This window comes from Emydura macquarii, unplaced genomic scaffold, assembly GCF_026122565.2.
Source record: "Emydura macquarii macquarii isolate MOO-44397 ecotype Brisbane River unplaced genomic scaffold, CSIRO-AGI_Emac_v2 contig_67, whole genome shotgun sequence".
NCBI lineage: Eukaryota > Metazoa > Chordata > Testudines > Chelidae > Emydura > Emydura macquarii.
Window position 1 is genome coordinate 557,959 of NW_027130204.1, and position 70,138 is coordinate 628,096.

The 70,138-nt window shown below is 47.9% G+C and overlaps 2 protein-coding genes across 6 annotated transcripts; both read left to right on the top strand.

The window, feature by feature from the left end:
• Positions 1-3,103: 3,103 nt before the first annotated feature.
• Positions 3,104-26,409, top strand: NOLC1 (nucleolar and coiled-body phosphoprotein 1). The gene is made up of 14 exons (XM_067535402.1): positions 3,104-3,271; positions 4,961-5,016; positions 7,675-7,805; positions 11,421-11,551; positions 13,729-13,885; positions 16,763-16,866; positions 17,638-17,791; positions 18,724-18,891; positions 19,669-19,758; positions 20,942-21,103; positions 22,142-22,720; positions 23,076-23,188; positions 23,541-23,621; positions 23,939-26,409. The coding sequence occupies exons 1-14, from the start codon at positions 3,161-3,163 to the stop codon at positions 24,095-24,097; spliced, it is 2,196 nt and encodes a 731-aa protein (XP_067391503.1). The 5' UTR covers positions 3,104-3,160; the 3' UTR covers positions 24,098-26,409.
• Positions 26,410-28,520: 2,111 nt separating this feature from the next.
• LOC137144968 (2-hydroxyacylsphingosine 1-beta-galactosyltransferase-like) lies at positions 28,521-54,597 on the top strand. 5 transcript variants are annotated; one of them, XM_067535838.1, is made up of 7 exons: positions 28,521-28,636; positions 39,870-39,927; positions 41,699-42,543; positions 45,955-46,094; positions 46,206-46,282; positions 46,670-46,889; positions 54,421-54,597. In XM_067535838.1, exons 3-7 carry the CDS (start codon positions 41,701-41,703, stop codon positions 54,590-54,592), a joined length of 1,452 nt encoding a protein of 483 aa, XP_067391939.1. In that variant the 5' UTR covers positions 28,521-28,636; positions 39,870-39,927; positions 41,699-41,700; the 3' UTR covers positions 54,593-54,597. The 5 variants fall into 5 exon arrangements, with proteins under 5 accessions (XP_067391939.1, XP_067391627.1, XP_067391700.1 ...); XM_067535526.1 differs by lacking the exon at positions 54,421-54,597 and adding an exon at positions 48,633-50,616 and having other exon boundaries at positions 28,559-28,636; XM_067535599.1 differs by lacking the exons at positions 28,521-28,636; positions 54,421-54,597 and adding exons at positions 28,926-29,091; positions 48,633-50,616.
• Positions 54,598-70,138: the final 15,541 nt, after the last annotated feature.

A 70,138-nucleotide genomic window follows, 5' to 3' on the forward strand; every position in this document is an offset into this window, starting at 1 on the left:
GCACCTGTGGATTTGGCAGGTCTGAGCCTCTGCACTCTGGGCATGGCAGTTCTGAGCCCTGGCACATCTGGGCCTGGCAGTTCTGAGCCTCAGTGTTGGGAAAAATAAATGGGATTCTATGGGAGACAACTAAGCCTCCCACCAACAATTGAAAAAGGTAAGTGTCTAGGTCCCCCTTCCGCATCTGTCATCGGAGTAGCTAAGTGGATAAATATCAAAGGCTCAAAATACAGTGAAAAAAGGAACAATTTATTTAGGGGATATACAACAAACAAAGGGTCACTTGGGAATTTAACAAAGTGGAGCTGAACTCCAGGTCCTTTCCCAAATTAAAACCAAAACTCCCCAGACCCAAAGTCAAAGTGATGTACTGATGGGCTTTATTCTCCCTCCTAGGGTGCTGATCACGACCTTCCAGGACGATGAGATTCCAATGATGGATTCTGGAACAGCTACAGGTAAGTAAGCTGGTCTTCTGTGCGGGGGCTATTCGTGATGTTATACTAGAGGCTCCTCTTCTTCTCTCTACCGCTCCTACCTATGACATCACCTTGCTGCCTCAAGGACGGACAGCCCTGAACTGTCCGACTTGCCACAATTTATAGAGTCCTGTTGCCAGGCAGATTACGACTCCTTCCAGCCTTTTCTTTTCCCGCCTTTACCCAAAAAGGGTGGGAACAACTGGCGAAGAAGATCTCCAAGATGGAGTCTCAGTTGTCTTTCTCATCTATTCAAAATGGTGATTACCCTACTCCATTTTATTAATTAACACAGATGATCACCAAATGGAGGATTTTTTATCAATAATGAATAGAATCATAGAATCATGGAATATTAGGGTTGGAAGGGACCTCAGGAGGTCATCTCGTCCAACCCCCTGCTCAAAGCAGGACTAACCTCAGCTAAATCATAGGGAACATAAATACAAGGGTATTCTTTACCCAACACCGGCACTACTGGGCTTGGCAGTTCAGACCCCGGCACCTCTGATCTTGGTACTACATAGCCCTGGCACCTCTGTGCATGGCAGTTCAGAACCCTGGCACCTCTGGGCCTGGCAGTTCACAGCCTTGGCACCTCTGGGCCTGGCAGTTTAGAGCACTATGCATTGCCAGAGTGGGAATCTAGCAGGATTAGAGCAGCTACACCATCTCCCTCCCACTTTCAGCCTGCCTAGACAGGACATGGGGATGCTTGCTCCTTCTCTTCCCCCTCTGACAGAGACAAGAGAAATGCAGGAAATCCCCAGTGCCTCCCATCAGGAGAGTGGGTAGAACAAGGGGTTCCTTCTCTGAGCAATTTTAGCAGGGGAGAAGCACACTCCAGCCCAGAGAAGGGAAAAGAAAAGGGACTGAGAAAAAAGGAGACTAGGGCTACAGGAGAGGTTTAGAGGACTGGCATAAAATGTCCCATATTTTTGTCTTGTTTCAGGGATCCATGTCTCCCATTGCAGCGCTGGAAGCCATGCTGGCATGATATAGAAGTGGCAGTAGCTTTGAAGGCCTGGCACTCCCTCTGCTGGCTGGCAACACTTGAGAAAGAAGCAAAGCTGCATTGAGGCTGCAAACCGAGCAGAAGGAAAAGGAAAGACTCACTAAGCCAGGAAAAAAGAATGATAAAAGGCAGTGACTAGACACGTACATTGTGAGTGTACATACTCCTGGCATCTCATTCACAGCTAGTCAGTGGTGAGAAGCTACTATTAAGGGGAAGTACAGATTAGCAGCACGGGCATCATCTCCTCTCCCTGGCCTTTGAGATGAAATACCACAGCATGATCTGAGCTGAACTCAGAGGCCAGTGCTATAGGAACCCTGGGCACGAGACTCCACATGCTCTAGCCTTCATGGGCTCCTCATTAATGCTCAGACACCAGAGAAACAGGATTTTACTAGAGTTGGTAGAAACGAAGGCAGCAAACCCCCTAGATTCAATTACAACAAGAGTCTGCCCAACAGTTCCTAACTCAGGTCCTGGAGACAGTAGAGGTGTCCGGTGTACTGAGAAATTTCAGTCTGGTTCGTTGCCCTACATAGATAAGAAACCCACACAGGAATCCGGGCAGTCTCCAAAGTTTTATTCTGCAGAAGGTCAGTCACATAGCCACAGGCGGCCAGTGAACAAAAGACCCTGAAAATAAATGTTACTACATTTTTATACAAGCATAAAAACAGAAAACAGCCATGCGCAGTAGCTTAACTTACACAGGCGTACTTGGCAACCTATAAGACTACAAGAAGAAGATAAGGCTATATGGCAAGAGGTGATTTGGTCTCTACACTAATTCTTTGTTTTAATTTTTGCTGATACATTACTTTGTCTGCCAGCTGGAACTATCCAGCTCTTGCAAAGAAATTCTACTTTAGCTGATAACAGGGGCCTTCTGCAATCCTGGGTTACTTGCGGACAGCTAGGCAAAATGGAGTTACTTAGGCTAACTGAAAAAATCATTGCTTACACGGGGTAACCATGTCTCGTTGCAATACTGCCACAGAAACCAGCCAACCATGCCAACTTGCCAGTGTAACCCGCATCCTCTCAGCAAGGAGCTCTGTCTCCCTATAGTGGAGGCTGATGAGCCTGTTACAGCTGCCAGCAGCCACTCAGTGGCACAGCCTTACAGGCAGGCAGCTGCACTGTATCCGCCTGGGGCCCTGCTCGTTCAGGATGGCAGGATCAGGTCCCCAGCAATGAGCCAGCAGCCAAACCTTCAGGCACTTCTGTGACAAAGAAGACTTCCAAAAGGCCCCACCAGCCTCTCCAGTTCAACCACCCCAGGCTACAAATCCGTGCCTGGGATGGGCCTGGTGCAGTTGGAGGGGACCCCAGAGACACGCCCTAGCAGCTGTTGGAGGAAGGGACGTTACTCTGAACCTCTCTGTTTCTCTGTCCTCTTGCAAGGGGCCCCTCTTCGTGCCCACCCCAGGCTCTGCCCTGTACTGCTTCATCGCCCCAGAGACTGATGCCCCGGCCACGGCCCCAGCGCGGCTTGGTGCAGTGCAGCCACTGGTTCGCAAGGTGGCGCTCAGGAACTCTTCGGGATGCCCTGCCTATAACAAGATGGCGGACACACGCACTCCCTCCCCGCCTCGTTTGACCTATTACCCCATGACGCCTTGCGCTTGCGTCCCTGGGCCCCGTGGCGCGGCGTGGAAGTATCATGGCGGAGCCGCGCGTGGTGCCCAGCGACCTGTTCCCGCTTGTGTTCGCCTTCCTGCGCGACAACCACTTCGAGGGGGCGGCGCGAGCCTTCGGCAAGGCGGCCGGAGTGGTGAGGGGGCCATGCGGGGGAGGGGAGTTGTGCGGGGGGACCCTGAAGTGAGGAGATCCTGAGGCGGGAGGGGGAGCTGTGCAGGGGTGGGAATTCTGGGCTCTTCGTGGGGGGAAGACTGAGGGAGGGGAGGTTGTACTAGGGCGCATGTGTGCAGGGGAGGGACTCTGGAGGGATGGGGGGTTTATATGGGGGGACCGTGAAGGCTGTTCGGGGGGAGGGGCGGCCAGAGAAGGGGGTTGTGTGTTCAAATGGAGTGTTTGAGGAGCCAAACACCACGTGTCGTTGTAAAATCCTGGGCCAAGTTGCTATACTTTCCTCGTCTGTTACGCTGAGATAACAGTATTTACCTTCCTCTCAGGGCAGCTGCATACATCAATTCATTAATACTTCAAAAGTTCTATATAAACGAAGTGCTGTATGTGGGTCACATTAGTATTGGGCAAACAGCACATGGAGTCTCTGCATAATGCATGGAACCTCTCTGAAGTGGAAACAAATGGCCATAGGTCATTGCAAAATTGGGAGGACTCCCCCAGCTTTCTGTAGATCTCACTGTTCTCTCTCTATTTTTTCCTGTCTCTTCACAATTAGATACCAATAGTGATAACTCTTCTGGAATGCTTTTTATTATCTAATCTGTATGTTAAGTAGATATTTCCCCTTCCCATTAGGCTTCATTGTTGCAAGACCTTAGTATATGCATAACTCTACACACTAAAAAAACGAGAGTTCTGTAGCACTTTAAAGACTAACAGATTTAATTTCTGCAGGCAGAAGCTTTCGTGGGCTGTAACCCACTTCGTCAGATGTAAGGAATAGAAATCAGATTGGGGGTATAGATATACATCTAAGGTTAAGGAACAACAGTGGGGAAGTTAGGTATAAACAGAGTCCATTCAGTTAGAGTAGTTCCAGAGGGGTAGCTGTGTTAGTCTGTATACAGCAAAAAAAACATGAGTTCTGTAGTACTTTAGTTGTTTTTGCTGTATACAGACTAACACTGGAACTCTGCACACTGAGTTGTCCCATTAACATTAATGGTATCTAGTCAGTGCACAAAGTTAAAAATAAGGCTATGTATACACTACACAGTTCTGCTAGCACAGCTTTGTTGGGCTGGTCAGGGGCATGAAGAAGCGTGATCACTGACAGGCAGCTATGCTGGCAGAAATCTCTGATGTAGACACAGCTATTTTAGCGAAGCTTACTCTTACTGATATAGCTTGTTTCACATCTGGGGGATGGATTTACTATGCTGGTACAAAGCAGTTTTGTCACTATAAGTTGCATCCACATTAGGAGAACTTTGCTAGTATAGTTTACCAGATAAGGGCTTCTAGTGCGGACATGGCTGATGTGTCTGCAGAATCATAGCCTGAGATTTTAACAAATCTATAGGCGATGGAATCTTGAATAATTTAGGACACAAATGGTCTCATTTTTAAGATGCTGCCGAGGCTTCTTAACGCTCTAGCTTCTAATGCTAATGAAAGTGTTTTATGAGCAACACACTCCACTTACTGAGTCTACCACCTCTGCACCTGTTGTACATCAGGAAGGTGTGAATGCCGAAGCAGTTGCCTCTGAGGCAGAGTTTTCCATTCCACCAACAGTATAGGAACCACTCCTTAGACAAGTCCATGTGGTTTGTCAGTGCTAATGTTCCTGTTTGTTTCTGGTTTACAGACAGACCAAGACCCTAATGCTGCTTCTCTCCTGGATGTCTTCAACTACTGGCTCAAGTAAGCGTCTTCCCTCCTGGAATATAAATTGAGAGGGACTTAGCCTGTCTGTATCTGGGACATTTCTTCTGGTTACTTTATATTGCAAACTGAGAGTGAGAGCTCCCAATAAACATCTCTGAGACTTCCCAAAGGTGCTCCAGCAAAACCAAACTTCTGGTATGTCTGATATTTCTGCAGGAAAGATATAAACAATAAGATATAAACAATAAGTTCCCAGCCATCTTTATCCATCATAAAGAAGGACTGTTTTTAAAAAGTATTTGCAGGGCACTTCTAATCTGCCTTCTCCCAACAGAGTTCCAGGCTGCCATTTCAGCAGCAGCGTATGGCCCTTTCAGCCACTTTTAACTCTATTTCAAGTGAAATTATTCCATACTTAGAGTATGACTTAATTGGAGGGTTACCCCCAGTTAGATAAGCAGCTCCTGGCTTAAAGAATCTCCGAACCTGGAAAAGAGATTTTTCTGTGTAGATAGGAATGGTAAGGCGCACACTCAACTAAGAAACCATGTTAACTGTGCAATGAAAACATACCCTTAGTTTTCATAGAAGAATGTGCGTTAAAGCTGGCTACAAAACAGCCACTGAAATGGCAGGTGATCTTGTCAGGATAGTCTGGGGGGTGGGAAAAATGAACCAGATAGTCCAGAAACCTTAAAAGGATTAGAGTTAAAATTAAGGTATTAGAACATTTTCCCTCTTTCTTTAGTAGGGGTTACTATGTGGTAGATATACACTTTCCATGAACCTCACAAAACTGTTCTTTTAGAATTGTAAAATGAGCCACGCTCCAAGCTAAGCCAATTGTGACCATTAAGAAGTTATTGGAGAACTTCTTAGGTACTTAGACCCTACATCTTCAGCCTCATGACATACCTGAGGCACATGCCAGCAACCTGCTGATCCACACCCAGCTATGATACATTGCTGTAAAAGTACTACGTAAGCCATGTTGGTTGGTCTAGAGTCCAAATCTGATAATTACAGCTATGACACCCAAATGCTTACACCATAGTCCTGCACTGCTCTCTGCCCCAAGTCAGTTACTCCTCACCAGAGCTCATTGCTGTCTGAGAAAAGAATGTATTCAGTGAGGGTAGGGTGAGCTTATCAGGGACTGAACAACTGAAAGTGCTGGAAAGATGCAAGGGGGACCAAGGGCAATTTGAAACAGAAACGTGTTGCTGCGAGCTGGAAATGTCTGCCAAGGGAGTGGCCTCAGTTGCTGTGTTCAGGAAGGGATGCAGAGGATAGTGATTATGCTCAAGGCACCTGCCAATGCTTCTGAGGGCTATGTGTCTTGAGCTTAGGAGCCCACCACCCGGTCTCACACATGAACCCCAGAATGACAATCCTCCAAGCATCTCTGGGGTATGAGTAGTTTATGTTGATTTAAACAAGAATGAGATCAAGCAGCACTTGAATCTGCCATCCCAAATACAGAGAGCGGAAATATCCTGGAGCCTCTGTTTGATAAACTCCTGAGGAGATAAGCATTCTACTTTTCTCATTTTTTCACAGATGCTATTGTTTTTTCTCTACCTAGCTTCTACCTATTCACTTCCCTCACATTCTTTTAAAGCCCAAGGCACTTATTTCCAGATCCAGGGTCTCTTGAACAAAAAGATCCCTTATTTTGTGTTGAATAAATCTATTTAGTTGGCAGGTTCACCCCGATGTAGAGGAGACTGGTATGCAAATGACTTGAACCTTGCTGTTGTGGCCTTATGTATTATTCCATTGTAAGAATCCCCATTTTTATTATCTAGCTAAGGCCTTCAACTGAAAAACAAAGTTGAAAGTTAATTGCACATATATTAATTGCACATAAATTAAAGCTTAAAATTAGGGTAACTATCAGAAAATAGGGAAATGAAGAATCAATAACTAAAAATATGCATAATTCAGTGATTGCATTTATACTAAAAAATGCAAAGTATAATTTATGGCTTTAATTTATTAGCCTTTGGTGTAATCATCAACACCTTCAATTGCATCTTTAATGAGCATTAAAGCCATTAATATAAAATAATAATAATTGAAAACCACAGTCTTTAATAGCCATATAAGTTAATAAAATCCTTTAAATTATTGTATGTGAAATGTTTGTCTGGTTACTTTAACTGGAGGACAGCCCTACCATAGCTGTAGAAGAACTAAGTTTATCTGTTGTATAAAGAGAACTCTTATTGCTGCAGACAGAGTAGGCCTTGAATCCTCACTGGGTGGTTGTGGTCACTTTGTGTATTGTTGTATACAATTGCTATGAAAACAGTCCTTTCCTGTACCTGCAAGCATCTGAACACCCTGCCCATAAAAATATAAAAATCATGGAACTAACATGACATTGGCAAATTATCACGTTATTACTCTGCTTGTAGTATCCCTTCCCCCAGCCCCTGCACAGTCTCGTCGATTCAGATAGTAAGCTGGTCAGGAGTGTGTCTTACTCTGTACCGTGCCCAGCACAATGATGCCACAGTTCTGGTTGGGGCCTTCAGGTGCTATTGTAATACAAATAACAGACAGAAACATGGGAGCATCCAGTGTTCTTGAGGGATAAGCTGCTTTGCTTTGTAGTAGAACAGGTGAAATGCTAGGAAGCTTTCCGGAACTGGGAGAAATTATTTTGAACTGAGTCTTTCTCCTCCCCAGATCCCCTGATGCTAAGAAACGGAAGGCAGTTCCCAATGGACCCCCTGCAAAGAAGGCCAAGAAAGAATCTTCCTCGAGTAGTGATGAGAGCTCCAGTGAAGAAGAGGAGAAAGTCACAGCCAAGAAACCAGGTGTGGTTTGCAAAAGGCCTTTGGGCTGGGCAAGTGACACATAGTTTAACTTGGGAAAAGTTGTTCTTAGGCTAGATTCAGAGCTTTGCAGCTCGTGTTTGGGTCTTTGAACAGCATGGATCATGAACTGCATGATCTTGGTTGTGGTAGACTCTGTACCTATCCACTATCATTTGCACTTTTCACTTTACATACTCATACTCAATGTTTTTTTTCCAGTCTGTCTGTAAGTAAAGCACTAAATTTGCTGTGAGTATAAATCAGGATTTGTAGTATTATCTGCACATTGGCTGAGGCTGGATGGGTGCTTTGAGCTGTAATGTTTTCCTGTGAGCTGTTGGGTAGTATGGACTTATCGGATACCAGAGCTGATTACCTATCTTGGGACTTTCTATAGCACCCATCGTTGTAGTACCTAGGTAAAATTAGACCCCTGACTGCTCCAATGAGTTCTTCCTGGTGCTTGGTCATGGTAGAGCAATCCAAATCATGCTTTAAATCACCACTTGATCTTTGAAAATGTATATAAATCAGGTTGAGACTTTGTAAAACTAATTGGAAAATTTGTGCTATTGCAATTTTAGTCAGAAATGTATAATGAACTAAATTATAAACATTTTTAAATGCCTTTTAAAAGGGTCTTTTATATGAACTGCTGTAGGCAAAACACAAAATACTGAAAATAAAAACCCTGATCTTGCAAACACTAACTTTACCCACATGAACTTTCTCAGGACTACTCATGCTTAAGTTAAACATGTGCATGAATATTTGTGGAATTGGATATTAAAAATTGTAACCCTTAGTGGCCTGAAATTTGTCCCCTCAAAACAAAATAGCTTTGTTAATGAAAAGTTTAGATTTCTAGTACACTAACAGAGTTACTGTGAACTTATACACAATCCTGAATTTTCAAAAATAGCTTATTTATGCTCCTGTGCTCATATTTAGGCACCTAAATGACACAGGAACACAAGTCCTGTTAACTTCAAACCCTGATGGAAGCAAATAGTAAAGCATTTCACTTGAGGAGGTTTAATGTGTGGGAAGGTGGTGTGGTTTGAGATACCGCATGGACTGTTTGCTTATCAATTTTGAGTTGGTGTTCTCACAGTAGGGATATTAATGAGTCCCTGGGCTTGTCTTTTGCAGCATAGATGAGCATTCAGTATGAAAATTCTTATTAGAAAACCTGTGGGCTGGACAAGTGACACAAATTAACTTGGAAAAGTTGTTCTAGGCTGGATTCAGAGCTGGTGCTTTTCAGTTGATGTTTGGGTCTTTGAACAACAGTCATGAACTGCATGATCTCGGTTCTGGTAGAATCTGTTCCCGTTAACCAACATTTGCACTTTTCACTTTACATTTTCATGCAAAATCTGAAATGTTATTAACAACTAGAAAACTAATTAAAGAAATAAATACAAACCATCAGCTTTAGAAATATCACAAAATGGGAAGAAAGTGAAGAACTAGCATTATATAAATAATAAAATTTGATTTAAATTAAAATCATAATTAAGAATTTTTTATTTTAAGTTTTATTTTCCACTTTGGTGGTGGAATACCAGTTCTTCACCACCCTGAACCTCAGTGCGTTTTGACATGCTAATTCCCATCAGTCTTTTCCCTCCCCTGCCAGTGTTCCTACCTGTGCTTCCCTCAAGTCCATTTTGTGCCTGTTGTTGGTTGCATGTGTGTTCTCCCAGTGTGTATGCTGTCCCAGCTCTATACAGATAACTGAGACACCAAACCGCAATTGGATTATTCAGTAAGACCTGAGATCCATGTCAGTAACTAAGGCACCCAGCTAGGTTTATTGTAGACAAAGCACGGTTCTAGTATCCCGCAGACTCTACAGGACCACTAACACGTGTATGCTTGTTACAATGAACCAGCTCAATAAACGGCAGGACTTTTTGTTCAGCCAAGGGGGAAATGGAGACACTCCCTTTGAGACCCTTTTTTATACACTGATTCAAATTGATATTCCCCCTCTAACGTGTAGTTGCCACCCTCTGATGTGGCAAGTTGCCACTCTTTACCTTGTACCGGATGGTTTGGTGAAAACATCTCTATTTATTATGTTGTCATTCTGAGGGGTCAGTATGCCCTCGTTATCTTTGAGGTATTGGGAAGTTCTGGTATCTATTTGGAATGTGCTTGCGTGAGTGCTCTGTGCCTAGGGCTTCTTTAGGAATTGTGCATTTGCCAGTTTCTGTGAACTTAACAGGCAGGCTCACAGCCTGACTCCTGCTAACTTTGCTTTCTAATGGCAGGGCTTGACTGCTTCTTTAGCTCAGGCCTCAGGTCTCATGGCCTGGCCTGTTTATACTAGGCCTCATGTCTCAGGCTCTCCCTTTCTATTACAGTGCCTAGCTTTCCAGAATTATGGGGTGAGAGGGAGAAGTCACCTGGTGCTTAAAGTATGCTGCCTTGCTCTGCTGCTGTACAGAGGGTGCAATTCAGCCCTGGCTTTAGTTGTTGCAAGTTAATTGAAGTGAAGAGAAATGTTCCTGCTTATGCTAGAGCAGAGCTGGACTTAGTGACTGCAGTGAGGCCCCTCAGGGAAGGGATTAAATGATCTGAAAATAAAAAATAAACAAAAAAAAAAACCCTCTCAAAAGGGGACGATTGAGCCACTGAACAGCCAGTCAGGAAGTGCTTAGCATAAGTTCATGCTTTAGCCTCCATTGATCAGGGTTCTCTTTGTATTCATCTGCCTCAAGACCTCCAGGTGAACAGAAGGAAGCTGGGGGTCAGTTAAAGTCATTGGGTGCTAGGGAAATACAAAACATTGGTGTCTGCTCAGATGTTTATTCTGTCGAGGATGTGAGGCTTCCCCTTCTCTCAACGTCCTGTATCCCCTCCAGGCCCCTCATGGTTCAGCCCCTCACTTGTACCATGTGGAGTGCTCTGCTTTTCAGCTTTGCCTGGTGGTGTTCCCATATTCTGTCCAGCCCACAGGATGCTCACATTGGCTGCTGCCACCAACAGATTCACAGGAAGTGAAGAGCAGATAGCAAACTCATAGGAGTCAGGGAGGAAGGGCTGAGGCAACAGGAAACTGAGCTGAAACTTAATTTGGCCCTTCCCAATCCTGAATCTGAACAAGGCTTTGAGCTTCTAAAGAACGTTAGGAACCTGATCTCTAGCTAGACAGTTTACACACGGTACCAGCAGAGGAAGAAAGCACTGGCCAGGAAGGAGTGGATTTGGCTAACACAGGTTAAGCCAGTGGGCCTGGTAGCTCCTTTAGTGCCCAGCAGTGCAGTGAAGCAGTGCCCAGCACAGCAGTGCAGTGAAGCAGTTTTTTCTTTGGAAACCCATCATTGAAAAGCAGCTCTCTTGGGTTTTAAGTGATATGATAAAAATATGTGGATCCTGTAATGAGCACTCACAGCAGAGAGCACATCCTTCTCAGAGGCACAGCTGTTCGGTTGCTTGTGTGCATAGGAAGAAATGAGTGGTTTCTGTATCTTGGCTACTCACTGTGGAGGCCTCTACTGCACTCTGTGGGAAGCTGAAAAGGACATGACACATTTCTCTTTTCTTGCACTATATGTTCGAGGCTGAGAATGAGTTTCTCATCAGTGTCTGCTCTCCTCAATACAGCAGCTAAGCCAGCGCCTGTGCCGAAGGTGATCGCAAAGGCAGCAGCTCCTGCTAAGGAAGCAAAGAGCAGCAGCGAGGACTCCAGCGATGATTCGGACTCTGCTGGCTGCTGCTTCTCCTCCTCCTCACAGGTCTGCTTTTCCTTCCTGTCCTTTCCAAAGCATGTTCTACAGCGATGAGAGAATATTAAATGTCACCAACACTGTGTGGGGACTGGAACCACTCTTGGGCCTGGGGATTGGCTACATAGAGAGCATGGGTTGTGGATCACTTATTCTATTTATCAGGCCTTAATCCAGACTTGGAGCGATTCTACTAGCACATTAAGTTCTTTGAGGCAGTGGACATGCGTTCTTAGCTCTGTAAAACACTCAGCATGTGACTGGAGCTGTACAAATAAGTCAATCCTGTAACATGCCTTCTGCCTGTTGGACTGGTTCTAATGAAAGCAGAGACATCTCTGTGGTGCATTTCCCATCTAGCGTTACAGTCTGCTTCTCTCCCATGAGACTGAGACAGGCTGCTGTGGCCTGCTCCTTCTAACCTGAAGGGAAGACTGCATTTGTTTACACTGCCTCCAGAGTAAGCAGTGTATAAAATACTCAGGACAATGGGGTTATATCCCTAATCATAGAATATTAGAGTTGGAAGGGACCTCAGGAGGTCATCTAGTCCAACCCCCTGCTCAAAGCAGGACTAACCTCAGCTATATCATCCCAGCCAGGGCTTTGTCAAGCCTCAGCTTAAAAACCTCTAAAGATGGAGATTCCACCACCTCCCTAGGTAACCCATTCCAGTGCTTCACCACCCTCTAGTGAAAAACTTTTTCCTTATGTCCAACCTAGACCTCCCCAACTGCAACTTGAGACCGTTGCTCCTTGTTCTGTCATCTGCCACCACCGAGAACAGCCTAGCCCCATCCTCCCTGGAACCCCCTTTCAGATAGTTAAAGGCTGCTATCAAATTCCCCCTCATTCTTCTCTTTTGCAGACTAAACAAGCCCAGTTTCCTTAGCCTCTCCTCATAAGTCTTGTGCTCCAGCCCCCTAATCATTTTTGTTGCCCTCCGCTATATTCTCTCCAACTTGTCTACATCCTTTTTGTAGTGGGGGGCCCAAAACTGGACACAGTACTCTAAATGCGGCCTTATCAATGCCGAATAGAGGGGAATAATCATTTCCCGCGACCTGCTGGCAATGCTCCTCCTAATGCAGTCCAATATGCTATTAGCCTTCTTGACAGCCAGGGCACACGGCTGACTCATATCCAGCTTTTTATCCACTGTTACTCCCAGGTCCTTTTCTGCAGAACTGCTGCCTAACTCGTCAGTCCCCAGTCTATAGCTGTGCATGGGATTCTTCCTTCCTAAGTGGAGGACTCTGCACTTTTCTTTGTTGAACCTCATTAGATTTCTTTTGGCCCAATCCTCCAGTTTGTTTAGGTCCTTCTGTATCCTATCCCTACCTTCCTAATCACCCTCTGAAATGAAATAGTAGCATGTCACCTGTGCGGACAGAGAGTCGTCTTATTTCCTCCCTTTTCCCTGCACCCTGACACTGCCACACTGAGAATTAAAACCTGGAGCTATGCTCTTCATGAGCAAGACACGGAGCAGAGGTAGCAATACACAACTAAGGCTGAGGACAAGGGCCAAAGTGCCCAACTGGCACTGTTGAACCCTCAGACTAGTGCTTTCCTGTAGGTCAGGGGAACACCAGGCAGCTACCAACCCCAAATCCATGCCTGTTTGATGGCTCTGGATTGGGGTCTGAAAAATCACATGTATGGAAAATAACCAGGGTGGATGCCAATGTGCCATGGGCCAGCTAGGATAATCAGCCATATGCTGGGATTTTCAGACCCCAACTTGGAGCCACCCCTTTCTGGTGTCCCCCTTCCCTCTGGGTTAGTCACTAATCTGAAGCTTAACGCACTGGTTGGGCACCCTGACTCTGCTGTCGTTGCCCTCAAGTCTCCTTTGGGTACCTCTTCTCACTACATGGGAGAAACACCATCCCAGATAATCATTCCAGTTTGAAAGTATCAGGATGCACGGAAAAGTGTCTCCTGCTATCAAAGCTTAGGGAAGTTCCTGTATGTTTGGGGTTAGACTCCTAAGATGACAGAGTATCAGCTCTCCAGAGTAAGGACTCCCAACTCAAGGTTGTCTAACATTTGACTGGCAGCCCATACAGACAGCCTGTACAGAGTGGGTGTCCCAGCTGGACTGTTGTCCTGTGTCTCACTCCTTAGTCCCTTTAGCCCTCTTTGACTAGGAAGGTCTCTAATTAGTTTTTCTCTCTTGTTAGGAGGTAACCAAACCCCAGGCCAAGCCAGCTGCCACCAAAGCCCAGTTCCAGAAGAAAGCTAAGAGCTCCTCCAGCTCAGACTCCAGCAGCTCAGAGGATGAAAGACCAAAGAAACAGTCGCTGAAGGCAGTAGCAGCTAAAACAGCAGCTAAACCAGGTACCCATCTCTACTGCATTGTGAGCAAATTGTGTGTGAACAGGAAACCTGCAGGGAAGAACCTGGAGTCTAGGTCCACCAAGAGCCCTGGTAGAGAAGATACCAGCCTAGCACATCCCCTCAGGTGATCCAGTCCAACTTGCTATTTGGCTAAGATCACTGATGATGGAGCCCTGGGGCTGCACTGGTAGCATATATTAGGCTTTGATTTCTGAAAATCCAGATATAAATCTGATCACAGGTGAATTGAATTTGATCCTAAATGGATTGTTACGTATTATGGCCTAGCTAGATCCAATGGTTGTCACCTATCTCTGACTAATTGCTTGGGCCATGTGGTTTTTGCTGATGCCTTCCACTCTCTGAGGCAGCACTAACTTAAGTTAAACTTAAGCCCCTATCTATAGTTATAGTACTTGGAATTAGTGATTTCACAGTAACTTCCCCCAACTTGTACTAGATTAGTAGGGTTTTCCAAAAAGTTAACTGTAAGAAGCATTTTTTTGTTAAAAGTTGACAACAAGTCTCTCTAAGATAATTAGGGTGTGCAGAATCCAAATATGGTTGTTCCCAAGCTGTATGTTGTGTATAAAGGCCTCAATAAAGAGAACAAAGTAACACATGGATATTACTTAAAGTGATCTTCATTTCCTTTTAGGTTAGGATCAACATATTTCTGTTGGCTCTTAATGAGTTGTAGGATGTAATAAAAGTGATTAAATATGCACAACCTTTTTATAAAGCTACTGAATTTCAGTTTATTTGCAAGAGATGCTAGAAATATTTTCATACATTATGCAACCATGAAAAGGCTTGTTTACATGGCTCTTATAACTTGAGCATTAGCACCTTAAAACAAAAGTATACAAGATGACATAACTATTAGAAATACAACACATAATCTCAAAACTCCTGTTTTTAAAACAAGTGAAATATTTTCACGATGAAACATTTGAATTCACACATTAAAGTTGTACAGGCTATGTAGAATGCAAGCAGCTGCATTATCCTCACTGAAATTGAAATCTTTGTGGCCAGAGTGTGGGAAAGCATCTCACTGAATCTTCAGTGCAACATGTACTTGTGACAGAAATATGTCATCTTGGGGATGGCCATCTCATCATCTTGGCAAGAATCCATCATTTGTGAAATGGGTACATACTTGTACTCGGTTGGAACTAAGAATGTTTGTCTTTCAGCAGCAGACTGATCAGGCAATGAAATTAAATAAATCCCCAGTGTGAGCATGGAGTTTTCCATTAAATGATGATCTACAGTTGATGTATGAGTGTGGAATTTCAATGCCAATTTTATTTGCAAGATTGTGGTAATGATGCCAAACCCTGGCCTTGATTGGCTTCATGCTGAAGCTCATTTTGAAGCCAAAGTGTTGCTGTGTTAGTAATTTTGGGGCCTTCACTTTTTTTCATCATAGATCTCATAAATGGGATGTAACAAGTCAGGTAGTACTTGCCTTCAGGAGCTATGAGGTCACTTACTCTGACTAAAAAACATTCATTTTGTGGTCAAATCCAGCTGCTTTCATTATCTGTTTGCTCATCTTGAATGTAATTACAGAGATGAGTTTGTTTACAGTACACTTCTTGACAAAACATACAGCATCTCCAGTCCATGAGTGTCACAGAATGGGAACTAGACTGTCTTTTACTGGGATCACTGTTGCTTGCCACATGTGATGTCTGTTGTACATACTCTTGTTTTCTGTAACCTGGATTTTTCCTTTGTCAGTGTATTGGGCATAGCAATTTCTGTCACGACTGATACTCTGTTCTGAATGAAAGATGGACTCATTCTATCAATGGCCTCTCTGTATTTGATAACTTGTCATTTCTTTCTAATAGTTGTTGCCTCCCTTATTCTGTGCAGTCCTTGTTCATGCGTGTCTTCTTTACTTGATTCTTGGCAAATAATGCAGAAATTGTAGGAAACTGACATGGGGCTCTTGAGACTTACTACAACTGTAATCAATATAGGTATCCTAAACCACCAATCATCTAACTACTGTTGCTCTCTTTATTTGTAATAAAAAAACTGATCGTCTTCACTTCTATATTAACTCTGCTCTAACTTCAAAGCATTATGTATAATAAAGCAAGTACTAAGCATGCAAGAAAATGAGAAAATTATTTCACGTTACAGGAAAAATAACTTCTGTTACGATTAGCTTATTTCTAGTAGTAGAGAAACAAGTTGGGTGAGGTACTATCTTTTCTTAGATCAATATTACGTCACCCTCGTGTGTCTCATATTCTCGGACCAACGTGTCTACAACGAGACTACATACAACTTATTTCTTATATGATATAATGGTAACTAAATGCTATAAAAATTGAATATTAGGGAGCAATAGGTGTTAAAAACATATATCTTCTCATTTTTGTACTTAAGAGACTGGAAAAGAATTATGCCAAACTGATTTCTTTTGCTCGCATGTTCATGCGCATGCTGTTGGTATAGCAAACATTTCTGTTGAATTTTGGTGGCAATATTTATTTGCAAGTGTGTGTCTAAATATCAAAATTCAATTTAGTAACAACCATTTCTGAAATCAGCAGGTTCACATTGTTAGAAAAAGGTGTTACCAACTTATAATAAAAAATGCCTCTAGACCCCTTTATAGAGAATTGAGTCTGAGATTTCCTTTTGGTCTATAGTGAAAAAAGCAGTCTGCAGAGAGACTATTTAGAGCTGCCCTAATAAACAGGAGAATAAGTGGCTGCCCAGGAGAGGGCTGGAGAGCCTTGCATTGTGCAGAGAGGGGAGTGGTGCTCTCAAGGACATTTTTTGCATTGAATGTGATTACCATTCCCTACCCCTCATGTTTTCTAATCCCTTTCTGTACCTTATCTCCAACAGGAAGTAAAGCTGCCCAAGTGACCCTCAAAGCGGCCAATGGCAAAGCAGAAAGCAGCAGTAGCAGTAGTGAAGATTCTGACAAGGAAAAGGCTGCACCAGCAAAGGTAAAAGTGACACGCCTGCATGACTCCATTGGTGTGACAGAAATCTAAGACAGAGTCTCTCCATCCGCAATCTAAGGATTGTGAGACGTGTAAAGTAACTGCAAAGCAGTTGAGTCCACACCCATGCAGTCCTTGTAGTTTTTTGCCACATCATGGTGGCGCTGTGTTTCTTAAGAGCCCCACCAACTGTCTTTTCCCCTACTGCTGGGTTATCTCTTCCTCCCATTCCTCTCCCCTGAGTCAGGATTCCCTTTATGACTTCTGTATGTTGCACCCTCCTTATCGGTTGCTTTCCTGTTGCCAAATGTGTAACTCCTCCAGCCTTACAAATTCCTATATATTGCTTTTGCAGTCCCGCTAGGGAATGTGTTAGAGCAGCTTCCCTGAAAGAGAGCTCTTAGAGTGAGGTATCTGGGAGAAGATTTTAACATCTCAGTAGTCCTGATCAGTGAGTGGTGGTGTCCCGTCTCCCCCTTTCTCCAGCTGCTAATATTCTATCTCACCTCTTCTCAGAGAGAATCTTCCACTTAGAAATTTAATGTGTGGTAAGAAATCTGTAGGCTTTGATGATGAATAAGCCTGTGATGTGCTCCTGACATTTGAGAAAGTTTCCTAGTTCCTGGCTCTATCCTGGAAATCTGCTGCCCAGTGAACAGGGCATAGAGGTGAAGAGAGAGTTTTCAATGCTGAGTGGGGGTGGTGTCTGAGCAGTGTCACTCAAAGCTCAGTCTCTTTAATGAGGCTTTTTTTGTCTGTCTTCCTTGCAATAAGGCTGTTCCCAAGAAAACAGCACGGCCCAAACCGGCAGCCAACCTGGGGCTCCCCGGTAAACTCAAAGTCTCTGCCAAAGAGAGTTCCAGCAGTGAGGACTCTTCTGATAGCTCGGAGGATGAAAAGCCAGCCTCAAAATCAAAGCCAAAGCCCGGTGAGTACTAAAAACCATTGCTGTCACTGTGGAGAGGAGATGTTCTGCCACTGCTAGCCCTAGAGAGGTTTAGCTCCCCAGCTCTGCTTGGTATGACCCAGAAGGCTGAGTGGTAGTGGCAAGCACAGGACTGCAGGAGCTTTCTTTTAGCTGTGCCCAGGTGAAACTCAAATCCAGACCTTCTCTTGAGGTGAAAACTATGCTGGTTGCATCTCTTATGTGGCCATTGTCTCTGAGCATCCTGATCTTCAGGGAACCATTAGAGACTGTTCTCATGCAAGATTCCCAGCCTGACTGGAGTTGGGAAGAAAATTCCCTTTGGGTAGATCAGTCTATAATTGTCCATTACATGGCTTCATGCACCTTCCTCTGAAGCATGTGGTGCTGGTCAGTGTCAGTCTGGATACTGAACTAGATGATCCCATTTTCTTGTCTAGTATGGCAGGTCCTAGGACTCCAGTAAAGGAAGAGTTGATCTAAACTGAGAGAGAAGCAATCTGTGAAATGTAGGTGGATTTCTTTACCCAGGGGGTAGTTGAGGCATAGAGTAAATGGATGAGAGCAGCAGTGAAAGTCTCTGGCCATACCAAAGAACAGTTCCTTGGCAGTCGTCTCTGGGTGGTCAGAGGGATCTGGCTGGGTGAGGTGGATTAGGCCACCCAAACCTAGAAGGGAGGAATGCCACGGGTGAGACCCGTGCTTCTGGAGGAGTCAGGAGAGGCAGTATGGGTGTGGTCATATCCACTCACACCTTGCTGAGCAGAGCCCTTGTTGATTATAACGGCAAGGGCAGTGAGTAGGAAAAAGCAGCATAAACCGCTTGTTTTGTATTGTCGCTTGGCTAAAACAGGGAAGTCCAGCATAATGTATTTGTCAGTGTGCAGGGCTGGTGTCTTGCGTGTGGTACTCCTGCTGATCCATTCTCTTTGTAGGTCCATACAGTGCCGTGCCACCCCCTAAAGTCACAGAGCCAAGAAAGGACAAAGCAAAGCCCTCTCTTGTAAAGACTCCAGGGAAAAAAGCTGAGAGCAGTGATTCCTCAGACAGCAGCTCGGATAGCAGTGATGAAGTGGAGCAGGTGCCCAAGAAGGGAATGGCAGGTGTGTTGTTGGGAGAGGGAGGGTAGGAAGGGGCTGAATTAGACTGGACAGGAAGTGCTTGACTGTAGCCCACACAGTTCCTGGCCACATGGTGGCTTCTGAAATTACCCAACATCTCCAGGCAGCTATTATCTGTCCCAAAACAGGACCCAGGAGCTGAGCTTGACTTCCAGACTGTGCTCAGCCCCATCTCTGATTTGGACCCAATAGGTCACATAAGTCTGACTGATTCCATTGACTTCAGTGGAGTTAGGTGCGGGATGAGTCAGGCCCATTATTGAAGTTGGCAGAGGCCTTGCTTTGGGTTTATGTATTATGTGAATGAAAATCCCTCCTCTCTCTGACCCCCTGAGTGTGTTGAGTAGGAGAGCATGTGCTCATGTGGGGCATTGCATTCACAGCCCATGAGTGGGCTATAAGTAGGCCTGCTCTGTTGTATGCCATGAGAGGGGACAAGGAGCCCTGCATCTGCCTGCTCCAGGTGGTAAGGAATCCCATGGGCTGGGAATCTGGAGTCCTGAGTTCTTTGCAACACTGCCCATGGGTGAATCACTTTTCTCTCTTCTGTCCAAGAGGCCAATACTTGCCCTCCTTGGTAAAGCTCGTGGAGATCCTTGGATGAAAATCACTGTGTGAGTGTGGAAGATTCACTTAAAAAAAAAAAAAAAAGTCCTGTAGCACCTTAAAGACTAACAAATTTCTGCGGGCATAAGCTTTCATGGGCTGCAACCCACTTCGTCAGATGCATGAGATTCACTGTAATTCTTTCTCTTGCAGCCAAAGCAAGTCTGGCTAAAATAAACCCTGCCCCAAGGCCCACAGTTGTGACCATCAAAAAGGGTGGACCCAGTTCAGACAGTGACTCAGGTGAGTGAGGGAGCAGGGACTTGATCTTTTGTTGCAATGACTGCACCTGTCTCCTTTCAGCCCCCAATGTCACTCAGCAGTGACCCAACCTCCTCTTTGCCAAGGTCCTTAGGGAGTGTAAGTCTGAGCTCCCCTGCAGTATTCACGGCAAGATAAAGAGATGCCTCTGTGAAAACTGCAGCCTCCTGTATTGACTTGGTGGGAAGCACCAGTGAGTGGCACAGACAAGAACAGTGACTAGTCCAAGAAGGTCTGCAGATTGCAGGGTGGTGGTAGTGGGTATTCCCTAACAAGTATCTATGGCAGGATAAGGAGTTTTTTTGATCCATTTCTGGACTGTTCAGCTTCAGGTCATCCATAACAGAGTCATGACTGGCTTCACGAGTAAGTCCCCTAGGTGAAATATATCCCCCTTGTGTCATGTCCAAGGTGGGGAGAAAGGGGAACCTTTTTAAAATAAATCTCCAGTCCCATTTTGACCACTGCTAAAACAGAGGCTGGAGTGTGGAATAGAAAACTAAAATGATGCCTTCCCCACTTCACTCCAGTCTCTTCCCCTTTTCTTTTTGTTGCTGATTCCCTTCTCTCACTTTCATTCTGTTCTTTGATCTCCACTACACATTTTTCCTTTTCTCTCCATTATTTCTTTCCTGGTTCTCTCCTCCCTCATTGCTCTTTCCTTAGTGAGGCCAATGTCCTCTTCCATCCCCTAGTTTCTACAGCTCTCCCTGTCCACTCAGCCCCCTCTCACTGCATACACTCTTATGCAGGGTTTTTCAGAGTTTGGCCTAGCCCTTGCAGCTATTCCTCATTCTCCTGGCAAAGAAGAAAAAGTGGAGATCTTTAGGGCACATTCCCAGCCCTTGGTCCTCCAGCTCCTGTTGCCCCCATTCCCTGGGACACGGGGCAGGAACATGGGCAGGGCTACATCGTATGGTGCTCTCTTGGGCATTCAGAGAGTACTTATTAGACTTATCTGGCCACCCTGCAAGTCCTGGCCTCACTCTCTTTACGATCGTAGTCTTGTGAGTGCCAACAATCCAGTGGCAGTGGTGCCTCCCTAAAGTGTGAGGCCTAGGCCACAGCTTTGCCTAAAACAACCAATGACTGGGGTCCCTAGTAGACTCACTAGGTGATGGGCCCTTGAAGTGCATTAACGTGTGGATGTGCTTCTCTTGCCTAGATTCCAGCTCCGGGGAAGAGAAGGCAGTGACCAAGCTCCATGCCAAATCATCTGCAGCAAAGGGTCCTGCCAAGCCGGCAAAGGGTCCTGCCAAGCCGGCAAAGGGTCCTGCCAAGCCAGGACAAGCAAAAAGAGGCTCCAGCTCCTCCTCAGACAGCTCAGGTATCAAGACAGGAGGGAATGAGAATCTCACTCCCACCACTACTGAGCAAGCATGAGTGCTGAGCCTGACCTGGGTCTGTATTCCTAGCCATGGTACCAAAGATAAGGAGGTACAGGGATACTCTCATATAACAGACCTGATATTTGCTGACCAATTCCTGATGGAAAATGCTGAGCATGCAGAACTGGCCCTAGCAAAGTGCCAGTTCTCTTGGGCACAAAGTGTGGGGGAAACAAGTACCTGACCCACTAATTCTTCATCACTCACAACTCCTGCAGCTCTGCCCCATAGCTGAAATATAAGGTGCTGGTGAGCTGCCCAGCATGTTCATTGATTGGAGGAAAAGTCACTTTGGGACTGAACTTCATTTCCCAGTGGGGAGAACACGGAGGAAGGAGGAGGACAGTTCTATCCCTAACCCATTTCCCTAGTAACCACTGTCCAGGGTAGCACTTGTAAACCACCCTAGAGAGCTGCAGTGCTGTTTGAAAGCAGCTAGTGCAGTATGCTGCCTTTAAACTTTAAAGCACCCTCTCTGTGGGGGGAACAAGATTGTTGTTACCATCATTTGATTATGGTGCTAGTTCCCAAGCCTCTTCAGCCATGTTGCTAGGGACCAGAAGTCACCATTGTTTGGCGGCATGTGTGTGATGTGAGTCTGGGTTCAGTCCAGTTCTTAGTGGACAGGCATGTGACACAAACATGCACTGTGCTTATCTCCGTGGTGGCAGTTTCAGCAGAAGCAAAGCATCATCTGGGACATGGCGGCTCTTCCAAGTCAGAGCTGAGATGTGCTTATAGGGAGGAGGTAGCAGCTGCACATGCTACACCTGCTCTCAGCGGAGCCTGTAAGTCTCTAAGGCTGCTATTCTGTACCTTTCGCTGAGTACCAAGCAAAACAGGTTTTGCTTAGGTAGTGGTGTGGAAGGGACTTCGGTGACTGCTCCTGCTTGTCTAGTTTGGTCAGGTTGAATGAGTCTGTTCAGCACTTGGCAATTCTCACTGGAATCTTTTTGTATTGGAAACTTCCCTCCTAGATTCAGACAGCTCTGGGGATGAGGCCCCTGCGAAGCCTGTGGCCAAGAAGCTGCCTGCTGTGGCAAAGAAAGGCCAGAGCAGCTCTGACTCAGATAGCAGCTCCAGCAGCTCTGAGGAGGAAAAGAAAGCCCCTCCAGCTAAGCCAGCCAGCAAGACAGCTAAGCCGGGGTCCAAACCCTGCACCCTGGGCCCCAAAGCCAGTAGCTCTGATTCTGACAGCTCAAGCAGTGAGGAGGAGCAGAGCAAACCATCAGTGAAACCAGCCACCAAATCACCAGGAGGCATTAAAGATGCTGCAGGGAAGAAAGCAGCAGCCACTAGCAGCAGCAGCAGCTCGTCTGACAGTTCCGATGATGATGATGAGAAGACCAGAACAGCAAGGACTCCAGTCACTGGGTTGAAACCAGGGAAAGGGGCAGAGAACAACTCCAGCTTGGTGAAACAGAAACCAAATGCTTCATCCACACCTGCAGCCAAATCACCGGCTACGAAGCCAGAGTCTAAGCCAGGTGGTGGCAGTGAGAGCAGCTCTGAGAGCAGCTCTGAGAGCTCCAGTGAGAAGGGAAAAGCAAATGGAGGTAATTGTTGCTGGTCAGGAAAGGTGTCTGTCGGGCAGTGGGTATTGGAGGGCAGAGCATGTATGAACCTTCTTCCAGAAGTGGTTTCCTAAACAAAACTGTACATGTAATCTGTAATCAGCAACCACCTCACACGCTAGAAGAGGGGTAAGGAACTCCTGGGCATCCAGCGCTGCTTCTCTAGATTGGCCATTAATGGAGTGTCTGTCACTCTTTCTGCACCACCAGAAAGCAGATGCTCAGGTTCCCAGCATACCTCAGTCTGGCTTGTGTCCCAGTGAAGAGAGACACTGCTTTTCTTCCCCAAGTGGAGGCTGTTCTCACTGAAGTTTGACTACTTTTGTGCTTTTAGCAGGCTCCGTTAAGAAGAAGCGGAAGAGCGAAGATGACCAGGATTTGGAGACACCAGACAGTAAGAAGATTAAGAACAAGGCCAGAACGCCACACTCCTTTCCCAAGATGAAGCAGGTGAGTAAGGGGAAAACCTGTTGAGTGGGAGGGAGACTCGCTCTTGTCTCCCAGTCCCACCAATCTGTATGGCTTTCCCTGGTGGTAGAGGCTGCAGGAGATAGTTTCCCCCTCCTCTGTCAGCCTAAGTGCCCCTTATGTGGTGCCCTGCGCATCATAGCCTGAGCATCTTTCTGGCTGATCAGGGCTGCATAGACGCCCTCTGGAGCCCCTCCATACTGCCCTTACTGTGTGGTGGGAAGGATCACAAACTTATGGGGTCTGGAAAACTGGACCAGGGAGCAAATAGGTTCCCCCCAGGCTAGTGTTCTGTGTGTACCAACTTCAGGTGACCTATGTTTTTCTCTAACAGCCAGCTGTTCCTTTCCGAAGAGTAAGAGAGGAAGAGATTGAGGTGGATTCCCGTGTAGCTGACAACTCATTCAATGCAAAGGTAGGGACATGTCCAGCCAGAGTGATGGACTTGTATGTTTTGTCTCTAGAGCACAAGTCATCTGGAAAAGGTTTTTCATGGTGCTTGTGGGGAGCCCTCCAGTCTGAGCCTCTCCCACCAGGAGTCTACTGGGAAGTACATGAGCACTGACTGGAGGAGCTCCTAGCCATTCCAGCAGAGGAGCTGTGGGAGCACTGGGTGAAGAACTCCTTTAGCTCTTTGAAGTTGTTTCTGGGCGGTATACAAAGCAGGGCATAGTGTGTTTGCCATGTTGGCTGTTGAATGCTGACCTGGCTCCCCTCTTCCTTATCTCTCAGAAAGGAGCTGCAGGCGACTGGGGAGAAAAAGCCCACAACGTCCTGAAATTCACCAAAGGCAAATCCTTTCGCCATGAGAAGACAAAGAAAAAAAGAGGCAGTTACTGTGGAGGCTCTATTTCTACCCAGGTCAATTCCATCAAGTTTGAAAGTGACTGAGCTGCAGTTGGCTTGGGAGTCCATACCCCACCCGTCCCCCAAAGCCAGCTGGATGGGCACGTGAACAGAATGGACATAGTGGGCACCAGTCCTGCCTGGAACTTAATGCCCCTGGTCCTCTGTGGGGGAAGGTAGCCCCTGTCATAGGATGTGGGAGAGCTGCTGGATGCTCCCACATTATTTCTGATTAATCTGGCAAAGCGCCTGAAAAGAGCCTTCTTAGAGCTGGCGACACCAGATCCCACTGGGTGACCTAATTTTGTACAATTTTATTGTAAAAGGCTGGTGGTGCCCTGGGGGTTCAGGTTCCCGCCCATTTTGTAAAGCAAAGAAAATTTATATTTTCCATGAATCCGTTCCTTTCTTTTCCAGCCCGTATAACTTTTGAGACCTGTGAAATTTAAAGCACTGTACCTTGTTTGTGGCTAGGCCCAAGTGATTTGCAGTTACAGCACCCCCAACTTTACAAAGCATGGCTCCAGAAGGGACCAATCGGCAGAGTTTCTTCTACTTCCCTCTCTCTTAAGGCCCCCTCTTGCAGTGACCTACTCTCCCCCCAGGGCAGACCCTGTTGGTGCCATTAAGCAGGTAGCTAGAGAAGCAAAGTGCTTTTCAGCCCATGGCATGTTACCTCCAACATGGGTAGTTCAAGATTCAGGTTGGTAGGCTTCCCTCTCCCTCCTGCAGCTTTGGTGCTGATGTTGGAAGCTCAAAGTCCTGCAACTCTGGGGGAGTTTCAGATTCACAGGGCAAGCAGCAGGCCAAGGGAGATGTGGGGACACTCCTGGCTGCTTGATGGCTCTGGGGTTTGGAAAGTCCTTTGGCCCAATGGAAAAGTTAGAGGCAGGACAGATAAAGCCCCATCCTTGCCCAGCTCTCCGCTCCCTTAACTCTGTTTTCTGTGGGATGTTCTGATAGCAGTAACTGCCCAGGTCCTCTCTAGGAATCTGACTCACCAACACATGCTTTGTCCTAGCCATGTGCAATGCAGCTTGTGGAGGTTGAGATGAATGTAACACAATCTTCCTTAAAGTGCTCCCCCTGGCTGGATCAGTTGTCCTCTCTGTGCTACGTCCTGTCTGTGGAGCCTCTTTGCAGAGGTAAAATGACTGTTGCCTTCAGTGTTTTGTTGTCTGTCTGAAAGTCCAAAATGGAGACAACATGTGGAAGTTAGTCCAGGCTTCAAGTATAAGCCAGGCACTTTGCTGCTTGGGACCCTGCTCTCCATGCAAGTTCTACAGCTTGCAACCCAGCCTGGTCTCCAGCATGGTTGAGAGCCAAAGACACAGATGACCCAGGACCTGACCATCCTCTTTTGCTCCTGTCAGGATGGAACCCCACATATCTTAAGGACAGCTCTGCTTTCCAAGAGGGGCCCCACAGGTACAGGCGGCCAGGTCTGTGTGAGAAGCAATGCCAGATAATTGAGGGTTGGAGGTGACTAACAAGCCACCCCTACAACTTGTTGGAAGGAGCATCTCAGCACCTCGCCTTCATGCTTGCACAAGAAGCCTCATCACTGGCTTCTTTCCATGCAGCAATGCACATGCACAGGAACCCACAGCTGTTATGTAGAGTTTGAGGGTAGAGGCCAAGGGAGGGTGGGAAGAGAATACCCTCTGCCTCCTTTGGCAAACTTTTGGAGCTGAGTCCTAGCTGTGACCTGTCAAGTACCCTCCTCTGTCTTCCTTGCCTGACGTGAATGACTGACCTGTCAACATTTTAGAGTTTTAACTTGGGGGGTGGGGGGTTGATGTGTGAGCGCACAGGTGTCTCCTACAATAAAGAAGCCTATGTTTGTAAGTTGTGTGCATTTCATTGATAGGTTTCAACACTTAGAGTGGGGCAGGAAAAGGAGGGAGGAGCTATTTAGCTGGCCAGAAGTGCACCAGCATGTCCTAGGTGTGCTCCATAGGCCTAACTGCATTCACCTAGGTTAGGTGGTGTTTAGTCAGCCTCTGATATGCTGCTCTTATGTAGAGGTGGTGGTGGGCAATATGAGATAAGGGATGGTTAGTGCAGCTGGGAGCTAACCCCCTTCCCAAGGGAACTAAAGAAAATGGGTGAGAGGAGGAGAAACCTCAGCCTTTATCAAGGACAGAAGGGTAGGAAGAATAGAAAGGGGTAGGTGTGTGCCATGTGCAGGAATAGGAACAGCTGTAATGAGTGGACAAGTGGTGAATGGAATGAGAAGCCCCTGTATTGGTATTACCAGAGTGCTGGGAATCCCATTTATGGACCTGGATCCCATGGTGCTAGGGGCTGTACGAACAGAACAAAGGCAGCTTCTATTCCCCCTCACCCGCCACTTTGCCTGCTGTCTGAACACACAGGCCAGGGAGAGAAGTTTTTAAACCAGCTTTAATTCAAGAAACTGACCAAGATCTTGTGCACTATGGGTTTGTTTCAATGCTTTCTTGCTGCACTACAGGAAGTTGCGTTCTGTCCTGCTGGCAGGGTGGCGGTGATGTTCCCTGTAAACTGTGGACATGTGTGACAATTTTCAATACACTGGGCATGTTACAAACTATGCTGCTCACAACTTCCTCTGTCCCCAGGGTGAGGGCTGGGTGGCTGCTGGAAGCCAAAGCAAGAGTGGGAGCCTGAGGGGCTGAAGCAGGTAGAAACCTTGTGGTCAAGCTGGGGCCAGGAGTAGCAACCTGTGGTGAGATAGACATAAACCAGAGACCCCCTTACTAGCCTGGAGTCACCCCCACTGCTGAGTCTCCTTCATTCCCCTTACTCCACCTCCTATCCCTGACATGCTGACTGTCCCCCACTCTCCCTGCAGCACAGCCACCCTCTGTCCCAGCCTTTCCCCACACTCCATGCAGAACAGCCAGCCATGGGGTGCAGAGTCAGTCTGGCAGCATGGTGGCTGTAGTGCTTGGCAGCTCTGTCGTGGAAGCATTGGGAGGCCTCCCACCTGCCTTTGCCCTTCCTCCTGGGTTAGCTGTGTGCAGTCCAGGTTGGGGCAGGAGAGCAAGTCCCAATGGTGGGAGCAGGGCAGCCAGTGCCCCGGATCCCAGGGAACCCCTGCAGTGACACCTCCCTGCCCTTCCCCCCCGCCCCCCCCATCACTCCACAGCCAAGGTGGATGGATGAGGGCCTGCACACCAGTCTTCCTGCAGTACAGGGCCAGGGTCCAATATTCCCTGTGAACTGAATGCACAATACCTTGTCTACTTTTGTCCAGTCACATTTGCCATTGTTGAGTTCTTCAGCATAAGTACAGATGTTTTCTTCTCAGGGCAGGTGCATACTTGTAGCCAGGCTACAGAGTGAGTGAGCGAGTCCAGTGTCAGACAATGTTGGGTGGCAAGGTTAAAGGAGTTGGCAAGCCCTTTTGGGGTAACATGCTTCTAGGGCCCTTTCCCTTTGAAACTGCACATGGTTCAGTCCTCTCACATCATTAGGGGAGCTGGTCCAGTACCACCAGCTGGAGTGCCAGCAGCACATGGCATGTACCTCGGTGCTTGGAGATCAATACCTGGCCAAAGGGTTGGTTGCCTCAAGTCGAACACCTGTAAGACAGCCTTGAGGCAGAAGAGAAGAGGGAAGGACTAACCTCTAACACATCTCTGAGGGTACAGCAATTTCCTGGACAAACCTTATTGAACTAAGTCTCAGTATCCTGGGAGCTCATTGTATTAAAAATGCAAATATTGGTGTTTGTGGGAGATTGTGTGTAACTTGATGAGGTGCCATGACTAATGTAAGCCTTGGAAAGTGTTATGATCTGCAAAGGACTCTATTAAAGAAGACTGAACAGTTAGGAAATACTTGGGAAGAGGGGAATGTAAATACCCTCCTCTGGACCTGATCTTTTAAAGCTTCACCCTGAGGCCCGGACCTTTGTCTATGACCTTTTTGCTGAGATCAAAAGGCCCAAACTGCATAAAGGAGCAACTTGCAGATTTATGTGTTCAGAGCAAAAAGAGTTATGAATTGGTAGTGATGAGAAGACCCTGGAGCCCTTGTTGGAGTGATCTCTTATTAGCATGTTTTCACTGTAAGGCTTTTACTGTAAGAATAAACTCCAATAAGCAACAAGAGTTGTGTGGTAACTTAACATGTGGCAATGATCCGCTTTGCTGTCTCTGCCCAGAAAAGTAAAGCAGGCCTGCTTAGGCAGTCCGACTTTGCTGGGGAACAAACGATGTAGGCAGGAAGCTGTACAACCTGGAAATAACCAGATCAGCGGGGAGGGGGAATGCAGGTCTTCACTCAAGAGAGGTGGAGAGCCAGAAGCCTGAGTGGGTGCCCCGGCTGAAACACACACCAGGCTGGGGTTGTTTTCCCACACTCCTGACCTACTTTTGGACTCCATGCTTTCTGATCTCCAAAAACCCATTATGGGGGGGAGACCCCCACCACTTGCAGCTGCAGCTGGCTGGGAGGGGACTCGGCCCTGGTGTAAAGGCTGCCGAGCTGAGCCCCCCTCCCAGGCGCAGGCTGTGCCCTCCCGCCCTGTTCAGCGACTAAAGCCACGCGCCATTCCGGAGCACTAGGGGGCAGGAGAAGGAGCAGCCGTGCGAGGTAAGCTGTGCAGCGCCTGGCCCTGGCTTTCCGGGCAGCAGCAGCAGCAGGGCGCGCTTCACAGCGGAGCCCTCTCCGCCCTTCCCCTCCATGGGGCTAGTCCCAGGCCAGCCGGTCCCCCTGACTGGAGCGACGCAGCCGGCTTCGCACCCCCAGTGCTGCGCCCTCCGGGCTGCCCTAGCCAGGCCCGCGGGGCTCCAGTTCCGGCCGGGTCCGTGCGGGGAGGGGATCCCGGCCGTCCTTCCCCTCCCCCCTTCCCCAGTTCCGCTCGCCAATGGAAGCCGGACGTGTGGGCTGGGGCGGGAGCCGTCTGTGCCGCCCGGATGGGCTGAAAGGAGCCGCCGGGGAGGCCGATGCCCGCCGCCGCTTTGCTGCTGCCCCTGCCCCGGCCGGGCGGGCGGAGGGAGGTGGCCCGGAACCCGGCCACCGCCGCGGCCGCCTTTGGACACGCACAGGTGGGTGCGAGCCAGCGAGGGCGCCCGGCCGGGGCGGGGCGGTTCTTTCTGTTCGCCGCTGGCTGGGGCAGAGCCTAGTCTAGCAGCTCCGGCCCCGGGGCTGCCCCTGCGGTGTCAGCTCGGCCCTGCCCTGCCCTGCGGTGAACACTCGGGGCCAAGGGAGCGCAGGCCGGCAGCTCCCTAGCCCATCACTGGCGGGGCTCGCCCGCCTCTGGCTGGGGTCTGACTCGGCGGTGGACTATGGCCCGGGTCCTGGAGCAGCTGGGTGATGGGCTCGAGGAGACAGAGCTTGTTACTTTGTGTGATCTTGCTTCTGCCCTAGCTGAATTTGCAAATGGCTCGAGCTCTTTGGAGCCCCTGTAAAGTAATTCAGCCAGTGGCGTTGCCTTTGTTGGCAGCCAATGTTAGTGCTTCTAATGCAGCCATCTGCAGGAAATGTCAGGCCCTCCACAGACGTGCTACCCTTGGCCGGCAAGCTGTGCGCTTTTGCTGCTGCAGTGGGTGAACCAACCAGTGTATTAGCTGGTCTTGTTTTACAAGTGGGGTCTTATCCTCCTGCGGCATTGCAGCTGCTGCTGCATGGGGGGGAAGGGAGGGGAAAGTAATTTCTCCCCACCCCCTGTTCTTGCTAGCATACAGAAAGAGAATTTGGGCTTCAGTTTCATCCGCAAATGTCACCTCTGGTGCTGTTGACTACCTTCTCTGTCTTAATCAAGCTGTTAAAATAAAACTGGGTGCATTCCTACTGAAAAACTTGATACACTTTGCCCTGTTTTCTGTTTACAAGCTTTTCTGCAGAGGTGTTGTGAAAGTCTCAAATTGGCTAATCAAGATTATTCACAAACTTCTTCAATGAATAGTGCCAGGTTTATAATCAAATATATGATTAGAAATGTTCTTGCCCTTGGTTGGCTACATAAATAGGCTAGTCTGGCACTGTGAAGCTGGGTGTGGTTTAAGAATCTGGATAGATGAACTATGCAATCTTGTTTCTCTTCTCTGAAGGAATGCCTTGCCTAACTAGTTCTGTGATTCTAAAATTCACAACAACCTTTGTGGTGGTGGGTAGAATCACTTATGAATTTTACAATCAGACCCTCTCTTTTGACAAATACTCATGCACTAAATTTAGCCTACAGGGCAGTGCTGATGGTACCCCACCAAATGCCCCTACTCATACTGAGTATTAGGCTAGCCCGGTTTTCCTGGTCCATCCCTCGAATATCCTTGGGCCCATAACATACGATCACTGGGGACGGCCTGAGGTACAGATCTTTTGGAAAGATCCAAGCTCTCTGGGGAAACTGAGGCAGCAACAGGTGTTATTGGATTCGGGCGCATCTCTCTCCGTTTTAAGCTGTGAGGGACTCCAAACTTCCCAGCTTCAAAGCCCCCAAGTCATAACTCTTGAGGGATTTAATGGCCAGGCAACCGCTGCTCACATTACCCACCCTCTGTGATTTTTGGGTTGGAGAACCGACCCCTACAGCTGTAAACAGAGCCGAGTTTGCCCTAACCCCATTAGGAGAAACAGGGATTCTAGGGACAAATGTATTAAGAGACTTTTGTGCCATTGAAGACTTTTCCAATTCAACCTTGTATGTACAGCCTGGATACAGCATTAAAGAACAAGAGCCAGAAACTGTTTTTATTCATGCAGTACATCACTGCTCAGCCCTTAAAGCTCCTGAAATTTTAAAACAACCTAAATGGCCTACTGATGTCCATGATATGGCCAACAGTGTCCAAGGGGTCTGGGCTCAATCAAAATTAGCTTGTGGAAAAATTGATGCTCTAGAAAAGGTAACAGGATTAGACCCCCCCACCTCAGCAGCAGTACTGCTTCCCAACGGGAGCTGAGCCCAGCATAGAAGAGACTGTCAATAGTTTGCTTAAGCAAGGAGTCCTAGTAGAAAAAGCCAGCCCCAATAACAGCCTTATCTGGCCAGTTCAAAAGGCAGATAGGAAAACCTGGCGCTTGACTGTTGATCTCCGAGCTCTTAATAAATCCACCCCTACTCGAGCACCGGTAGTAGCCAAATACCCAGAGGTTATGGCTTCCATAGCTGGTGATGCAAAATGGTTTTCTGTTTTAGACTTCTCCAATGCATTTTCGCAATTCCCTTAGACCTTGACTCCTGGTATAAATTTGCCTTCACCTTCAAAGGAAGACAATTCAATTTTACCCGGGTTCTACAGGGTTTTAAAAATTCTCCTACCATCTGCCATGCCCATGTCATCAAAATGTGGGACCACCTTCCTCCTGAGGATCAACCTCACGTTATTTCCTATGTCGATGACATACTAGTCACAGCATACTCATGTTCTGAGTGTTTAAACAGAACACAGAAGGTGTTGCAAATTATTCATGACACTGGTTTCAAAGTAAACCCTGAAAAGGCACAGTTAGTTCTCCAGCAGGTCCAGATAGGGGTACTCAATTCCATTAATTCAGAAGTATTGGCAAGTAAAATTAAGTGATCTGGGGTCGATTGTACAGAAGATGGGTCTCCCCTTACATGACGGTTTATATGCAATTAGCCATTTACAGTTGCAGATGGCAGACTTGAGCCAAAGCCTGAGTAATGCCCTTACTACAGACAGTGCTACACTGGCAAAAGCCATCTTATGGTTAGAGGCAAACACTTCAACCACCCTCACATGTGTACAAGCCCAATTATGGCAATATATTGTTGCCAAAGATGTAATTGATCAAGCTTTGAGAGGAGAAATACCTGAAGCCATTAACAAGGAATATGTAACCAGTCCTTGGGCAAGGTTAATCACCTTGGCACTTAATACCACCACCTGAATATTAAGCCTTGCCATCCTTGAATATCAGCCACAGCAAGTCTTGATAGCTAGCCCACTAGTGCCCCTGAGTATTACCATTAATCAGACTGTCCTCATGCCTATCATATCTTCCCAATGGGCAATTAAAGTACAAGATCGCTGGAAAGAAATTAATTTTCAACCCTGTGAAAAAATTAACCAATGTGCGTATATGTGTCCCGGTTATGTTTTGTATTATAAAGATGTATGCTTAAGTAATGATCAAGCAGAATGTCAATATTCTATGTATAAGGAGTATTCGAATCAAAGTGTTATCATTGATATTGGGGAAGGATGTGTGAGTCTTCGAACTACATGTAATGTATTAATAATCAATTCACAAAATGTTGTTTTAAATGAAAGTTCTAACTGTTTTTGTAATGTTGTAGAAATTTTAGGATGTGATTTTAACTTTAATAGACAAACACTTGACCAACAATCTTTCATTTGGGGATTTCATATTTTTAATAAGACTGATTTAAATGATGTCCAATTAGGAATGTCCTCAGATGAGCTGCAGAAACTAATTCACCACTCAGATTTATATAAAAAGGTTCAAGAAGTTCAAACTTCAGCAAACCACACTGTTATTACCGTGCAACGCATGAGCAAATCCATTTATTAGACAAAGCAGAAGATATCACGCAGCGCCGCATGTGGGAAACCCTTTTCGGATGGTCTCCATTAGCATTCTAAATTTGGCTTTACATTACACCCCATTGTGGTGGTTTTGAGCATTGGCGTATTGTTGACGATAATACAATGTATTCTCGTATGTAGGACCCGACAGCTGTTCTTACGAATCGAGTCCCGTGCCCGTGAAGAAGAGCTGCGTGCTCTCTTAACTCGAATATAAATGCAGGCACCCAAGCATGTCCAGTGAGAAGATGTAACCTTGGAGGTAGTGGCTCTACTTGCCTTGATGGTAATGCTGGAATGTCTAGGTGATGCCACATAAATGCCTTATGGGCATCAAGCCGGGGACTGTAGACCATGACATTTCAGCTAAGCTGGGCCTACTTATAAAATTAAGCTACCAAATTAATAAGTTGTATATTGCAGAGTATGTGAAATAGTGGCTGGAGTCCCTTTTGAAAAGGGGTGATTGTTTCTCATTGCAACACACCCATGCTGTTTTTCTATTCTCAGAGTATGTCTGATATTTCATTAAGATAACTGTTTATTAATTGCCTCTCTTGTCTGGACCATTTTCCCTAATGAAAGAAGTATTCTATCCTCTGGGAGTAACTCATCTATGTAGTAAACAGAAATGTGTTAAATGCAGGGCGTGCTAGACCTCCATGGTTCCAGACCTCTCAAAATACCTTATGATCAAAGCTAATGGCTGGAAGCCACCCCAGGTATTGCTCAATTTAATCACAACAACCCCAATATCCTTTTGTTTGAAGGGTGGAACACTGAAACTAAACAACAAATCTAGGTGGCTAGCGCCTTTTCACTAAGTAAAGCACATGGGTCTGTCCCTCTTGTACTGTTTTTTGGAATTCCTGTGTTTACTCATGTAAATTACCAAAATGCTTTGAAAAACATTGGATTTAAGAATATAAAAGAGAAGCAATGGAAATAAGCAAGCAGGCAAGCTTCAAGGGTGAAGAATCACTCTGGACAAGAAACTGACAAGACCTGCCATCTTGCCCAGCTGTCTTCTGAGACCAGGGATCCAAGCTCTCAGGGGAAGCTGCTAAGAAACCATTGCCGCCTCTTGCCTGCATTAATGAGGATAATTGCTTTTGCAGCTAAAATATACTGGACTTTTGGTTTGAGGGCTCATTTTATATGTTTGTAAGTATAGTAATTAAAGCCTTTCTGTCATTATCGAACGAGAGTCGTGTCAGTTCCTGAGCACACTAATAGCAGATCCCAGTCTGTGAGTTAACACAGCGAAAAGCTATAATTATAGGGAAGTAATTGATAGGATCACTTCTTTCTTTTGCTGAAGTTGGACACTCTGGTATCTCCTTAGTTCTTTATGAATTCTAAAAACATTGTTAGTGATCCAGTAACTTACTTTCTTGAACTTCTTTTATCCTAGCATGCATTTCATCTGAGCCTGTATTGCTTGTATGTGTGAACTTTCCAAGTATTCTGTTAACTTGCTCTCAATCAGGAGGTATGTTTTCAAGGCTTTCGTCCCTTCCTATCTTTCTAAACTTTGTGTGTCTGAGTCCAATATCTAAGTTGCTTCATCATTTAATTCCTTTCTTGTTTGTTATGGACCTACTAGTACCCAAAAGCTGGGTGTGGTTTGTAAAGTCGCGTGTTTTCTTTCTTTTTCTTAAAAGAAAAAGCCAAAAATGTCTGAGCACTTAAAACTGGACAGTAACAGACTGCAAATCCCTGTGATTGTTAAACCTGCTGATACTTGAAATAAAAAGTTTCCATCACTTCACACTGACTCTACAGACATTCTAGGCTTCAGAGTGTTGTTTTGGTTTTTGTGTGTGCTGGGTGTGTTGATTTGTGTGTGGTTGTGTTGTGCTGGGAAAGTTGTGTGGGTGGCAAATGAGGGTGTATGCTGTAGTGAAGTGTTTGCAGTTATTGTATATGCTAGTTGTAGTGGTGTGTGGGTGGTTGATTTGTATCTAGGAGATTGTGCTGGGAGAGTGGTTTAAGGGTGCACGGATGTAGCACTATCCACTGGCTCTCATACAACTAATCAAACCATTGCATGCAAATTAGCTGTGAAGAGTAAGGGTGGTTACTGGTTGAGTTACCTCTAATATCACAATGGTCTAGGTCTCTTTGCATGGCATACACTCATGCCTCACTGTACAAATTACACCCATGTGGTGTATATCTAAAGTAAAAATGGCTGAGAACCTAAAAATTGGATGGTAGCAGACTGTGAAACTCAGTGACGATTGAAACTGGTAATATTCTGAATAGAAAGAGCTCTCAACCATTTCTGTAGTTGCTTCTATTTTTTTCTGTTGTGTAAGAAAATGATTATATCCATGATAATTTTGTGTTTTAAAATCAAGGTAAATCTAGCCTTGCTTTGCCATAGACCTTGCTGGAGTGGTTTTACAGAGTGCTACAGGAGCGTTGGTTCAAGTCTCACATAAGAATCTCTTAAAGGTAGTGTCAGTGACTGGATGACTAGCTGGCCTTGTAAAATGATGGCTCAGAATCAGTGGCAATGAAGTCCACAGAACTATAAAACCATTAGTTCAAAAACTGAACATGGGTTAGACTTTCCCTACCTGAGAATATGCCCAGACTTAGTCTAGACAGTATTTTGTCTGGTAGGCTTTTTACTCGAGTTTTCTCTTCATTCCAGAAGTGCCTGACTGAAGTGAGAAATTACCCTTTTGCCTGTTTATACAGCACAATTACCCATCTTGCTTCAGTTTCTGCATACTTGTGGTCGTTCACTGCACTTGTGACTTTCTTAAGTTAACTGCTATACCACAACCAGCTGGGTAACTGCAACCTATTATTAGCAAGTTGCTGAAAGCGGCTGCCGCCACTCTTTCTAGATCAAACTAGAGAAAAGAAGTGAACGCTGATTTCCCACTCAGGTAAGAGCCTCTGGCATCTTTGCAGAGCCCTCTCTTTCCTTCTGGCTTCAGATGAGGTACAGCTGACTATTTAAATAAGGAAACCAAAAGGGAAGAGAGTGCTTCCTGCTCTGAGGAAGAGTTGGAAAGATAGCAGGCTGCAATAGAGAGAAATACTTCAATGCCTTTCATCCACACAGAAGGGATTCTTGGTGCTGAGGAACTAGACATTAAGGGGGGGGCAGAAATTTAAAGAGTCACATATCAGGCATCCTGGAGAAAGAAAGGAATGAACTCCCACCCTCTGCATTTAGGAATTCTGCTCTTCTGATGCCCTCATTGGTAAATGTGTTGGGGAAAAACTTGTTTTGAAGGAGCAGGAGCCTACATCTGGTGAGTGAAATCTTCTTCTTGGTGTTGTATTTGCTGAACCTTACATATCAGGTATCTACCATTTCTCAAATTCCTTCTTTTTGCTGTAGAGCCCTCTGGAGAACTAGAGTTGGGAAGGGCTTTTTCTCCAGCTGGTGTTGGGGTGGGGGGGAATGGGCATAGGGAATCTTCTCCTAAGAGCTCTCCTCCCAACCAACAGGCTTTAGTGCCAACAAAGCAATCTGACTGCCCACGCCCTCCCTCTCCCTTGCTGAGAACGGGCATGGCTCAAAACTCCAGTCTTCTCCAGAGTTTGAGCACAGAAATAGGGAAGCCAAAACCTGATGTAAAACAAGTGGGGAAAAAGCCTATCCTGTATCAAAATGGTTCTTATTTTGATTTGTAGTTCACTTTCCTGTCCTCCCTGTTGCTGGTTCAGGGCTGCACTTTAAAAGGCTTAATAAAGTCTTGGCTGATCAAAAGAGGTTCTTAATTTGAACGTCATTCTGGGATACATCAGCAGGAGTGTTGTAAGAAGACGTGAAAAGTAATTCTTCCGCTCTACTCAGCACTATTAAGGTCTCAACTAGAGTACGGTGTTCAGTTCTGGGCACTGCTTTTTGAGAAAGATGTGGACAAATTGGAGAAAGTCCAGAGGGGAGCAACAAAAATGATGAAAGGTCTAGAACACATAATCTACAAGGAAAGATTGGGGGGGGATGGGTTTATTTAGTCTGGGGAAGAGAAGATGGGGGACATAACAGCTTTCAAGTGCATAAAAGGTTATGTTCTAAAGAGGAGGGTGATAAATGGTTCTCCTTATCCCCTGAGGACTGGACAAGAAGCAAAGGGCTAAAATTGCAGCAAGGGCGGTTTAGGTTGGACATTAGGAAAAACTTGTTAACTGTCAGGGTGGTTAAGCAGTGGAACAAATTGCCTAGGGGAGATTGTTGAATTGCCCTCATTGGAGGTTTTTAAGAGCAGGTTAGACAAACATTTGTTAGGGATGGTCTAGATAATACTTAGTCCTGCCTCAGTGGAGGGGACTGGCCTAGATGGCTGATTGATTGATGTACTCTTCACTCTTACATGTCTATGATTCTATGGTCTCTTTGATACTATGAGTGTCTCAAATGCAATAAGATCACCTGCTCTAGATTACCTTGTTCCTTTAAAAAAGTTGTAACTGATTCAAGTTAAAATAATTAGTCTGAAATAAGCAGGTGCAGCCCCTTTGCATGGACACACTTAGTGACATCAGTTTCTAAATGAATTAAGATAAATTGATGCAATTTTCCTGTGTAGACAAAGCCTAACGGTCAAAGATGTAGCAAGTATAGGAAAATAGAGAGGTAAACAAAACCTCTGGTAATAGTTTGCTAATCCCAATAAAGATCTGACCTCTGGGCATCCTCCCTTCTGCTTGTATCTTACACACAGCTGGGTTTAATCTTTGGCTCTCTGCTGTAGATCCCAGATCCTTGGTCTGAGTGGTCTAGTATAAATGTGATGGCCAAACACACTTTCAGGGCTTCAAACAGTACCGATGTTGTGTTCCAAGTGACACCTCACTCAGGATTGTAAAATTGTAATGAGAGAGAGATTTTTGTGTATGTCCCTGGAGTAACTGATCAGGTGTTGGATTGTTGCTGGCATCCCATGTATGCAATAAGGCATAGTCATGAGTTTGTAAAATCCTATGAAGAAACAAAGCAGTTTCACATTGTGACCTCTTGTGTAGGGGGTCTGTATGATTTGGGGGGGGGGGACGATTTGCCCATTAGTGGGGCTCAGATTTCACTACTGATCCTCTTAGGGCATGGGGTTGGGTTATTATCCTATGCATAGAGAAGGGACTTTACCATCACCCGTAGCCTCATATAGGGAGGCAGGACAGGCATCAACAGCTAGTATTATAGCTTCTCAGATCTTAAGGCTAGAAGGAACCAAGAGGGTTGTCTAGTCTGACCTCCTGCATTGCACAGGTCAAAGAATTTCACCCATTACCATAAATGGCAAGCCCTTCTTATTACCCCTTTTGGCTCTCTAACTCATTCTGCTTTTTGCTTCTCTTTTTCCTGGAAGCCTTAGCTGAATGGTTTGGGCTTTTTTTCGCTGTTTCCTGTATAGAATTGTTTTAACTACCTTTATTGAAAGCAATTTCTCATGAAGTCACAGCGGCATCCTCCTTTCCCCTTGCATTCCCTCTTGGAATCTGTTCCTACTGGCCTATGTGCAGTACAGACCTGGACTGATGGCCTGAGCCCCATGCTAGTGCCCCCAGCTGCTAGACTCACTATAGACTGAGAGACAAGGTGTGGGAGGGGATATCTTTTATTGGACCAACTTCTGAAAGACAAGCTTCAGAGCCACCCAGAGCGCCTCTTACCGTCTACACTGTAATGGTTCTATGCTGTGGCTCTCCTGCAGAGTGCAGTACCGCCTGCTGCCGCTGGGGGGCTCCTGGGCTCTTCAATGGCTGCAATACACCCCGCTGTCCCTAGGGCATCAACAGTCGGTGCCGGCAGCACAGGCACGAAATCCAGGCCGGAGTGGGGCTAATGTGGATTAGCAGAGCTAACTACAGTGCCTTTGCTCCTGCATCACCAGGGCCAGCAATGGGTGGGGTGCTGGGTGGGGCGGGGCAGGGTGCAGTGTCTTAATCTTACAGAAGGGAGGAGTCCAGAGGTGTGTGCACATAGGACTCTGGGCCTGGAGAGGGCTGGGCTGGGAGAGTTGGGGGGAGGGAAAACACTGGGGGGTGGGGGCAGACATGACTGGAGAGGGAGAAAGTGGTCTGTGACCCCCTTTCCTATATCCTCCCCTGGCCTTTTGCTGCAGAGCGCCCCAGCTCGTCATTCCAAAGAGGGTCAGGGCTCCCCTCCTCTCTGACCCCCCACAACAGGCTCCTAGCACTGCGCTGGTCAAATCTGGCCATCATCCCTGCAGGGGGGATGCTGTCAGCCATGGCCCCAGCCACAGGACCAATTGTCACGACTCTGGTGATAGTAGGGTTGTTAGGCGCTCGCATGCTGCAGTGGTGAGTGTGGTGCAGACAGAAGGGATTCCATGGCTGCGGTTAATAGGAAGCCTGGCCTAAGATGTGCCTCTTGCATCGTGCTTTGAACCTTGTCCCGCCTGAGCTGCAGGATTCCCAAGCCAGACATCCCTTCCTGAGCACGTGGGGAGGGCAGAGTTTTGGCAGGGCGGAGCTGAGTCGGTTTGGAGAGGGAAGAAGAGATCAGGGCTGGTGGGAGCACGTGGGTCCAGTTTGGAGAGAAGGGGAGGATGCTGGTGGCTCCTACCATGCCATGCTGACAGGCCTGTGTAGAGATGGGAGATTGCTGGGTCAGTGGCTGTGGGAGCGTCTCCCCTGTTGCTAGAGATTGATTTCCCCCAAAGAGAGGATGCCAGTACTGCCTGCAAGGCCCCTGGGTCAGCCACAGGCTGCCCCCAGCTCTAGCACTCACACCAAAAGCATATTTATTATTTGGGTTTGGGTAGCACCAGAGATGAGGGCTCCATTGTGCTCAGTGCTGTAAAACCTGTTCATCCCTGCCTTACAGAGCTAACTCTGGGCACAAGGCAGACAAAGGCGTTGTGGCGTGTCTAAAACAAGCTCTAGCATTTCCCTCATTTAAATGGCAGCTCACATCACTCAAGACCCTTCCTCAAGTTATACTCACCCCTCTGATGTGTTAGCCGCCTACAAGCCCTCAGAAAACCCACCCCCTCTGCCAGTCTCCCTGCACGTACTCCAAGAAGCACATCCAGCTCATGCAGCACAAGCTCTCATTCACGCCCCCTCCCCCTCTAACCAAACCTACCGTACCAGCTCCAGTATCTGCAGAGTCTTCCCAGGCAGCATCCCCGGTGCTTATACCTTCTTCTCTTCTGCCTGGCAAGCAATTAGGAGAAGCCTTGCTCTGAATGGGTGAAACTGACCAATACTTTGGCCAATTGATCCTCCTTCACCGATCAGACTGGCTGCATTTCCTGGGTGAGGGGATGCCCTGTAATCTTGCTGACTCTCGATTGTTCTCTCTCCTGCAGCTCTGCCCCGGGGTCTGCAGCAGGCTCTGCCAGGAGACTTTTGTTCCATAATCCGCAGGTAAGCGGGGTAGTAGGACGTGGTGTGGGGATTTGTAACTTCTCCCCACGTCTCCTTTCAGTCCCTGGCCTGGCTCCATGGTGCCCCCCATCCTCTGCCTTTGCCATGTATCTGTCCAAGCTCCCCTTTAGTAGCTGCATCTTCTGGGCCATGTGAACCGGGTGTGAGCCCTGCTCCTCCAATTCCTCCATTCCTAACCTAATCTTTCCTTCCCTCCATCCTCCAAGCAAATATTTAATTTTCTCCAATGCAGTCACCCCAGCTGTCTCCTCTTCACTCCCCTGCCAAAGTGCTTTCCGGAGCAGGCTCGCTAGCAATCATTCCCCATGACCTGTGTCTGTGTGGTATGGTGCCAGGGAAGGGTACTGGCAAGCAGCTGCTCAGGGTCTCTGAAATGAGCTGTAGTCATGTGTTGTTGTCTGAGGTTGGCAGGGGAACACTGGTGAGAGAATTTCCCATGCCCACATCCCCTTCATCTCTCTGGGCCACATTCCCCTCTCAGCACCAGTCCTTATCAGGTGGCACCAGAGTTGGGTGAAGGCTGCATTTAGCAGGAGCCTGTTTGTTTGTGTCTTTTTGTAGGGGGAGGAAGAGAAGGGGTTGGTCAGGTCAGAGTGGAAGGTCTGGGTAAGACCTTAAGCCAAATTCTGCTCTGTCACCACCCTACAGTTGCACTGATTTCCATAGGGTTTTGTGGGGTGACAAGGGAAGAATCTAAACAGTCAAAAACCCAGTCATTTCTATTTCTGCTTGTAACGTCTCTGGGGGCCAGTTTCTCCCAAGCCTCTGGGCTGGATCTTCCTATGAATGTTCCCAGATAGGGTCCCGCTCTCCAAATGTAAGGTCTGAGTGAGGCCTGACATCTGGAGGCACGTTAGTTTCCAGTGATGTGCTGAGGTCCGTAGATCCATGCAATGGAGCTGTACTGAACTTTGCTTCCAGTTGGGAATCATGTAGCAATATGAGGGCGTTCCCAGGGGAGGAATGCTGTGTTGCAGCCACTGCTGCTTGTGTGTCTCCTCCCTCCCAGTCACCCCTGCAAGCCCTGTGGGCCCCTTCTGCTGCTCCGTCCACAGCTGGCTCTCCCATTCCTCTAGCCAACTGTATAATCATGCATGTTTGTTCTATCTGAGTCTCGTTTGGTTTAGTAGTAATAAGATGGCCTTCCGAGCTGTCGGCCCTGCAACACGCAGCCGGAGATCTCAGGGGCAAGCCAAGCACCTTCCCTCTGGAGGCCAATCTGTGACGGCGCAGTCTTGGTGACCCTGTTGTCTTTTCAGCAGGCTTGCCCAGATGTCACAGATTGGAACTTTGTAAACAGTTCTGCTGATACATAAACCAGGGTAGAATCCAGCTCCCTCTCCCAGCTGCACTAGCTCTGCCCATGTGTAAACAGCGGTAAAGACTTATCGTCGCCGTCACCAACTAGGACTCAGACACACCCAGGGAGCTGCTCTGCTGTGAGGGAAAGTGTTGCTTTTCCAGCACAGCCCCAGTCTTTAAAAAGTAGCTATGGGAGAAGAGGCAGGGGAAATCCACTTAGGGCCTCCTTATGGGGCAATTACAGAACACAGAAACAAAAGAGGAGGTAAGTGGGGGGGATGGTGCATGGAGAAGCCTGGGTCATATTAAAAGTGACCCTGCCTGTGGAAAGTCTCCATCAGTATGTGGTGGGCACACATAGCACCTACCCTTCTCCACCCCGTACAGAGACTGTCTAGGGGACCCACAGCACTCGGCAGTTGGTAATGGCACATTTCTCTTTCTGCAGCGATGGTGACGAGGCTGCTGCTGTGCCCCATTGCAGTCCTCCTCCTAGCGGCCGCCTTCAGCCTGGATCCTTGCCATGGTGCCAAGGTGCTGGTGATGCCCACCATTGTCTTCGACAGCCACCTACATGTCTTCATGCGGGTGGCGGAGGCACTGAATGACCAGGGCCATGAGGCCGTGCTTCTCCTCCATGAGGGTCGGGAATCCGAGCCCTTCCTGCCAGGCCTTCGAGTGCAAAGGTACTGGGGGATCTTCAGTACAGAGAGCGCGGATGCCTGGGTGCAGGAGAAGATAAAGCGTGTCTTCCAGGGGAAGAGGACCTCCCTGGAGATGTTCTCCTTCCTGGAGAAGTACTTGGAAAACTGTGATCTAGTGCTGGGGGATGCGAACCTTCTGCAGCAGCTTCTGGCTGAGGGCTTTGACTTGTTCTTGGTAGACCCCAACGAGATGTGTGGCTTCATTCTGGCCCACCTCCTTGGCATCAAATACGCCGTCATCTCCACCGGCTTCTGGTACCCCGCGGAGATTGGTGCCACGTCCCCCATCGCCTATGTCCCTGAGTTTAACTCCCTGATGACAGACAGGATGGGGCTGGTGGGGCGGACTTGGAATCTCCTGGTCTACGTGGTCAGTCGCATCGCCACCAAGCTGGTCATCCTGCCCAAGTTTGACCACCTCATGCAGAAACATGGGGTGGAGCCGCGGAAGTCCATGCTGGAGCTTGTCTATGGGACCAGCCTCTTCTTCCTATGCAACGATGTGGTGCTGGACTTTCCCAGGCCCACGCTCCCCCATGTCATTTTCACTGGGGGAATCCTTGCTGAGCCTGAAAAGCCCCTTCCTGTGGTAAGTCCAGGAGGAGGGACTGGTCGCTTTAGAGCTCTGAGGTTAACTTCCCTGGTCCTGTCCAAGGCATCTATGGGCTGCGGTCAGAGATCCATCCAGGGTGTGTCTTCCCTTGAGGAGCCTGACCGGCACTGGTGAGCCTCAGAAACTATGCAACAGCCCGTGAAACCTGCACAGCAACTCACTGCAGGGCAGGTCACAAGTGTGTGTGTTGGGGTTGGGGGGATGAGATAGGATGCAGTTTTGGGTCCCCCGTCCTGTGTAACGCTGCCTCCACCCTGCAGGACTGGAGAGTTCTGCACTGGCAGCAAGAGTCCCTATACTGAGCCAGGAAAAGCCCAATATTGACTTCTTCTGGGCTCTGAACTGAGCAGGCTCCTCTCTGTTCTCCTATTGCTTCAACACCCCAGGTTTTCCTTTTAACCCTGTTCCCTCACTCGCCTCCATAAGTGCAGGTCTACTCTGAAAAATGACCTCTTTAAAAACACATTGCGGGTTCCGGCTTATCCTCTCTCTGATCCTGCATTGAATCAGCTCCGTTTACAAGTTAAAAGAAATTTCTCCCCTCCCCCAACTGCCAGCCCTGCAAACTCTGCAACTCAGCAAGAGATGATGGATCACTAGAAATCGCCCTGTTCTGAAGCATCTGGCACTAGGCTAGATGGACCATTGGTCTGACCACTATGCTCTTTCCTAGATAACACTACCAATAGATTCTAGAGGCCAGAGTCTGCTTCTCAGTGTCTCCTGTGCTAATCCTGTTCTCTTCCGTGGGGTTGTACAGATGTGATGCATCCCTGCCATTGGCACTGAGTTTCAAGAGCCCTGTCTACACTAGAGTTCCCAGAGCTGCTACTGCTGGTGGAGCGAGGAGTGCTGAAAACATTCAGAGAAAACTGATTACGGTGGCCAAGATTTAAGATGGCTTGGCTTGACAGGAAGGTCCCCGTGGCCTAGCCAATGGCTTGAAATGGAGACAAAATGCCAGTTTCAGCACCTGTCTCCGATGACAGTCTTAGTTAAGACTGCTGATAAATATCAATTACATGAAAACACCAGTGGTAGACTGCTAGATGGAACTCTTTTCTTTTTTTTTTCTTTTTAAGTTGGGAACTTTGGAATAAAGGTCCCACAACCATGCTTCACTCTGCCCCTGTGTGTTCCCAGCCTTGCTTATCGTGTGTGTCTGAGTAAGGTGGGGAGGTTACAGATACATACAGTTCAGAGAACCCCACGTTTCAGAGGGTGGATGAGGCCTGGGGCCAATCCTGCCAGGTGCTGAGCCAGATTCACCAAAGCACTTAAGCCCATGTTGACCTTTAAATGAGAGTTGTCCCAAGTGCCTCTCAGGGGATTACTGGTGTGCTTATGTATTCTGCCCTAGATCAGCCCTATGCCCCGTATCTTGCAGGACACAGCCTGTAGAGTGTTGCTGCTAATTAAATACTGGCAAGATGGCTGCTGGCTCAGCTGTTTGCATTTGGGTGGTAGGATGCTAGGTTAGATGTATGTAGATTAAGGTATTTCCATCTTGAACTGAGGCCCTAACCCTGTAATTCCAGCATGGAAGCAGTCCCAACAGCTCTGGTTCTTTATATCCTTATCGTATTTAAGAGAGGGTAGCTGAGAGTTTGGTCTATGCTGGAAATGTGGATTAGGTATTTGTGTTAAAGGACGTTCTGGGTGGGTGGCTGCGCATTGATATGAGGTTAGCTACATTTCCAGAGGGAGCTTTAACGATGAAATTCCTGAATTTCCGAGGTTGGGTTTTTAGTATAACATGGGCAATTTAATTATCTATTTACAGGAGTTACAGCTGCTACTTAAAAATCTGGAATTTCCTGTTTCTTTAAAAACGTAGGTTTTAAATACAGTTCTGCATCCCAAAGAAAATCTTGCCATGAAATTCAAGAGAACCTCCAATCATTGAATTTAATCTCTCCTTGGCCCCTGACCTTCTTGAAATGAACCATGCTGTAAAGAAAGGGTTAAAATCCAGCCAGCACTTCACAGAGGTCTCAAAGGGTCAGATGTTGTATGTGAATAACTGTAGATTAGACCCTTTCACCTGCTGACCTGACACTTCCACACAAGGCCTTTTTGAGGGCATGATTTGCGGTTTCTAGATGAAGCAGCTTTGTTATTTTTCCCCCTTGAGAGATGAACCTTCCCTCATACCCCCCTCCTTTTTTTTTTTTTTTTTTTTTAACTGGAAGGTTTGAGGGGGGGGGAATGTTTCCTCACGCATCTCAGCTTGTCAACATTTGTTTTTAAGGAAGTTGGAGGTTAGGGAGAGATTTTCAGAGTGTTTGATGGGAATTGGACATCCCCTTCCTTGAGGCAGCTTTGAAAACCTTTCCCTGAAATCCTCCAATGTTAGGAGAACACACTTGGGAAACCTGAGGGGGCAAGGAGGTGGAGATAATTGTTGGGATCAGGCCAAATCAGTCTGATAAGGGAAAAGTAGTTCAGGAGAGTGTGTACATGGGCCAGCTGTTGGCAGCCTGGAAAACCTACCTACACGCAGGGATGTTGGAACAATTTTATAGTGGGGGCACTGATGATAGAAACCATGTATTTGGCGTTTGTTGTTATTTCTTCAAGCCGGGGTAGGCGGCAGCACCTCTAGTTCCAGTATCACTGCCTACACCTAGTAACTGGGGCCCTGATCCTCACAGATATTGAGGCACCTAAATCCCACCCAAACCAGTGGAAGTTGGGAGCCTAAATACCTTTAAGGATCTGAAGAACTAAATCAACTAGCCAGAAGTAGATATTAGAGACGAGGATGGAAGCCTCCCATCAGCAAAATCCTAATGGCTTGGGATGTTGCTAAGATTTCTGTCAGGGCACTGTCCCTAGGCCCTGCTTCAGGGGCTTCTTTCATATCTGTGTCTGGCTAGAGCATCCTTTTCGATGCTGGAATGGCAAAGGTGCCCAGTTTCTTCTCATGTCCCTTCCAGACCTGCCTGGTTTCCAAAGGCCTGTATTTTGGGGCTCCTCCTCAACAGTTAGTAACCCCAGCCCCTGCTACTGCTGCTTAGAGTCTCCCAAAGCAGCATCGTGAAATGGGTTCTCTTGCCCATTCCCAACACGAGCAGGGAGGCTACCAGCATCTAGGTAACTTTGCTCTTGCCTGCCAAAGCTACAAACAGAGAACCCACCTGTTTTCTAGAGCTGTTTGCCGGCTCAGCGAGATGGCCTTGTGCAGGGTTGGATGGGGAAGGCCTTCTTTACAGCCATAGTGGCTACCAGTGTAATTATGCTTTTCAATGAAAGCTGAAGTTCTACAGGTAGTGACGGGTGAAGCTCCCCACTCCACAGAGAAGACTTTCCAGGACGGTGGTGGGGTGTCCCAGCCCTCTGGGGAGAGGCTGTGAGGCAAAGCTGTGTGTGTGCATTCACCTGTAGGGCCTGCGCCTCTGGGTGGAAGCTGCAGACGCCGGTGTTGTTGTCGTCTCCTTTGGCATTGGGATCCGAGCACTCCCGAGCAACTTGGTGGAGAAGATGGCTGGGGCATTTGCTCGCCTTCCGCAGAGGGTCGTGTGGAGGTGAGGGGCCTCCTTTCTCTCTGGTTGTAGGTTGGTGCAGGATTGGGTTTCCAGGAGTGATTCCAGCTCAGTCTGCTTTATCCTGGTTTCCCTTCTCTGTTTTCCTGGCAGATACTTTGGTCAGAAGCCAAATAACCAGGGTGAGAATACACTGATGATGGAGTGGCTGCCCCAAAATGACCTGCTGGGTAAGACTGGGAGAGCTGCAAAAGGCAGAGAAATGTGGGTGAGAGAAATACTGTATTTCAGGTGCTTGTTCACAACCAGAGCAAAACAAATACCACTGTAGGGTGTGTCTGAGCCTGTCACCCAGAGTGAGTGGGATCAGAAAGCAATGGCCTCCTTGTCCAGTGAAACCAGCCCCCACTGGTTTTGCTACATCAGGTGCTTCCCAGCAGGAGATGGGGGGAGGGTCCTTCCTGGCTCCTCACCCTCCGCCTATCCCCAAGACATGCCCTGTTCCTCCCACACCTGTATTGATGCAGCAAGTGTTTTGTATGGAGAAGGCCTGGGCAAACTAGGGCATCTGCATTTGAGCAGCCAGGGGGGACTCGCTTTCTCTCGCTTCACTTTAGGTCACCCCAATGTGAAAGTCTTCGTCAGCCACTGCGGGATGAATGGCATATTTGAGGCAATCTATCATGGCGTGCCGGTTGTGGGCTTCCCTTTCTATGGCGACCAGTTTGACATCATGACAAGAGTTCAGGCAAAAGGCATGGGGATTCTCCTGGACTGGAGCCGAGTATGCGAAGATGACCTTTACCAGGCCATAGTCACCGTCATCTCTAACCCCAGGTGAGGCTGTCAGCCCAACAGCTCTGTCACTCCAACAGGGAACCGATGAACAAGTTGGTTGCATCCTCCTTTCTGAAGCCTGTAACAATTGGATCAAACACTGGTTCCACCAGGTGCATTGCTTGCTCGGCTGCATGATCCAGCGCCTTCTGTTTTTAAGACGGGTGCCTGAAGCAGCCAAAAACCCGAGTGTGTCAGTATTTACGATTACGGGGAAATGGCTCTGGTTTTGTTTGCATTCCTTTAACTGTAAAATTCCCGTGGAATGCTCCCTGAATCCTGGAATGCTGCTCAAATCTTCTCCCATCTGAATAGCCACATGTTAGCACATCAGAGCAGATTGTGCCCCGAAGTCCTCGCCAGGCAATCTGGTTGGTCTTGCCCAAATGGCTTTTACACAGAGACTCATAGACTTGAAGGTCAGAATCATCTAGTCTGACCTCCTGCACAAAGCAGCCACAGAACCTCACCCACCCACGCCTGGTTTAAACAACCCACCCACGCCTGGTTTAAACAACTGGTTTAAAGGCTTCAAGGTACAGAGAATCCACCAGCAAGTGAGCCATCCCCCATGCTACAGAGGAAGGCGAAAACCCCCCAGGGCCTCTGCCAATCTGCCCTGGGGGAAATTTCCCTCCTGACCCCAAATTTGGTGATCAGCTAAACTCTGAGCATGTGGGCAAGACTCACCAGCCAGACACCCGGAAAGAATTCTCTGCAGTAATTCAGAACCCACCCCCTCAAACATCCCATCACAGGCCATTGGCATATCTACCACCAGTAGTCAAAGATCAGTTAATTGCCAAACTAGGCTGTCCCATCATACCATCCCCTCCATAAACTTACCAAGCTCAGTTTTGAAGCCAGCAAAGCTTTTTACCCCTTGGTAGTTTTTTATCCCTTGGAAGGCTATTGCAGAACTTCCATCCTATGATGGTTAGAAACCTTCATCTAATTTCAAGTCTAAACTTCATGATGGCCAGTTTATATCCATTTGTTCTTGTGTCCACATTGGCACTGAACTTAAATAATTCCTCTCCCTCCCTGGTATTTTTCCCCCGGTGTATTTATCAGGTTTTGACCAGTAAGCACAGCTAGTGCTAGGACTGGTGTATACTAGATGCAATTCTTCATCTGATTTTTAAGATCACTGGGCCAGCGAGTGACTTTTGCCCTTCCTGTGTGATATTGGCTAGAACTCTCCTGAAGTGACCTGGCGATATCTTGCATTTGAAGGGGTGCCCTATAGCCCGCTCCCGTAAAACGCTGAGTGCACCCAATTGCTATTGTTCTTGGTGCTAGGCAGGATCGGGCCCAAAGTCAGAAAAGTGCCTCTATCACTCGGTTTTTTTTACGGGGCCACCTACAGGCTCCCCCTGGGATGTAAAAACCCAGCTGGGTCCTTTGACCCTTTAATGTGATCATGGTGCCTATTAAAAAGATTCCATCACTGGAATTTACCTGACCCCTCCGCTCCTGATGCATACGGCAGAAGAGACTGGCTCGCATGGCCACAGCTGAATCTGCTCTGCAGAACTAACGGGAGTAAAACAGTCCATGATGGTGATTATAGGCACTTGAGGAACAGATCTAGGGCCTGAGTGTGAGAGGGCGGGGCTTGGATCCTTGTAGACCTCGTGCCCGTTGTGAATCGGAAGGGCTGGTTTATTTCTCAGTCACCTCTCTGGATAAAGCAGTGCTTCAGTACGGATGACTTTGATTTTTTTGCTTTCCCCCTTGCAGCTACAGTAAAGCAGCCAAGCAGATCTCGGCTCTGCACCGAGACACGCCTATGCATGCTCTGAACCGCACAGTGTACTGGCTGGAGTACATCCTCCGCCACAATGGGGCACCGTACCTTCGCCCAGCCGTCTATGACCTTTCCTTCTACGAGTACTTCTGCCTGGATATCCTTGCTGTCTTTCTTCTCTGTCTGGCTGGCGCTGCCTATGCCCTGTACAAAGCCATTGTGTGGTACAGGGGGAAGGGTGCCCGCCCTGTGCAACTGAACAGCAGTTGTTTGAACGGCCACCTCACAGAGGGGAAGAAGATGCAGTAGCGTAGCGCGGTTGGGGCTTGGCCCCCTCCAATGACACAGACTCCAGTGCAAGAACCTGCACACAGAGACTAAAGCTTGTTCTGTGTATTTGGTTGCTGTTCATGTGGCTGGGAAGAGGGGGGAAAGGGCGTCGCGCACACGGGCCTTTGCCCCTGGGTACAGCATGTGTGGGCGGGCACGTGGAGCGAGGTGTGGGTGAATGCAGTTGGCCAGGACTGTGGGAGTGTTGAGGCGGGGCATGAGAGAGAGGTTTCTGGGAGGACCGTGGGGGCTGCTCCCTTTTTATTCATGTTGGTTTAGATGCTGGTGTTACCCTTCTGGCTTGCTTGGGTCTGCCGTGGGGCATAGGGCAGGAGTGGTGCTTTGTCTGTAGCAGTTACCGTTTCTCCCCAGCTCCGTTAACAAGGCCCTGAGAACTTGGGACTCCTTCGGGTACAGGGGGGAAGCTGTGGAGGGGGAAGGGAAGGGCACCCTAAATGTTGTTTAAAAATTGATCTTTGTTTTATATTTCTTGGGCAGATGTTCTTGCTGCTTCGCTTGGTGCTCTGCACGCGAGGCTATGTTTGTGCTTACTTATGTTTTAATAAACTGTCGTCTTTCCTCTGAGCGGAGGTCTTTGGTCTGCATGAGGAGTGCTTCCTTCGAGATGCAGGCGGCTGTAGCTTTAGCGGGGTCTGATTCAAAGCCAGCTCAGTTTTTGTGGCTCTTGCCCTTTGCTGCACAAGCCTCCCCAACGCCTCTCCATACGTGCTGCCGCAGTCCTCAGCCAGCTCCTCCCTTGCTGCCACGCCGCGTTCTCCTCCTCCTGGTTTCCAGCGCACACCCCCGTCTTCACCTGGTCAGTTGCACACACTCCATGTTGGGACGACTGAGGAAGAAGGCAGGGCAGAGACACTGAGCCAGGAGGTCCAGTCTCTAAGGGAAAGGAGAATCATGTGCGAGAGCTTTTAGTTCAGTGCAGCCCAGCAGCCTTAAGGCCAGTGCTCTTTAAAGGCAGCACTACGCTTTGTTAAGGAAACCAAGCCTCAGACATGACTGGGCCTGCCCGCTCCCCATCGCGAGGGTGTGGTATGGTGACGACACCAAGGACCAAGTGCCTCCAGCCGCCTGAGCTGTACAACTGTAAGCCAAGCCAACTCTGTGCCCTAGTCTTACAACCCACCTATAGCCATACGGAAAATGCACTTGGCGATGCCTTGGAACAAGCATGGATGTTTCTGCGCTGGCAGGTTGGTTGAGGCTGTCCCGACTCTTGCAGTAGTTGACCCGTTATCCCCCAGCCAGGGTTAACCATCTGCCAGTGGGTCCACTGTGTTTCCTGGGCCTGGCTCCTAGTTTGCCTTTAAGGATAAAATGCTTGTCATAGATGTGAATGGGGGGAACAATCTGTGGGACTGCACCTACACTGCCATCCTGAAGGGGCCATTCCGGCACAGCACCCAGCTGCTGACTGGGTAGGGGCACTTGGAGCCGGCAGGAATTTTTGCTGGCTCCAACTCTAGTGTCAAGCTTCATGTCCTTCCAGTGCCGCTCACGTTCCTAGGAGGCATGACTAAGGACTCTGTGTTCAGCAGGCCGAATTCTGGCTCCTCCCTTACACCTTCTTGACATCCCTGGCTGCTGGGGTAATGGAGATGAGTCTGTCCTCTGCTCTCGGCCAAATCTAGAGCCCAAACACACTGGTGCAAAGAGACACAAACGTAAACCCTTATCTGCTTACTGATGTGTGATTTGTACTTCATGAGGATTCTTGCACTTTCCTGATGCGTCTGATCCTGGCTCCTGGGCTACCTCTGGCAGTCCTATGTAACTTACATCCCTTCCGCCTGGGGACTGCTGAGTCTAAGTGGATGTAACTTACATGCTGCTGGGGCAGACGGGAGGAATGTGCCAAGACAAACAGCTGACAGAGGGTTTCTGGAGACAAATAGCTCGCTTCTTGCTGGTAGTTGAGGAAAGAGGGTTGTGAGAACTGGCCTCCCCTGCCCTTCATGCCTTGGCCAAGAGATGGTTGAGATAAGGGCTATGTGGCTTTTCAAAAAACAGCATAACAAGTTTCACGACATGCCTGGCCTAGTACAGCTGTTTCCAATTCATCAGCCATGAGTCACTGGTCACCCAGGAGCAACTTGGAAAGCATGGGGGTGTCCTGGGGCGGAAGGGTAGGGGGCGTGAAGCTCGTATACTTGTTTCAGCACTTTGGCACCAGTGGGGTGGGCCGTCAGTAGTTCCTCTTGGCCTATGCAGCCCACATCGCAACTCGACTACTTCGATTTAGTTTGGTGCAGCAAGGCAGAAGGCCCGTGGCTTAGCTGACCTCCAGGTGCTGTTTCTAGCCTGAAAAAGGGAAGGCTGCCGTGCTGGTGAGGAGACCAGTGTGCAGTACTTGTTCCCAGTAAGCCTTGCTGCTGCAACTGATTCTCCTGCTGTGGGCTGGGCCGGTTTTCCCTGTCCGTGTGCATTCCTGATGCAGAGATAGGGCCGTGGCACAGAGAGGTGGTGCTAGGCTTTCTTGCATCGCATCAACAGAGAAACTGCAGGAGTGAGCACCAAAATCTGTTCTAGCTCATGCTCCTTCTGGAAAGATGCTGGGCAGAGCCGTTCCTGGAGCAGGCACGTGTGCAGGGACTGGGCTCCGGCAGGGAAGGGGAGGTGCCTGTTTCCCTCTGCGAGTAAAAGTCAGTGTGACACCCAGCTGTTCCCTTTGTGACCTGCAGGGGGCTAAGCCAGGACCCAACTGTGCCCTGACTTGCTGTGTCATTGTAGGCAAGTCACTTAACTTCTCTAAAACAATTAATTGTCTCTGTAAAATGGTGCCCTCTTCTGTTGAGTGAGTGCCTCAAGATCTACAGAAGAACATGTGCTGTTATATCAAGCCAAAGCTATGAGTTGTGGGGCATCAAGCAAGAGAAGTGCCTGAACTTGCTGAAGGGTGGTGCTCAGAGCCATGCCTCCCCATTCTTCTCTGTGGACTGAAAGGGGGTGTGATGGCTAAGCTCAGGAGCTGAGACTCCGGTCTAGGCACCATGCAGCTATTTGTGTGCAAGGCTGGCTTTCCCTCTGGGTTTTTGGGAAGGAACAGAAAGTGCTTCAGTAAAATGCTGAAATGGTAGCATTCTTGCTGGTGTATGCAAAACCCTTTGGAAGGGACTGTGGGCATCTCCAGGGATGGGGTGGTGCGGGGGGAGAGAATTAACTTGCTTTTCAAGTTTGGTTTGTGCAGTCAGGTTATTCAGAACCTCGCCTAGCAATGTGGAAAGGCAGGCTTGTGAACAGATCGCAGTGCCTGATAGGCTGGGAAAGTCAATTTGGAGAGGACCACTCAAACACTACACAGGCACTGTGGAAACTCTGGTGCGGGGAGTGTACCAATACTCCCTTTTCTGGGCATCTCCCTGCAGCGTTGGCCATGCAGCTGGCCTCCAACTAGTGGGCCTCTCTGCAGCTTTTGGCACAGGAGCCCTCCAAGCTTATTGCTAACCTGCTGGATGTGGCTGGGGAGGTCAGTGCCATACTGCAGAGGCTCCAGCAGGCCTCAGAGAGCAGTGAATAAATGTTGTTTTGCCCAGGGCCCTTCCCATGGGATGGATCGCTGCAGCACAGCACAGCACATCTCCCTTTCTGTGTGGCCCAGGCCTCTACTCCTACCAACATGATGCTGTCACTTAGGTGCCTCATTTTTCACAGGCACAGCCAGTGGCACTAAGCTGTCCATATTTAGAGAAAGCAGCTCCTGGCTAACGAGCAGCAGTTCTAGCTCTGTGCTGGCTGGAAGGGGGAAATGTGTAGAAGACCTGGCAGTGACACCCCCTCCCTCAGTGGTACAAAGAATCCAGGCCTCTGACTCCTCTAGTTAGCCTCCGTAAGCTGCTAGAGGATAACTAAAGTCTCCCCCTCCAGCTTGCTTGGAAACTTTCCTTCCTCCTAGCTGACCAGTGCCTTGTTTGTCTCCCCCAGCTGGGCTTACTGGAATTCACAGTATTAGAAGCTGATTGTGAAAACCATGCACATGCTGGAGTCTTTGCAGGATACTTCTGCCCCCTGCACCACAATTTAGGCTGCTGTGAGAACCTCGCTGTTGTGTCTTAGGGTGGTGCTTCTGAGGGCAGCCTGGGCTGTAAGTCACCTGTAGCCACCTGCCTCCAGCAGGAGGGAGTCATGCCTGTGCCAGCTGAGTATTAACCACTGGGGGGCTCTGCCAGTGGATGTACCCCAGCCAAGCATCTGTCCCTGATCACTGGCTACCTACAGCAATTCTAAAATGTGAATGAGGGCTGACCTTTATTAGTTGTTCCCTTGTGTAGCTAATCGATTCTAACCCAAAAGTTCAGCCTGTGCTCCTAGAACCCAGTCTTCTATGAAGCACCCCGTGCCTCAAGCCACTGCCTCAGTGAATGGATGCAGAATGTCTTTCCACTGTGTGATAGGATGAATCAGGCTTTTTTCATAGACAGGGTGATCCCCCTCACTGTTTGGTTTTCACGGCCGACTGGGTTTGCTGTTTATCGTCTTTGAGGGCTTTCCAGTGACTTTTCTGGGTTGGTGCAAAGGTGAATGATGGACGAATATGTTACACGATTGGCTAGCCGGGGAGTGTGACAGCTCCTTCCCTCTTCAATAGGCCTTCATCAAGATATATACTTCCCATCAAGACTGTACTTTCACTCCAAGACCATAATTTTTAATATAGTTACATTATTCCTTAAATATCATCCCCCATACACACCTCCCAATGATGAAGGGTATTGATAAGTTATAAGCTTTCAAGGGAGAGCTCTCATGATACCCTTCATGGATGAATTCCATTACAGTGGCCTATGAGGTGCAGTGAGCTTGTCCGGGCTGAGACAGTTGATTGTAAAGAAAAGCAATTTCCCCTTTCCCAGATGGTGCTCTGTGTCACACGTAATCCCTGCGCTGGCTCATAGGCAAAAGTTTGACTCTCTGTATGAGATGAGGCACAATGCAAGACCTTCCTCTTTGATGTTTTTTCCACTATAACCAAAATAGTTACTACAACCGCATCCCTGTCAAGAAACCCTCTCCAGCCAAGAGAACTTTCTGTAACAACAGAAGGGCGCAAGTGTGGGCTCCCTGTGCAGGAATTCTAGCTGTGCCTACTACCCCATTCTACCCACTAGGTGGCACTGCTTCCTAGAAAACCCTGCCTTGGGGCCAGATGGGATGAGCTCAGACCTGTCCTGGCCTCTCTGCCCAAGAGACACCAGGTACAATGGGTGGGGGAATGGAGCATAGCCATCCTTTTGCACTAGGGAGATCGTTCAGTTTCTCTCACCTGGTGCCTCCTGGTCAAGGGAGGGGGGGGAATACTGAGCTTCTTCAGGGGTAGTCCTACCAGTAGGGGGCACTGCAGGACAGGGACTCGGTTTTGTTGTGCTATGAAATGGCCAAAAGTTTTGTCCACCGCCTCCCCCGATCCTTTGTGCACTTTGATCCTGGTTTGTTTTTCAGGTCGTGCTGTGGCTGGGAGGAAGTGGAAGAGGGGGTGGCGCTGCTGCAGCGTCTAGCTTGTGCTCTCCATGCTCCAGCCTTGAAGCACCAAGTCAGCTCGTTTCCTCCTCTCCCAGTCTCTCCTGGTGGGGGTGCTGTACATGATAGAGGAGTGGTGGTGGAAACGACTTAATCTATTTCCAGTTTCTTCTAGCGGTCATCACTGTAGGGGGGGCCTGAAGAGAGGCATCCTCAGTCTGACCTGCAGCCAGGCCTGGGGCATCAACACGACAAAGGCTGCCGGGTGGGAACTGGGGTGGGGCAATGGGAAATGTCCTCTGTCTCTGCTGCGTCTTGCAGGCAGGAAGGGGCAGAATTATCTGAGGGCAAGCCGATACCCACCCATTCCCTGGAGGAAGAGTGGGTTTGTCTGCTGCATGGGAAAGCGGTGATGGTGGTCCCAGCAGCAAACACACACTGGGGAAAAGAGTGAGCATGAATGTCAAGACTGTCTGGTCCCAGCAGGAGCCCTTCTGTGCAGTGGTTCTCAAAGGGGTGGGGAGAGGCAGGCTGTAATCAGGTGCTGCATGCCCTAGCATGCATAAATAAAGTTAATCTTTATCATCTGCTCAGTTAACCAAACCAAGGGCAGTAACACAGAGAAGAGGGGCACGGGGGGGGAGGGGCTCTGTGTGTTTAATAAGATGGGCTTGTTCAAAGAGATTTAGAAAGGGGGAAGGAAGCTCGTGCACACTGCATCCCACGTGATCAGCGCTGACTGCATGCACCAGTGCCGGCGATGCTTCCTTGAAGCATGAATGTCACTGGGAGGAAAAAGCATGGGTACGGGCACTCCAACGGTCAGCTGGGGCTGGGGTGGGTAGATAATGTCACCCTGGCTGCTGAGAGGCAGAGTATTGTGTGGCTTTGGTCAGCTCTATCACTAGCTCTCTCCCATTATTGCCAGCCTCAAGAGACCAAAACTCATGAGTCAGACCCTCACAAATCCTGAGATTGGCCCCCAAGTGACCTACTTCACCACTTGGCACTACTTCCCTCGCTCTGCCAGTCCCAGCAGCACCGCTTTCCTGACTCTCTGCTCCCCTGCCTCCCGCTGTCCCAGGACCCTCACTCTGGTATAGCACCGTACACAAAGGCCGGACAGATCTGTGTTCTCAGCCCCGAGGCTCTAGGCCCGGAGCTCTGCTCACATGCCTAGCCTCGAAAATCACAGGATCAGAGGAACTTCTCACGCCATCATGCAACTCCTCCTGCAGGTGCCAAAGTCCCGGCCCTCGGGAGCACCTCATGAGAGTTGGCAATACTGCAGCACTGCCTCCCCCAGCTGCTGGGAGAAATAGGGTGGCCACCTTTCTAATGGCTGGTCACTGGACTGCCAAGGCCCCGCCCCTGCCTCGCCTCTTTCCCCAAAGCCCTGCCCCTGCATTGCTTCTTCCCCTTGGGCCCTGCACCTGCCACTCAGAGGGTCTTCATCAGTACAGCCGAGACCAGCTTGCCCGCCACCTGCAAGTTGCACAAGGCTATGTAATGCTGCAAGCTGTGTGAGCTGCTGCCTCCTTCTGTCCACTTAGTGTTACTACCTTTTCCCTAGATCAAGAAAACTGGACACACAAGCCAAAACCCAGACATTCTGGACAGGTGGCAACCCTACACAGCATTATCAACTTATGGTTTTATCGGGAGTATCATGATATTCAATGTTCTTAAAGCTCCAGCTCCTGGAGTCATGTTATTTTTGTGAGAATTTCAACTTTCACTGAAAAAAAAACAAACCTGAGGACATCCTAAAGGCTCAAAACAGAAGGCAAATATATAAATCCAAACATTATATAGCTACACCAAAAGGCTTTTCATGACTTTTAAAGGTGTCATACATCTCAATGGCTGTTCTCCCCTCAACCCTGTTGTGGCACACCAGTTTGTGAGACAATAACCCCCTGTGTGGATTTTAGAGCAATCTAATTAAAATAAGTTAACAGCAGGTGTGGGAAACAACCTTGTGAACCTGTTGTCCAAACGATCCCAAACATGAACCACAAATCTGCCCAGCCCTAGTGTGGCTTAGCAATTTTTAAGACCATCAGGTTATACGGATTTTAGAGCACTTTGGGATAGCGGCTGTTAAAGTTTTGCTCGCTGTACAAAACTTCCTGAAGGAGCTCCTTTGCAGACCCTAATTCAAAATCCTAAATTAAAAACACTAAGGTTGAAAACATAAAAAAAATGTGGAACCAGCTGGACCCTCACACGGTTCATGAGTAGGGCTGGAACCTTTAAATTCTAGCACAAGCCTCTGCCACGTGAGCTAACTAAGTAAAAGATAACCTATTTCTGCTATCATCCTCTGCATAGACCAGCCACTGGCAGACACATCCGCTTTGCCAGCTGGTTTCAGATCCTCCTGCTCTCTATCTCCCCACAAACCTGATCCCATCTATCCTTATGTCTTCCAGTCTGCCCTTTCTCAGTCCTCCTTCTTCTACCTCTCTCCTACTCTGTCACTGTCTCCCCTCCACAAGTGCCTGCAATCCAGTCACGCCACCTTTTCTGCCCTGCTAACTAACTGGTTGCTAGTAGTGAGAGCACTGGGCAATTGCAGGGAAAGTTCTGCCTCCTATGAGCCAGCACTATCTCCACTGCAAAAGTGCAGTAGAGTTGACATGTAGGCACTAATTGAGGGCTGGACCAGCAATGAAGACTGAGACTGTAGTGAGCACATGCAAACTATAATTTTCAGAGAATTACAGTTTAGCCAGTTCATGGGAATGGCAAAAGGAACGTGCCTGACAGAAAGATAACTTCCCCTTGCCAGTCTCTGCTCCAAATCTGAAAGGCCCAAGATTCCGTGTGTCCTTCTCCCTCCACCTGCTCCAAATTCCTAGCTCATGCAAACTGCAGGGAGGGGGACATGTGGCATTTGACTCTGGAGAATCAAAATGCAGAGAGATTAATGTAAGCGGGGGAATGGGCCCTCTATGAGGAACTTTCCTTGCTTATACACTACCCTGGTAGAGTTGGCTAGCAAAAGGATGAGTCCCTGCTCCCACTCCCTTTACCCAGAGGCCCACCTGTCCTTGAGGGCTCCCCTCCCACTCTCCATGTGGTGGGGTCCCTGTAACCCCGACAAGGCTGGGCCCAGGATTCCTGGGGCTCAACCCCCAATCTTGCCACGGTCCCTTAGGGCAGGGGCTAGGGTATCCCCACTCCGGAGTACTAACTCTGCACTGGGCACTTCCCTGACCCACTAATCATTGCATACAATGCAAACCAATACACTTTATTACACAAACAGCAATCAAAAATAAGAAAAAAGAGGAGAAAGGTAAAAGGAAAACACCCAACACTGCCCCCTGGCCCGGGGGCACCACAAACAGTGTTTCTGGGGTGTGAGGGAGGTTCACAGTCTGCGTCACACGTTGCAGGCCCACTGTCCAGGCCCTGGCTACACTGCAGGGATGCAGACACTTGCTCTGGCAGTAGCCACGCACTCCCAGGGTCCCCCTCGCTCTCTCCAGCTGTTCACTGCACCTGGCTCCAGAGGGCTCCAGCCCCAGCTCCTGCTTCACTCTATTTCAGTGCAGCTGTGCTCTGCTCTGCTCGGTTCAGTTCGGCTCTCTGGGATGCCCCTCTGGTTCTGCTGCTGTGGGTCGGGTCAGCTCAGCTCAGCTCAGCTCAGCTTTCTGCACTCCTCTTCTGGCCTCCTAGAGACTGGCTGCTTTGTCCTTAGCTCAGCCCGCTCTGCCCAGGCATGCCCAGGTAGGCAGCTCCAGCTCACAGGGAGGGCGGGGCTCTCCCCACCCTCCTGGCTCCCTCATTGGCCTGCCCACCCTGTCAATCAGGCTGACATGAGTTGGCCTCTCTCCACTGGCTCTGGGGGCTGTGTCTGTTTCAGGGTCCTGTTTCCTCCAGAGATGGCCAACCAAAAAGACCCACTAAGTTTCAGTAAGGGGCTAATAGACCCCTTACATAAAGGATATGTGTTGAGGAGAGGGAATATAAAATCAGGTTTCCTGTTAAACAGGGGTTGGGAGGTTGGGGGCGAATTAACTATGTGCCCCAGCCAGGGTTGTGACAAAGGGAGAGAAGTCCTGATTACTGAAGTCTGCATAGCCCTCTGAGATAACTTGAAGCAGCTGGTACTCAGTACCCCAGGGAATACCCAGTGAAACAAAAATGCCACTAACTTTGGTGGGCCCCAGGAACTCAGCAGCTGCAGGTTTGAACCAGCGCCACTCCTTGATGTTTACGTGCCTTAGATATTTCCATACTGGCTGCTTGGCCAAACTGTTCACTCTTACAGCCCTTTTTAATCTGTCCTCTAAAATCCCTCCGACTCCTAATCACTTTGTTTCTTCCCACCAGTTTGTCACCATCTTTCTGGTTATATGGGCCATGAGCTGCATACAGGTGCTAGGGCCTTGCTGCTCTGACTCTGTCTGCATTGCTTTTCCTGCAGTCATGTCGCATTAAAGTCATGTCTAACATGCTCTCCACTCTCACCCATTTGAACTTTACTGCTTTCCAAGTTTATCCCTCCTATTGAATCTCTATTTAGAATTGTCCCTCCTCCCCATGCAGCCGCTGAAGATGAGTGAGGGAAAGCAAAACGAAACTCACCTTTAAAAATACACGATGCCAGTCCAGCCATTTGTGTTTCTGTTCTCACTGGTACATGCAACTTCTTACCAACGTGGTTTCACTTGCAAATTTCATTAACGAATTTAATCCCTCGCCCAGGAATTTAGCAGTTAAACAATACCGGCCTTAATGCCATCCCAGCAGTACCTCACTAAACCCCGCCACACCACCATGCATGACGATTGATACTTATCCTTGTCTTGGGTTCTTCGGCCAGTCTTCAACATATGCAATGCTTAGATTTAGTAAGGCATGTTACAGAGTAACAAATCACACATTTAAATTTGCTTTCCTAGATGTTAAGGGCAGAAGACACCATTAGATCCTCTAATCTGACATCCTGCATAACACAGGCCCTAGAATTTCAACCAGTTACCTTGTACTGAGAGTGTTAACTTGCTTTGAAATGTTGCATCGACCATGAACAGGGTAGCAGTTTTGTTCTCAAATTGTTCTGGCTTGATTTGTAAGTAGATCTATGCTACCAATGGAGGTTCAGCTAACACTTCTCAATATCCATTTTTCTAAGGATTGAAATGACACATGGGCTGACGAATGTCAGGATTGCTCTTATCTTTGTTGTGAAAATCACTGCTGCGTTTGCTTTCCACAGCTTTTCCAGTCCCTATTCATTCTGCGTGACTTTAGAAAGGCAGTGTTAGAAATCTTAGCTAATTTCAGTAATACCGGGATCACCTGAGGCAGCTCACACACATAGTTCTTTAAGAACTCTTGCCTGTGCTGTCAAATATTTTGAGTCACTCTGGGCTATTTGCATCACCGGTGGTAGTGGGAAATTCTGCCCTGTAATCTTATATGGAGGTTGTTTAGCTTTGCCCCAGGGCATGTTTAGTCTTGGAGTTTGCTCCAGAGGAGCAGGTATTGCACCTTAATTGGATTTAAGGGCAGACTCAGTTAGTCAATATCAATCGCTGAAAAAGAGCTAACACTGCAACTTCTATATGAGTGGCAGTGCTGCTGTGCTGCCCTCCTCTTGGGATTCATAGGGACAACTAGCCCTACCTGTGTCTAGCTAGCCATCTTTTATAGCTGTTCTTCTTAGCCTCCTCTGTTAGAGCCAAAGAAACTCAACTTACACGGTTAGAGGAGAGTTTAGAGCTCCAAGATAGAATCTCTATTCATGGGAGCCCAGGACTTCCCAGAGCCATAATTACCTCCCCAGATGAACAATACTGAAACTGAGCTGAGAGCACAGCTGATGTTAGGGAATACATAAAAAGAATGTTGTAAGTGTTGTCCTTTTGACTGAGCAGTAATCTACGGGAGGCCTTGCAGCAGGTCCGCTTAGCTCAAGCAGAGTAGAAAACTAGGACAAGGAAAGGAGGCTGTGGTGGTGGGACTAGGAGCCAGTGGGGTGGGGAGAAGAGATGGGACTGGGACAAGGTCAAGCTAGAAGGAACAGTGACAGACGGGTCTGATCACTAGAGCGCACACGCCTCTAGAATCTGGAATGCAACCCCAAATCCCTGAGTCTCGCCATTCCTCTGCCATCAGCAAATATCTATGACACCCACCCACGGGAAAAGTGTCTCATCCCTTTCTGGTGGCTGGTCTACAGATCATGGCTACCTACTAATACTACATAAGAATGGCCAAACTGCGTCAGACCAATGGTCCATCTAGCCCAGTATCCTGTCTTTCGACAGTGACCAATGCCAGGTGCTTCAGGGAACAAACAGAACAGGTAATCATCAGGTGATCCATCCTGTCGTTCATTCCCAGCTTCTGGCAAACAGAGGCTAGGTTCTCTTTGCCCATCCTGGCTAATAGCCATTGATGGACCTATCCTCCATGAACTTATCTAGATTTTTTTTAACTCTGTTATAGTCTTGGCCTTCACAACATCCTCTGGCAAGGAGGAGTTCTACAGGTTGACTGTGCGTAGTGAGAATAAGTCCTTCCTTTTGTTCGTTTTAAACCTGCTGCCTATTAATTTCATTTGGTGACCCCTTGTTTTTGTGTTATGAGTAGGAGTAAATAACACTTCCTTATTTACCTTCTCCACACCAGGCATGATTTTATAGATCTCTATCATATCCATCCTTAGCTGTCTCTTTTCCAAGCTGAAAAGTCCCAGTCTTATTAATCTCGCCTCATAGGGAAGCTGCTCCATACCACTAATCATTTTTGTTGCCCTTTTCTGTACCTTTTCCAATTCCGATATATCTTTTTTGAGAAGGGAGAGACCAGATCTGCAGGCAGTATGCAAGATCTGGGCATACCATGGATTTCTAAAGGGGTGATATGATATTTTCTGTCTTATTCTCTATTCTTTTCCTAATAATTCCCAACATTCTGTTAGCATGAGCGGATGTTTTCAGAGAACTATCCACACTGACCCAAGATCTCTTTCATGAGTGGTAACACTAATTTAGACCCCATCATTTTATATGTATAGTTGGGATTATGTTTTCCAATGTGTATTGCTTTGCATTTATCAACATTGAATTTCATCTGCTATTTTGTTGCCCAGTCACCCAGTTCTGTGAGATCCCTTTGTAACTCTTCTCAGTCTGCTTTGGACTTAGTTATCTTGAGTAGTTTTGTATCATCTGCAAATTTTGCCATCTCACTGTTTACACCTTTTTCCAGATAATTTATGAATATGTTGAACAGCACAGATTCCAATACAGACCCTTGGGGGGGGGGGCACCACTATTTACCTCTCTCCATTCTGAAAACAGACCATTTATTCCTACCCTTTGTTTCCTATCTTTTAACCAGTTACTGATCCAGGAGAGGATTTTCCCTCTTATCCCATCACTGCTTACTTTGTTTAAGAGCCTTTGGTGAGGGACCTTGCCAAAGGCTTTCTGATAGTTCAAGTACACTATATCCATTGGATCACCCTTGTCCACATGCTTGTTGACCTCTTCATAGAATTCTAGTAGATTGGTGAGGCATGATTTCTCTTTACAAAAGTCATGTTGACTCTTCCCACAACAAATTGTGTTCATCTATATGTCTGATAATTCTATTCTTTACTCTAGTTTCAAAAAATTTGCTCGGTACTGAAGTTAGGCTTACTGGCCTGTTATTGGATGAGGTGATCCTGGCAATTTAAAAATTGGCATCACATTAACTATCCTCCATTCATCTGGTATCGAAGCTGACTTAAATGATGTCTCAGTACAGTTGGCTGCCACGTCCCACTGTTTTCAGTGAGACTGATGCCACCCATGGGCAAGATGGCTGCCAGTCTAGGGCTCAGGGGGCTGGAAAGGACACAGGCTCTGAGGAGCAGCAGAGACCTTGTGAAAGGGAAATGGGGGAGGAAGGGGGCCAAAGGCAGAGTTAATGGGTACAGAGGGGTGGGGGGCTGAGGGCCCTGCAGAGGGTTGTGGACAGTGATGGGGTGGGAGATGGAAGGGATAGCCTAACAGCTCTCCCAGATGTTTATTGGTCCTTTGCATCACTATTAGCTCTCACGAAGGCTCTGATGTTGCTTTGAGACATGCTAGCACAGTATTTGAGGGGACACCTGCAGATCCCAGTTCATATACTAGGGAGTAGTTTATCCTTTCATTCCCACCCATTGACCATCAGCATCTGATGAGTCCATTAGCATGCAGGCTGTTATACCAAAACGCCCTTTTCTTGGCTGCCAGTCTCTGGAAAACCCAGCTCGAACCAATATATGCATACCACCCCAAATGTGGTGCTTCTCTGGAGTGGTTTCACCCACAGGCAGGCTGGTCCTTGCCTGAGACTAGCCAAGTATCCCCAGCTGAGTCGGATGGAGCTTAATTATAATGACTGCCTTCAGCTGCAGGGATCAGTGTGAGGATTACTTAAGCAAAGCTGTGATGGTGCTGCTGCTGAAGTTAGCCTGAAAGAGAGTTCTAGGTAGTAGGTCAGTCTTGGGTGGCCTTGAGAGCAGGTCTGTAACAGTAGGGAAACATCTGTGGTAAAGTGCTGGAGTCCCAGGGGAAGGGAGGCTGGGGGACTCCGGCTGGGTGAAGAATCAGCCTATAGTAAGGAGTGCTCTGCAGGGCCCAGAACTAGGGGTAAAGCAGCAGATGTTAGAGCAGCCCAAGAGGGGCAGAAGAATTACTTGTTTGGATATTTAATTGAACTTAGAGTTGGATCTTTGTCACCCTGGAAGGGGATTGAACTTTTAAGTGACATAGCTGGAGGCCCAGGTCATGGAAGACCCAGACAGGCAGGCCATCTTGGGGCCAAGGAAGTGGCTGTTAGAGATGAGGACCCTGATAATGACATGAGGGCACCCATGAAGTGAGGATGTGCTAGACATCCCACTGTGATGGAATGCACCCCTGTATTCACACCCCCACACTTGTGTAGAAATCTTTGTACAATGTATGCCTTGTGATCCCATTTGAAAACTCCTAATTTGCTGATTAGTCATATCATGGCAAAATATATGTAGTCATTTTAAGCTGAAATCATGACTGAAGTGTGTTTCCCAGATAAGTCTTAGGACCGACTTAACCAGTTTCTCAAAGACAAAAAACAAGCTGATGAACCCCACCTATCAAGCAGCCATTCTTTAGCAAAAAAGGGGGCAGGGACACAGACTCTATATCTTAGCAAAGAAACAACATGTGGTCCCTTCCTCCACCAGACCCTGGTCTCGTGGTTCCCAGCTGGAAATGCTTTTCAAAGAAGGATTGAAACTATAAAAGGAGGGGCAGACATGCTTCCTTTCTCTCCTTGCCCATCTCACTCTTTGCACCTGAGAAGGCAAAAGAAAGCAGCTGTTGGTCTCTGGGGAGGAGTCTTGACCAATAATGCTGTTAGAAGCATGTGGTGAAAATCTTTACTTTGAATCTAATGTGGTTTGTTACGCTAGGGACCAGAAAGCATTTCTATTTTTATTTTCTCGTAACCATTTCTGACCTTTATGCCTCATGACCTGTACTCACTTAATAGCTCTTTGTAGTTAATAAACCTGTTTTATTGTTTTATCTAATCCAGTGTGTTTAAGGCCAGGTCTACACTACAGACGAATAACTATCTTGCTGAGGGGTGTGAAAAATCTACACACTGGAGCAATATAGTTATACCAACTTTAACTCTCAATATAAACAGCGCTATGTTGGCAGGAGAGCGTCTTCGATTGCTATAGCTTCCGCCTCATGGAGAGATGGATTTACTACGCCGATGGGAGAGCTCTCTCCCGTCCACATAGGACTTAAGCATGACAGTGGCTCAGCTGCATAGGTAGACTGTCCAGGAGACTGCTAGGCAGTACAAGACCTACATTTCTGGGAGAAAATCTGGGACCGGTGGTGTGGTGGGGTCACCCTGCAGCATAACCAAGGCTGGCGGGCTGCAGTTACACACAGATACTCAGGGTGTGGCTTGCATGCTGGAATGCTGTGTGTGAGAGACCAAGTGGGAGCTATTTCAGCAAGGTATTATAAGGCACCCAAGGGTGCAGGGCAGGGGTGACAATCCCGCATTGGTCTGGACTGTCCAGTGGAGTCAGGGTCCTCTCGCCTGGACATGGTATCTGCCACCATGTTTTCTTTCCCCTTTAGCTGCACAATTTCCATATCAAATTCTTATAGTATAAGATTCCAATACAGATGCTTAGAATTCAAACCTTTAGGTTGGTGCAACCAGATCAAGGGAGAATGATTTGTTAATACCCTGAACTTTCTGTTGAAAAGATGGGGTTGTAACTGTTTTACTGCCCACAAAATTGCATAAAATTCTTTCTCTGACAGAATAATTTTGTTTCGTGGGTGTCCATTTCTTGCTTAAGAAAGCAATGGGGAGTTTGTTGTTGTCTTCCCCTGACTGCATTAATACAGCCCCTCATCTGGTGTTTAGTACAGCTGAACACAATTCAAACATTTTGTCAAAATTTGGACTAGCTAGAACAGGCTTTTCAGACAAGATTTTCTTCTCCCCTTATTCTTTTTAGTTCCTATTGGAGCTACGCCAACCCTCCCCCATGGAGTAGAGTGCAATCTACTCATAGAATATCACAAATTAATACAAAGGACCACAAAGATACTGCCTGGGTTTGCAGTATCTGTTGCAACGTCTTCATGGAAATAGCTCAGTCATGAGGTCCTTGGTTCCAAAGACTAGTGTTGATTCCCCTTTCTCTTCTCCTCCTCTTCCTCCCCCAAAATTCTACAGTAGCATAGAGACATCCTCTCCCAGAGCTCCAAGCTGGTGGGTGCTAAGAGTTTATAGTTCACCATCACCTCTTCCTGAAGTGTGAGAGTGGAAACAGAGACACGGGCTCCAACATACAATCATTCTACTGTCACTAGTACAAGAAATATAGTGATCTGGATAAAATAACACAGCTGTATGCATCTCCCTGCCTCAGTTTCCTCACCACCCTTTAGGCTTAGGTCAGAGTCCTCTAAGGAGATCAAAATCTCCCCCTGCAGTCACATTGCATTTCATCTGCAACCAGTTTCTTCCTTGGCTGATCCTGCCGTCAAACAGGACCTCTATGCTACAAGAGCATTGTAGCCGGGAGTTGTGGCCTCCCTCACAGATTGACACGAAGGAGAGCCAAACCATCCCCGCCCATCCGCCCCCCGGGGGTTGGAGCCTGGGAGTACAGCACCACCTGACTGGAAGCAGGTAGTCAGGGCTAGGAGTATAAAAGCGAGGCCTGCCTGCTAAGTCGGGCCCCAGCTGCTGAGGGAGAAGGATGCCTCTCCCTTGTTGCCCGAGCCTACGACCGTGCCCGACTGCTCTATGGAGGAGAGGCTACCAGAGCTACCCACTGCCTGAGGACTTGGAGGTGCTGCCTGAGCTGGAGGAGACCCCCAGATCCTACAACCCAGAGGAGAGGTGGTCGGAGCTGTCCACTGCCTGAGGACCTGGAGGAGCTACCCAAGCTGCCAGCCCCCAGTGAGCCAGAGGGGACACCCAGACCCTGTGACCTAGAGGAACTGCCCTCCACAGATGACTCCGAACAGTTCCTGGACCTGCTGTCGAGTGCCAAGGCCGAGGGATTCTGGAGCTTCCCTCAGGCAGAGCGCCCCGAGGAACCAAGGTATGGCTCAGGAGACCAGGTACTCTAAGGAGAGGGTGGGAGGAAGGAGCCCAGGGGAGCCAGACACCTGTCCCGCTGCATTATGACCTGTAGCTGGGTCAGTGCGTTTCGGCTGGAGCCCCACTGACCAGTGATGGGACAACCAGTCACTGACAGGGCCCTGGGCTGGGATGCAGTGGATACGGGTGGGCCTGCGTCCCCCTCACCCCTTCCTACCCTGACCTAGGGGTGATCACCCACTAAGGGTTAGAGACTGTTCCCCGCTGCCTTCCTGCCCTGCTGCAGGGCCAGGCCTGAGACTATTTCCTCGCCCCTTTGGGGGCTAGAGACTGTTTCTCCCATTGCCAGCCTGCCCTGCTGGGGGCTAGGCCTGAGGCTATTGCTCTCCCTGCTGAGGGCTGAAGGCTGTTTCCCACTGCCCGCCCGACCTGCCGTGGGCCAGGCCTGTTTGCTCTCCCTGTTAGGGCTGGAGACTATTCCCATGGTGACGCCCAACCTGCCTCAGGGCCAGGGCTTCAGAACCACCTGTTCACCCTACACAGGGCTGGAGACTGTTCCTCTTTACTGGCCTTCCCTGCCTAAGGGTCGGGGCCCTGAACTGCGTGCTCGCTCTATTAAAGGGCTAGAGACTACAACCCTGTTTGTCTGACTCGCCCCTCTAAGGGGTGAGACCTGAAACCAAGGCTCTGCTAAGGGCAGGAGCCGGCCCCTTGATTTTTGGACCCCCCACAGGGCACAGGCCCGGGAGGTGTGGCCTCCATTGGAGATAGACAGCGAGGGAGAGCCACCGATGCCGCCCAGAACAGGCAATCCTTTACAAGCATGTCTCTCTGTTCGTCTGCTGCCCATGCATCCTTTGCCTCTGGGGGCTCATCTGCAGAGGTATACCTTGGCCATGTGGCTTTAATCTCGCTAGCACAGATCATAGTAGTGATGATGTGGTGGTATAAGCTCAGGCTAGCTGCAAGAATACAAGCCTACTGGGCACCCTGGGTACATGCTCAGGTTGCAAGCCCATGCTGCTATGTCTTCACTCCTGTTGTTACGCAGCTGTGCAAGCTGTATGCCTACCTGTGCTGCAGACATACCTTCGGTTGGAATATAGCTGTATCCCATGAGTCCTTTTGACTTCCCTGCGTCGGTCAGGCTCTGGGTTTTGAAGACCCAGCATTAACACCTAATCCTTGTTCTCCTGTTTTAGGGTTTTCCACTTTCCAAACCCCAGCCCTCTGGAGAATACAGGCTTCACCTGGCATGTGGCCATCCCGTTGTCGCTATTTGAAGGGAGCCATTCACATTTAATGCCTCCGTCCCATTGTTCCTGCTCTGAGAGAGATGCAGCACAGTCTGAAAGCAGATGGTAGATTCTACATACATTGAGGCATTCCGTGATATCAGCAATTTCATTAAATCCACCAGAATTGATAAATTGTACATAGAGACATGCCCCAAATCACCAGTAGGAAATGCCTATTAGAAACCATGTGGAGAAAAAAATGGAGGGCAGAGACAAGCATTCGGGGTTAAGGTCTCTAGTTTGCACCTTGAGTGTGAACTCCAGAGAAGTTTTAGTAGATACTACTGGAACCCAGCCAGATTTGGCTGCAACCTGGGTCAAAGCTTAGACTCCCCTAACTAACACCTTGTGGCCTGCCCCATGGCACTAGCTAGATTTAATAGTGTCCCAATTCAATATTATTCTCTACTGCTTTGGTTTAAAGTCAGGTATTTGGGAGACATCCTAATGGCAAGCTCTCACACCATACTGTGTCCTGATGAAGGTCTGCTGTGATTGGTGTGGCCTTTCTCATCCAAAAGCATTATACATATAGAGCACCATGGAGTGACAGTAGCCTCCCACTAACTGGCTTGCTGCATGAGTTTGAGGGGAACTTTGTGTACAAACAGCAAAACCCAGCTCTATAGTCACAGCAAATAAGCATCTGATGCAGAATGAAAACCAGGTTCTCTTGGCTCACACACCAAAAGCCTAATGCTACCCTTTACCCCCAGCAAAGCCCTAGCTGTTTAGCTCTTGCCTCAGCTTTCCCATCTGTCAAGGGCTTTAATATTATGTTTGCATAACAGTTTATCTGCAGATCTCCAAGCACTTGACATGGGTGATTAACTGTTTTACAAGCCTCACTAAACATGGCTTTGAAGTAGTTTCTGAAGGCGTTGTGGCCTTGTGCTGTATTGTGTCACATTCTGGGATTGGAGCTGCTATCAAATTCCAGTTCAGTTACTCTTAAGCTAATGTTTAAATAGCTTTGGGTGTCTCAAGCTGGAGAGTAGATAACTGAAGCACTCATCAATGACTACTATTGAAGTTTTAAGCCTTCACTTCTGTGCCTTACGTTACATCCACACTGCAAAAAAAAAAAAAAACCCACAGCAGCAAATCTCAGCACCCCGTTCAGCTGACTCAAACTCACGCTACAGGGCTCAAATTAGCAGTGCAGATGTTTGGGCTGAAGTCTGGGCTCTGAGACCCACTCCCCTTGCTAGTTTCAGAGCCTGAGTTCCAGCTGAAGCCCAAACATCTACACTGCTATTTTGGGCCCCATAATGTGGGCCTGAGTCAGTTGACCTGGGCTCTGAGAATTGTTGCTGCAGGTCTTCTTTTGCCGTGTAGACGTACTCCTGGTTATCTAACCAAGATCTTTTAAAATTGGCTGGTGCCCAATTTGACATCTTAAAGGGGCCTGATTTTTCATAAAGTGCTGAGCCTCCTTCCTGAAGCAGCCTAACTTCCAGGCATCTCAAACCAGGCATCTAGATACCATGGCCCTCTAAATCAGTCATCACAGAAGTCTGGGTATCATCTGTAACACAGAAGGAATGACATACTGGCTTGTGACAGGGAGCAGCCTGCAGCTTTGCTCTTAAGGTTTGTGAGAGGCAGAGCAATACCAAGATCTTAGTATCCCCTGAGTCCCGGGACTGCATGTTCTCCTTAGGGAGAAGACACATTGGTAGGAATTAGGGCAGGGGTAGATTGTGTTTCCCTAAAACATTGGGGAAAGGGTTCCAATTCAGCAGATCTGCTTAATAGCCTACATGTGTATATGCAACCATCCTAAAACTGGGCACTTTGCCATCTTCAGAAAATAGCATGTAAAACCTATTGTTTCCAGGAAATGTGATTTCCAGAGGGTCATCTAGGGTAAATCAAACCCAGTTTTTACTGGACCGCCCATTTGTCAGGCAGAGCCTGTTTTTCCTCCCAGATTTCAACTCCCAGTTTTGGAGCTCATGTCTATGTGGGAAACACGCTGGTTTCTTAAAATAGGAACTGTTCTAAGTGTTCTTTGTGCAGTCTTTACAAATTTGCTCTGCTTAGGCCAGAAACTTTTCAGCCTGATTGATGTTTCAGAAAATTAAGCTACTGTTAACTGAGGAAATACCTATGAAACTGGACTGTAAAAATTAAGTATTCCCTCCTCCCAATGTGAATGCCACTTTTTTTTCCCTCTTCCCATTCAGGCCCTTCTAATAAAACTCTTTCCATGCTACCCACAAGCAGAGTTCACAGTAATCATTTAAAAGCTATTCCCCTTTGCAATTCCTGGTGCATCCTGTCATCTTTTGTTGTTCAAATGCAAGCTCTCAAGGGCAAGGACTGTCTCAATGTGTGTTGCATGTCAACTCAAGCATGTTGTAAGCACTAGAAATAACTCTGACTGAGAAAATCCGTATTGCCAAGCCCAAACAAATAAATTGCAAGTCAGGCTGCCAAGAATTGGAAGTGGCTTAGAAATCATGAGATTTTGAAATATATTTGGAATCATTTTATTTGCCTTCTGGTTTGCGACTTTAGGATGCTCTCAGTTCTTGTTTTCAAGCTTTACTCTTGCAACCATGAAGGCTAGGAAGTCTTGAAATGAAAGCTGAGATTCTCATTTAATCACTTGCCTGCAGGAGCTGGGTCTTTAAGAAAAACACCAAGTATCGCAAGAGATGGAAACACTGGGTCTGATGGGTAACAAGTGGCACAGCTGGGAGCAGGAAACAGTGGCTGGGGGCTATGCCTCAGCAGGTGCTGGGATCTGCTCTTGTTTCCCAAAC

Coding starts and splice junctions, on each gene's coding strand:
- LOC137144968 (XM_067535526.1), top strand. CDS start 41,701: ATGGTGACGAGGCTGCTGCTGTGCCCCATTGCAGTCCTCCTCCTAGCG. Junction 42,544..45,954: donor CTGAAAAGCCCCTTCCTGTG/GTAAGTCCAGGA, acceptor ATTCACCTGTAG/GGCCTGCGCCTCTGGGTGGA. Junction 46,095..46,205: donor CCGCAGAGGGTCGTGTGGAG/GTGAGGGGCCTC, acceptor TTTTCCTGGCAG/ATACTTTGGTCAGAAGCCAA.
- NOLC1 (XM_067535402.1), top strand. CDS start 3,161: ATGGCGGAGCCGCGCGTGGTGCCCAGCGACCTGTTCCCGCTTGTGTTC. Junction 3,272..4,960: donor TCGGCAAGGCGGCCGGAGTG/GTGAGGGGGCCA, acceptor TCTGGTTTACAG/ACAGACCAAGACCCTAATGC. Junction 23,189..23,540: donor CCTTTCCCAAGATGAAGCAG/GTGAGTAAGGGG, acceptor TTTCTCTAACAG/CCAGCTGTTCCTTTCCGAAG.